At 43.6% G+C, this 72,089-nt stretch overlaps 1 protein-coding gene across 1 annotated transcript; it reads right to left on the bottom strand.

The window, feature by feature from the left end:
- Window positions 1-12,381: 12,381 nt before the first annotated feature.
- LOC147422574 (uncharacterized) lies at window positions 12,382-61,067 on the bottom strand. The gene is made up of 10 exons (XM_086503814.1): window positions 60,740-61,067; window positions 60,463-60,581; window positions 60,269-60,326; window positions 59,672-59,821; window positions 14,305-14,491; window positions 13,743-13,788; window positions 13,525-13,639; window positions 13,306-13,378; window positions 12,846-13,083; window positions 12,382-12,752 (listed from the first exon to the last, which is right to left on the bottom strand). The coding sequence occupies exons 1-10, from the start codon at window positions 61,065-61,067 to the stop codon at window positions 12,648-12,650; spliced, it is 1,419 nt and encodes a 472-aa protein (XP_086359940.1). The 3' UTR covers window positions 12,382-12,647.
- Between the last annotated feature and the right edge of the window lie 11,022 nt (window positions 61,068-72,089).

Below are 72,089 nucleotides of genomic sequence, written 5' to 3'. Positions count from 1 at the left end.
GGGCTAAGAGAAATCTTAAGCCCATGGAAAACAAGGACCGTAGTGAGCCTAAGGGGAAGGACAATCTCCAAAAGTCCCTCAAAGGCAACTCCAACAACAACAAAGACAAGGAGAAGGGAGTTTATAAAGGCAAAAAAAAACTCTCTCCTAAAGAGCTAGAGTGTTATCAAAAAGTCAACCGTTGCTACAAGTGCGGGGAGCAAGGGCATGCCTATCGTGCTTGCCCCCACAAGAATAGACGTAACGAGCCTCCTACAGCTTCCATAGTTGAAGTTTAAGAAGAGGGTGCTCATTACAAAGGATCTCCTCTATCTCATGCTTCGGGAAAGGTAAGAGAACATAATGCTTTCATTCTCTTTGACCCTAGTTCTACTCACAATTTCATATCCACGGAGTTGGCCACCAAGCTAGGCATCCAAGCCTATGAGATGGGAGATGTCCTACCTACCGATGGTGTTTTCAACGGACAAGAAGCCTCAATCACTCCCTTAATTGGGAATTGAGGCTCCATGTCCAAAGCTATGTGGACAAGGAGGATTTCTTCATCTCTCCTCTCAAGCATGAGGATTTAATCCTAGGGGCACCATGGTTTGATTGCATGGCTACCAATGTTAAATTCCCTGAAAGACAAATCTACTTTAGGTACAGGGGAAAATATATGTACATAGATGCTAAGGAGTCGGGTAGCACCATACCCATTGTATATAAGCAAGCTTTCAATAAGTCAATAAAGAGCTCCATTTCCGTGTACATGATTTTTGTTAAAGACTCTCAAAATGAATCTAATGTTTTAGCAAAAGAAGATATAGGGAATCAAAAGGAATTAGAGTTATCCAATTTCCTAAAAGGATTCCAACATGTTTTTATTGACGAGATCCCTTGTGAGCTACCTCCCAAACGAGGGGATGACAACCATGCAATTGAGCTTCTTCTAGGAAGCTCACCGCCTAATAAACCTACTAGTTGAGTTTCTCAAGCTCAACAAGAGGAGATTATGCGGCAAGTGCATGAGTTGGTTGAGAAAGGCATGGTTAGGCCTAGCTCGTCTCCATTTGGTTTGCCAATTTTATTAGTACAAAAGAAAGATGGCACATATAGTATGTGTGTCAACTATAGAGCACTAAATAGGATCACTATCAAGAATAGGTTTCCCATTCCACGTGTAGAAGACTTATTTGATAAGCTATAGGGGTCAACCTACTTCAATAGGATTCACCTAAAAAGTGGCTATCATAAAATAAGGATAGTTGATCAAGACATTGTAAAGACCGCATTTTGCACTACGTTTGGTCTTTACAAGTAAATTGTCATGCCTTTTGGCTTGACCAATGCACCAGCCGCATTCAACCGTTTGATGGAAAAGATATTCAGGCCTCACCGAGTGTTCTTTGTTGATATAATCATCTAATCTAATTCATTAGACGAACACAAGCAACACCTCCACGGAATATTTCAATTTTTACGAGAGAATAAATTTTATATAAATCGAAAGAAAAGTGAAGTTTTCTTACAAGAGATTCAGTATTTAGGTAACAATATCTCTCAAGATGGCATCCAAATGGATCCCACAATTGCATTTTGGAGTGGTTGGACACTCACCCTAGATTAGCTTCAAATGGATTCCCCTTAAGACAGTAGTGCGATATTTTGGTTTCAAAAAGTAGAGCAGAAATTTCCTTAGCTTGCCTATCCTTGTCGGGGCACATTATGGAGGCCAATTTGGTGTTTTTAGTGATGATGGGTTAGATTGCCTTCTATTGAGTTCTTGCATAGGCCAAATTAAAAGCACTTCCTATGATCGCTTCATCTTGCAAAGATTTAGGCTCATGTTCACTTAGCAAGTAACCAGTGGGACCCCCAATTTTCATAGAATGTGTAGAGTTGAACTGAGTGGTATACCAAAATACGTTCACTTCTCCCAACCACCCCATGATTCCCTCTGTCCAATATATGGTTGGGCTTGCCAAGTCTATATTGACGTCCAAGCAGTAGGCCATTCTCGGTAGCATTACAACATTTGCACTACTAGGGGATCATGGATAAGTTCTTGGCAGACTTTTGGACTTGACTTTGGGTTAGTCACCATGCTCAGTGGAGTATTGTCATCCATTGGTTGGTTGCACACAAAGGAATTGTAGTGGGGGTTTACCTTGCTCATGGTGGACACTCCTCAGCTTGCCCTAGTTGTGGGCATCCTTTTGAGATACCTAGAGGCACTGCCTATGGGATTGTCTGCATGCCCACTAGATTTGACTCAACATTCTCCATGTGATGGCATCCATTTTGCCACCGATGACTTGGTGAAAGCATGTTATGGTGGAAAGATATCTATGTTATCAAATAGCATAGCATCAAAGTAGGCATGTGATATAACTTTTAGATTTTCTGGCAAAAGTTGTTGAAGGATAACAACAAATAATATGATAAGACATGAATATAACCTCCCCTATAAAATGCAGCATCATGTTTTGAAAGTAGAAGTCCATGGATACCACTTATTCAGATACCATCACCTGTGTTTACCAAAATTTCACTTGGTGAGGGGTAGCAAGGTCATCCAGAACTTGGCCATTAGATAAGAGGGGTTAGTCGGGATGACCTTAACAGTGCTCAGTGCATGATTCTTGATAGCAACTTGTACACTGGAGAGAGGCATCGTAGGGAGCTTATTAGTAGCTTGGGCCTATGGTTTGTATGGTGGGCTCACTATGTTTTTAGAGCAGATGTGAACCTCTAGTAAAGACAATTGTGGCAGTCAGGGCCATTCTTCATGGTGGCCAGGATATCAATTTGGGGGGGGGGGGGGGGGGGGGGGGTTGTCAATCGAGTGTGTACTATGTGGTATGGGCCTTCATGGTGTAGGGAATGGTTGCCTATTGACCATTCCCGTTAATCATGGGCGATTGACGGAGGCCGGGAGCCCTGATTATGAGAATGGTCAGTAGGTGACCATTCCCGACCATCAAAAGTCCAAGGAAGCGGGGCCAATAGGCATTCGACACACGGCAAGTGACAGTGCATGCGCTGATGACACTAATTGTGCAAGTAACAGTGATTGTGCAGGACATGGTTCAATTGCATGGTTGCCCCAATATGAAGTTCTTTGAAAGGATAATCTACGTCACCTATAGGGAAAAGAGCATGTATATAGATTCTAATGAGTCCAGTCGTACTATACCACTTGTAAATTCACCTGCTTTTGATAAGTCAATGAAAATCTCGGTTTCCTTGTACATGATTTTTGTCAAAGAGTCTCTAAATGATGGTAATGTTTTAACAAAACAAAGTAGTAGGAATCAAGAAGAATTAGACTTGTCTAATTTTCTAAATAGATTCCAAGATGTATTTATCGATGACATCCCTATGGAGTTACCTCCAAAACGAGGGGATGATGACCATATGATAGAGCTTCTACCAAGGAGCTCACCGCATAATACACCTCCTTATATAGTTTCTCATCAATAAGTGGAGATGACGAGGCAAGTGCATGAGCTGGTAGACAAGGGATGGTGATGCCTAGCTCCTCTCCCTTTTGTTCTCCAGTCCTTTTAGTGCAAAAGAAATATGGAACATATTGCATGTCTATGGACTATCGAGCACTAAATCATATCACTAGCAAAAATAGATTTTTTGTACCGCGGGTAGAAGATCTGTTTGATAAGCTACAAGGTTAGACCTACTTCAATAGGATTGACCTTAAAAGTGTCTATCATCAAATAAGGATAGTGAATGAAGATATCATAAGGACCGCGTTCTGTACAACGTTTGGTCTTTATGAATATCTTGTCATGCCTTTTGGTTTGACAAATGCTCCAACCACGTTCAATCGTTTGATGGAGAAAAATTTTAGACCCCACCGCAAATACAAGGTTTGTTCTTTGATAATATCATCATCTACTCCAAGTCCTTGGAGAAGCACAAGCAACATCTCCAAGCAATTTTTCAAGCTTTGAGGGAGAACACGCTTTTTATCAATCAAAAGAAGAGTGAAATTTTTCCTTCAAGAGATTCAATACTTAGGTCGTATTATCTCTCAAGATGGTATCTATTTGGATTCATCAAAATTGGAGGTAATAAAAGCATGGCCTAATCCAAGGAATCTACATGAGCTTCAAAGATTTATTGGTATGTGTGCATACTATAGATGCTTCATAGCAAAATTTTCTCAAATAGCAGGACCAGTACATGACTTAACAAATAAGATCGTTAAGTACTTATGGACTGCTAAAAAAAAAAATGCCTTTGACAAGCTCAAAGAGAAGCTTACCTCCCAACCATTGCTTATGCTTCCAGATCTCTCAAAGCCTTTAAGGTCCAATGTTATGCTTGTGGTGATTGCCTTGGAGCAATCTTGCTTCAAGAAGGGCATGCCATAGCATATGAGAGCCAAAGGCTCAATGCCAATGAGCGGGTCTTGGACATATATAAAAAAGAGCTTTTAGTTGTTCTACATGTCCTAGACACATGGAAGCACTATCTATTGGGGACTCCATTTATTTTGTGAATGGGCCACCAAAGTCTCAAGTACTTCATGACACAAACAAATCTTTCCAACAAGCAAATGAGGTGGACAAATTTCTTTCGTAATTTAATTTTCATATTTCTCACATTTCCCGTAAGCATAATCAAGTGGCCAATGCACTATCGCGACGATTGAGGGCAAATGCGGTATCTATAGCAACTTACAATGACTATCTTCCATGATAGATGAGTACGCTACTAACCCTGATTTTAAAGACATAATGTCATCCCTTGCCTTAGGGAAGAAAGAGGAACCATTCACCTTTCAGGATGGTTATCTTCTCCATGGAAACAGGCTATGTGTTACTCACTCCTTTTGTAAGAAAGTATTGTATGAATCCCATGCTCCTCGCTATGCGGGACATCGAGGGATTCAACCTACTCTTCAAGGAGTAAAAACGTACTTCAACTGGCCTACCATGAAAGTGGGTATGTTTCAAAATGTGTGGTATGCCAAAAGACCAAGTTTGATAGAGGGAAGCGACCTGGAATACTCCACAGCCATTGCCATCCCTAATTCGCCATGGAAAAGTATATCCATGGATTTTATCTTTGGATTTATCCAAGTCTATCCATGGGTATACGGGAATATGGACAATGGTCGACAGGTTCAACAAACAAGAACGCTTTATTCGTGTCAAAAAGACTATTAAGGTACACCAAATGGCAATTCGCTTCTTATCACAGATTTTCAAACACCATGGATTGCCAACATCCATCATGTCATATAGAGATCCTAGAATGACCGGTAACTTCTGGAAGGGTCTCTTTGAAAATCTAGGTACAAGATTGAAATTTTTTTTGGCCTATCACCCACAAATGGATGGCCAAAGTGAGATAGCCAATTGTACAATTCTCGATCTACTAAAGACTTATGTTACAGAAGTAGATCAACGCTCACAATGGGAGAAGTACTTACCTCTTGTAAAGTATACGTACAATAATAATTTCCATACTACTATGGGAAAGACACCTTTTGAGATCATAGAGAGAAGACCAAAAAGTCCCTTGCTACTTAAAGTACATGGGAAGATCTTTGTTGTCGATGAGTATAGCCGTGACCTACAAGAATCTTTCCAAAAGATTAAGGAGGCTATATCCATCTCTCAACAAAGGAAAAAAGTTGTTGCTGATAAATACAGAAGGGCCAAAACGTTCAAAGAAAATGATTAGGTCTTACTCAAGTTTCTCAAGGCTCAATTGAGGCAAATGCCAGGCAAAAATCGTACACGCCATCAAAAGTATTATGCTAAACTAGCAAAAAGATACTATGGTCCCTTTCAAATCTTGAAGCCAATCAATGACATGGCTTATCAACTCAAGTTGCCCAACCATTGGCTCATACACAATGCTTTTCATGTGAGCTCACTCAAGCCTTACAAAGGAGAGCAACCAACAAACCCAATTATTGAAGACCCCCCAGAAATCGAAGATCAAGAAGAGGTGCTACAACCCGAAGCTATCCTTTGACATGAGGACAAGGTACTACAACATGGTAAGATTATCCGATGGTATCTTATTAAGTTTAAAAAATTATCCTTTTGAAGATGCTAGATGGATGAAAGGAATACAACTTAAGGATAGTATAAACATTGTCAATGCTTACAATGCTACATTAGAGTAAGCAAATGTAAATGTTTCTTTTAATGATCAATGTTTTTGTCTTATAAGACTGATTCTCTTTTTATTGTGCACAAATTTAAGTAGTATGCATGCATAGAATCATGTTTGTGTTGACGCCGTCTTTCAAAAACCGATTAGAAATTGTCACTCTACTTTGGAACTATGATATGGACTAAAGAGCAGACATGCTTGCGGCAGCTATGTCTCCCAAGCACCAAATGGACTAGTCATCCATTTTGGAATGATGTCGTAGGGTACAAACAAATCCTCTACCCGCTATGGAAAATGGACTAATAACCAAGACTTTTTCTCTACCTCATAGTTGAGGATGATATGGTTTCAAGGGAGAGGTAATGTCATAAAATCTAATATCTAGCTTTACCCAAATGATTTTCTCATGTTAAACTGATCATTTAATATGAGAAGATAAAAGGGAAACAAGAGCTAGAATATAGATATGTGTTTTTAGACCAAGCTCAGCACGGGGCCAAAAGGAGATGGTTTCATCTCATCAAGGGCTCACAAGGAGATGGTCTATTGAAGAACAATGTGTGCATAATGGACCTTAAAATACCTTAGGGTTAGCTTCATTAAAGACCTCCATAGGTTAGAGTAAAATTCATTAGACCTTAGGTTAAGCTAGGCCTATGCTTGAGATGCTTGATGACTAAGGTGCTTGAGATGCTTGATGACTATGCTGCTTGGTCAAGCTAGGCATGTGCTTCAAGTCAAAGCCAATCCCTACAAGCACGGGGTGAGCCATTGAAGCTAGGGGCATGAGAGAGAGAGAGAGAGAGAGAGAGAGGATGAGAGAGAGAGAGAGAGAGACCATGCTCTTGCTAATCCCATGCTTGTGACTAAGGTTCCCGAGGTGCTTAAGCATTTTGGGGCCCAAGGTGCTTGCGGGCTTGAAAGTCAAACCCATGCCTACAAAGGAGGGGGCGAGCCATGAGAGTAGGGGGTGGGGTTGAGTGACTACTCCCTCACCCAAAGGGAACCCCTTGTTCAAAGAGGCAAAAGGGACACATGTCAACCCCCTAGCTAGGTTGCCCTCATGGTGTGCCTAAAGCCTATTGGTTGACCCTTAGAGAGGTCCAATGAGAATTTAGATTAATGAAATTACTTGTTTAAGATTTTTCCAAGCCATCTCTCTCAAAGGGGAAAGGAGGAAACTTGTCCAAGGACTACCTCTATTGCTAGTTGTGACCAAGGCTTGTGATTGGCTAGGCTTGGGAGAGCCAATGAGCTTCAATCAAGGGCTAATAGAGGAGGTCAACCCAAGCAACTTGGGGGCTAGCTTGAGGGGTATACTCTCTTCCACACTCACACACACTCTCATTGTGTAAAGTGTTAAGTGCAAGAACTTCATCTCCTTCTCCAAGCTTGTTGCGGGAAGTTGAGAACCTACACCAACACTCTTGGCTATGGAATGCAAATCCAACCAAGAGCCATGCTTCAATGCTTAAGCTTGCCATCTCTTCTTCATCATTACTATGTTATTATGCTATGCTAAGCATCAAGAGTAATGATAAGTGAGGAACTATTTCTTTCTCGTAAGAATGCTTCTTCTTCCTCTTCCCTACTCTCATTCCATGTTAGCTCTCTTCATCTTCGAATGTATTTGAGATCTTGAGACTAAGGCCGGGGACAAGTTAATGCTTTCATTTAGCTAAGTTACGGGTATCAATGTGGTGCAAGAATTTCTCTATCTTCATTGCACCATCAAGGTTGCAAGGAACACAAATCTTGTATTGTACCAAGTCTCTCTTTATGGAAGAAACTATAATACAAAAGCCTTTTGGAGGGCGGACCGGCTCCACATACCTCAAATTTTATTAAGTTCTCTAATTCTCTCTCTTGCAAAGTATTGTTCATGCCAAGTTAATTAAGTATAATGGTTATGTTGCTACCTCTAATCAAGTCCACCCTCTATTTTCTCAAAGTAGTCTCATAAAAATGCTCACTATAGTTTTCTTGATTCCGCTATTCTCAATGTTCATAGGCTATTTCCATTACAGAACCTATCAATCTATTTGCAAATGGTCCAAAAATAATATCATCCTATTAGATACAAACACTCAAATATTTGGGAGGAAGGGAAAGAACCTTACCAATCTTTAGTGGAATGGGTGATCATCCTAGGACAAGGAAGTTGAGGGATGTTGAAACCTTGAAGCCCAAATCTGGTGGTGGTGGCTTGAAAAAGAGATTCCAACCAAAAGTTAGTTTTAATTGATATTTCATTCTAGTCTATTGAGATATTTATTTGTGTGTCTACCTTGGCCTTGGATTCTTTTGCACTTTGTGTATCCTTTTTCAATTTGTGATTTTCTAGATTGTCATTCACCCTACAATGTATTGTTGTTGTCTCTAGCATCCACTGCCAATGCCCCCCTCTCTTGCTCCATTGAAAGCATGATAAGGTGGTACCAAAAAGCTTGCCCTCGACACAACTAGCCTAGCTCCTTATAACTAGCTTCTATTCTAGAATAGAGTTTATCACAATGGCATACTATATCATGTGATATACCATTTGAAAGAGCTTGATGAGTACAATCTTACAAGCTAGCCTCCGATATCTCTTGTCTCTTGAGAAACCTACAATACACATGGTTACCTGCATAGCATATGCATGGGCTCATGTGTAGGGACACATTAATCACAACATGCGTATTAGACTTGAGAGACCTCTCAAATCAATGCACTAAGAGCTTTGTCTTGCTAGAGCTACACTAGAGAGGATAGGCGTAGACTCCTAGCCTTTTCTTGAGACACTCAAAATTGCTTGGGCCTAGTTCATGAAGTGGGTTTCACTATTTCAGTATGTGATGGACATGGGTGTGATTCTACAAGAGTATGTCAAAGGGTTTGATTTATCTCATGCCCAAGGAGGGTGGCTCTTTAGATAACATCTATCAGTGGAGGCCTACATGTTCCTAAAATTATCCTACTAAATTTTGGGTTCAATCACTGCTAAGAATTGTATTCATGATGCACAAAAGCTGTTTCTAAGGAATGTAGCATCCTTGACAACATCTTCATCTTCTGGGAGCCAACAACTTTGGCTAAGGGGGAGTACATATGCATTTTTGTAAGGAAGGTTTATTGGATGTGGAGTTTGTTGATGACACCGCATAAATGGCCAAGATGTCAATAGGCCCTTGAGACCTTTTGAATGGATCCAGGTGTGTTGATCAATTTTCACAAGACAATTGCATTTTGGAGTGGTTGGACACTCACCCTAGATTGGCTTCAAATGGTTGGACTCTCAAAGGGTCTCAATAGGCCCTTGAGACATTTTGAATGGATTAGGGTTTGTTGATCAATTTTCACAAGACGATTGCATTTTGGAGTGGTTGGACACTCACGCTAGATTGGCTTCAAATGGATTTTGGTTTGAAAAAGTAGAGTAGAAATTTCCTTAGCTTGCCTATCCTTATCGGGGCGTATTATGGAGGCCAATTTGGTGTTTTTAGTGATGATGGGTTAGATTGCCTTCTATTGAGTTCTTGCATAGGCCAAATTAAAAGCACTTCCTATGATCGCTTCATCTTGCAAAGATTTAGGCTCATGTTCACTTAGCAAGTAACCAGTGGGACCCCCAATTTTCATAGAATGTGTAGAGTTGAACTGAGTGGTATACCAAAATACGTTCACTTCTCCCAACCACCCCATGATTCCCTCTGTCCAATATATGGTTGGGCTTGCCAAGTCTATATTGACGTCCAAGCAGTAGGCCATTCTCGGTAGCATTACAACATTTGCACTACTAGGGGATCATGGATAAGTTCTTGGCAGACTTTTGGACTTGACTTTGGGTTAGTCACCATGCTCAGTGGAGTATTGTCATCCATTGGTTGGTTGCACACAAAGGAATTGTAGTGGGGGTTTACCTTGCTCATGGTGGACACTCCTCAGCTTGCCCTAGTTGTGGGCATCCTTTCGAGAGGCCTAGAGGCACTGCCTATGGATTGTCTGCATGCCCACTAGATTTGATTCAACATTCTCCATGTGATGGCATCCATTTTGCCAAAGATGACTGGGTGAAAGCATGTTATGGTGGAAAGATTTCTGTGTTATCAAATAGCATAGCATCAAAGTAGGTGCGTGATATAACTTTTAGATTTTTTGGCAAAAGTTGTTGAAGGATAACAACAAATAATATGATAAGACATGAATATAACCTCCCCTATAAAATGCGGCATCATGTTTTGAAAGTAGATGTCCATGGATACCACTTATTCAGATACCATCACCTGTGTTTACCAAACTTTCACTTGGCAAGGGGTAGAGGGGTTAGTCGGGATGACCTCAACAGTGCTCAGTGCCTGATTTCTTGATAGCATCTTGTACACAGGAGAGAGGCTTCGTAGGGAGCTGATTAGTAGCTTGGGCCTATGGTTTGTATGGTGGGCTCACTATGTTTTTAGAGCAGACGTGAACCTCTAGTAAAGACAGTTGTGGCAATCAGGGCAATTCTTCATGGTGGCCAGGATATCAATGGCACTATTGGACATCTACACATCCCAATTTCTAATTTAGCCATTGTATGTTAATATTTCACTATGGGAGATACGGCCTGTTGAGTAGTTTCAAAAAAATAAGAGGGGGATTCTTTTTCACTATATTGGTTCTTCCCTCTTCCGAGTATCACCAACAAGAAATTATTATCAATTGCTGGAACAGGGGCCTTCTACTTTTTTAGTGGCATGTTGCCGGCAATTATGAACTTTCTTAGATGTTTTAAGTGCACGAAAAGGACGGAAGAATCTCCAGATGTTTGTTTCACGCTAATTGCAAAGTAATAGGCATGCAAAAGATCCTAGCTTTTCATGTAATCAGTACGTGATTTCATGAAACTCACGCATTTCATGTAGTGGTTTTCCTCAGAAGAGTAAGAGTATCCCAAAGGGGGAAGGGAAAGAGAGGTGTATGTGTGTGTGCCAGAAAGGGGGAAGGGTTTTCAATCGAGTGTGTGCTACGTGGTATGGGCCTTCATGGTGTAGGGAATGGTCGCCTATTGACCATTCCCGTTACTCATGGGCAACCGACGGAGACCGAGAGCCCTGATTGCGAGAATGGTCAATAGGCGACCATTCCCAACCGTCAAAAGTCCAAGGGAGCGAGGCCAATAGGCATTCGACACATGGCAAGTGACAGTGCAAGCGCTGATAAGACTGATTGTGCAAGTGACAATGATTTTGCAGGCGATGGTGAGACAGAACACATTCCAACTATTGACTTGTCACGTACTGATTGCATGCACCCTCTGCGTATTGATGTGTAGCACGTTGGATGAAATTCTTGCTGTTGACTTGTCAAGCTGTCATTGGACAAAGCGAAAATGATCCTCAATGTGTCACGCATCCAAGGTGCAGTAGATGCATGGCTCGGCTCAGAGGCATTGCCCCACAACCCTAGACTTCGACGGTGGTGGCAAGGTGCCAATCCAATGCGACAAACAGGTGACTAACAAGAAAGATGCCCTCACACACATCCATATGGCATCAAAGTTTGAAGATTTTTAGCTTTATCAATTAGTTTTCAAACTTACCAATTGACAAAGCTAGGCAACCACTACCATTCATCCTACTTCGACAGAAGGAGCTCCAATTGGTCATAAAAGACATCCAAAACATGATAACCGATGTGTGGTAGGCTGTTGATGCTACATTAAACACGTGCAAGGAAGGTTCTTGGTCTCAATAGGACAAGAAGTAATTTTAGAGAACCTATGTATGTTTAGGAAGGCATGTAAGATGGCCTTGATAGACATACATGCACTATGCGGAGTACTTTTTAGATTGTGTCCTTAGTCAAGTTAGTTTTCAACAGACTTTTCGTCTGTAGCACATTATATTCAACCATTTACCTTATTTTATCCAAAAGTACAAGCACACTAGCATTTGGAACAGACATGGGTTGGAAAAGTTGCACTATCTAGTACAAATTTCTTATTTTGATCCTGCTTACTATACCGGCTCAAAAAAACTTTCGATGGTTTTATCACAAAAAATTTCAACAAGTGCAATAGAAACAAACATTGAACAAGTGCAATAGAAACAAACATTGAACGCTTCAAAGAGCATTCATAAAACTCCAAGAATATAAAGCAAAACAAGCAACACAGATGGAGACAAAGCATACTATAAAACCATCTTTGGGTAAAAAGTGCAAAGACAAAAAACAAATTGTGGTCGGTGCAGCACATAAGTATGGCATATCCTGAACATTACATGCTTCAAAGCAGATTTCAGCCATCATTTTATTCAACATAGCCCAACTCAATAACCGTCAAGAGGAATAGACTGAGATACCTGTTACAGCAGAGCTGAGTAAAGTAATGATTCTTCATTTAAAGACTTAACTACGCCAATTAGCATAACTTCGTGTGGTTCCAAAAATTTGCTGCCACCCAGATTGACAGAAATGCTGCCGACCGTGAATCAGGGTAATTGTACACATTGGGGAGGGGGGGGGTGGGTTCTGTCTCACCTGCTTTCTCAGTGTGAGGCGGCGGCGGATGGATGGGTGATAGCACAAAAATGTGATGGTTTCCATTCATGTAAGCAAGTGCAAGAAGCCATATTCCAAAAGGATAATAGTACCTATTTGCACCAAAGTGACTTCTTAATGGGGACCACCATTTCCACTGTAAAAAAAATTTGCAATCCTGTCGGAAAGAGGCACAATCATCTCACTTGGGATGAGTGGGGTACGACGGCAGGCATTGAATCGATAGAACTCCTTTCCACCAAGAGGCCTGTATCTTCATCATTTGTCTTCTTTATGAAGACGTTCCTCATTGCTTGCCACGACATGAATGTGACAGCACATGCCGGTAGATACCATATGACTCGAGGAAGGCTTCCCTTCCAAAATCCCATAAACCCATCTTCCCTCCATATGCTTGACATAGCATCACCCCAACCTTTATATCTGAGTAGAGAACACCGAAACCAATAGAATCAGACTTCTTGATACTTGGTAGCTTCTAGTACGAAGTCAATAAATGCCTACACACAAGGACATGCGTGCACACACACAAACACTCGCATATGTGCACGAGTATGCACGAGGCGCACGCGCGCGCACACATGCGTGCACACGAGTACATAATATGTGACGAATTCCCAAAATTTCAGAGAACCCAGCAATCACCGCTTTGTTGAGCCTTGTACTTGAAGTCTTGTTTTGATGATATCCAGTGGTGTTGTAAGAAAGGCAGAGGAGCCTAAGGTGACAACAACAGAACCTTAGTCAGCAAACATCCTTTCAGCCTAAACTCCAAAGTGCATCAGAGAAAAATTTATTATTGAAAATGTTACAAGGATAGTACTCAAGTTTCTTGACAAATATACAAAGGTGTAATTCAATTACCTCCGGCGATACCTCCCAAAACCAGGTCTTCAAAACCAGTCATAGCAAACTCTTTGGCATTTGTAGGGTCTTTCCCTGACTTCACTATCTCTGCTAAGCCTTCATAAAAGACTATCTGTCCACGTCAATACAAACCAAAAAAAGGGATCACAAGTTAAGTCCATGAGTTCCCTAGCCAAAAAAATTCAATATTTAGTGTATCCACAGAATGATGTTACCATCAACCCAGCAAATGGAATATCCCTGCCAATTGTGGATCCAAACCTGTCACAACCACATCAAATTGCATTGAGTAAGAGAAGTCGGTGATAAACATCTTTGCTTAGTAATCATCACATGGCATACCTCAAAGCATACTGAATGGAAATGCAGACATACCAAAGACGAATATTACGGCATCAAACAGACAGATAGATATGCCTAGATGATTCCAGGATAAGCACAGATTCACCTTTAAAGGCAAGTGCAAGGTATAGACTCACGGTAGTCTTCCACAAGACAATCTAACCGTCAGCTCCATCATGCATAGTATTGACTGAACACTACATCTCCACTAACATCGTCAGTGCCCAATAGTGGTGTAGAACTAGGTACCAATGTATGCTCCCACATACCTACACCTACTAGAAGTTTCTAGCAGCTTCTAGTGAAACTTCTTAGTGTAAAGAACCGTGTACAGGTTTCAAGAGGCTAAACTACATTATGACTCAGAGCCTCACTACGCTTACCTAAAAGATAGCAGCCCTGAAAGGTACTTCCCATGGAAATTGTTTCACTTACCCAGTAAACAAACCCTTATAACCCTCCTCTCGAACAATGCACCTCGCTGCATGTAAGAAGCTTTGGTAGTACTGAGCATTTGGAGTCCCTGCAATCTTTGCCTGCCAATTCTGCGGTGACCCCTGAATTTGCATTCTTTGTTTGATGATTTCACAAGGCACATAAATGACAGAACCAAGAGTATCTCCTGAAGGCAGGGAAAATAAAATACACACAAAACAAATCACATATTTGTCAGCCTTAATGAAGACAGATAACAAACAGAAATAGGCTTTAGTAGTCCGTTTTCTTTGTAAGGAATGCAAATAGCAATAGTTGCGTTTTCTTTTTTTTTAATAAGCAAAATGGACACTTAGGGTTACAGGTAACAATGAACAAACAGCAATTTGCAACTATAATAACTACATAATGGTCAGCAGGCTTTTTAACATGTCAACCTCTACTGCTGTTGGTCAATACTGTGACAGAACTCTCCACTTCAATACTACAGCTTAAAGCTTGAGCACCAAAGTAAATTCAGAAACAGCCTAGAATAAGCAAGTTCTAGACTCATGTTAGTATGCATGAGAATCGATATTGACTACATTCTGTGAGACATTCATTGAACGTCACCAATGCCCAAAAGTGGGTGTAGAACTAGGTATCTGTCGAATTGGCAGCAGAAGATGCACTCAAAATTGTGGCAACACGTGCACAAACCTCTCCGCAATAGTTGGCAGCCAACACCCTCAGAGAAATATCACACATCCACACACAGGCTGAGCACATTGATGGGAAACCCCTCCGCAATAATGAACCACTCTCCCTTTGGCCTCCAAATACTACAATTGAGGATTCCCACACTCAGCACCCTGAAGAGCCTCTACCACGTCCCACAAACTGATGGACAGACAAAAAGGTTTTATCAAATTTTGGAAGAGATGCTTCGACATTGTATTCAGTCCAGATTAGGTTTCTTGAAAAGATGGTTTGCCTCTAGTAATAATTCGTTCCATTCAGCCATAGGAATGACTCCATCTCAAGCAGCTTGTGACAGATGGATGACGTGGCATTACCCTAAGAGCCCTGAAGGAATAGGGAAATCATCGACTGGAAGACTCTTAAAAATGTCTCCTCCATGTATTAAGCAAAGAGATATGGAAGCGAGAAAGATGCTTCATGAGAGAGGTGACAAACAAGTCAGAGAGTGGGAGCATATGCGCCATCAAATGGTGGCACCTATAAACGCAATCACCACACAAGCAATGCAAAGCTTCCAACATCAAGCCCATTCCGAGGAGCCTGCTAGATCTGGGACTATGATCCAAAACAGATGGTATGACAGTGAGTGTAGAGCCCTATACTTGCACATCTGCATACAAAGGGCTTTGGGGACTATCACAGAGAAAGAGGCCAAGAGAAAGATGGGAAGACTCACCTGCCGTAAAAGGAGGACTTGTGCATAGACACGAGCGTTGCATAGATTTATCAATACATCTTCTTGTATGGGCTGCCCCCAGAAAACTAGAGCCAAAAATGGCTTCGCAAAAGTAGCCTCCTCTTGACACATGAAAACGCAGCTACGGCCAAAGCACCACAGTTGTTTGTAACTGCATGGAAAGTGCTTAATGCGCTATTTGCTCTTTTTGCTGCTGCCTACGCTTAAGCACAGTAGAGTGCAACTTAACATCGCCGTGTACGGATGTAATAGCTGTTGTTGATGAGTCTGCGTTAAGTTTGACTACCCAGTCTCGCTAAGTTTACAGCGTTGCCTTTGAGTCAAACGTTCGGAGTGTTGCCTTGCTTCCAATTGTGTGGGGCTCAAGACTGCTATAAACTAGTTTGCACTTGCTTGCATCCAAAGGGCCACCAATATCAGCTACTGTTGCACTTGCTTGTGTCCATGGGCCACCAATCACGAATATACCTGGCCCCACAGAAGCTTGTATTGCTGCTTCCGCCCTTGGTAAAAATGGCATGTATGGACATTAATGGTAGCGGCCACTTTGTCTGCTAATTGGCACTAAACTTACTACCTCAATAAGATAGCAAAAGCTGCAAAGCACACAGTATTATACCAAGGAACTGAGCATAAGATATCAAAACTTCAATTCAATTTCCAAAAACAATTCAAGGTGCAAATCAATCTATCTAAGACTCAGATAAAAGCTTGCTGTTTCCATGCGCTAATTGGAAGGTGTAATCCTAGAGTTTAAGCTCTTACTTATCAATTCAAGCCAGGTTGAAATAGACTAGAATGGGCGCCTAATTAAAAGAGAATTATGTACATGCATAAACTAATTAATACCAACTATCCCAAGAAGAGTAGTGGCTCGGGTAACTAAGCAAGGATTACCATGCGAAAGACTTATTAAGGAGAGAGATAATTAAAAGAGAGGCTATTTAATTCCAATAGCTAGGATCAATGAGATTAGGAGATGCTAATCTTTTTAATACTTGGATACCACGTGTTAATTATGGTAAAGACTCATTATCGGCATATGAAAAGGCTAAATGTCATGTGCACATCTAACCTTATGTGCATGTGGACAAGCTGTAACTCCTACTTCTAGGGTTTAGGACACCCTACGAAGTGTCATGGCACCTTTGTGAGCATGTACACAGGACATGCATGCCGTTAACCATGCTGAAGTGAAAATCGTCACAAACTACTGACATGTCAAGCCACTGAAGACATGAGCCGACTTCCAAACCCTTGCCGAGGGCCCTAAACCCTAGAAGAAGAAGCAACAGAAGTTTTACCAACTTACAGATCCTTGCCGAGTGGAGGCAAATCTTTCAAAGAAGTCTTTACCAACTTTTAGGACCCCGTCCAATGGAGCCTTAGTGACACAAGTCAAATAAATAAAGCAGGACCAACACAATTTCTTGCGCAAAACCCGATGTCATGGCAACTGTACACACGCCTGCAATTTGCATTGGCAATGCCATATGGCAACCTGTACAGACTTCCGCGAATTGCATTGTTGCATGCTGACATGGCAATTGTACGGATTTCCATGATTAGCACTGGCAGCTTTTCAATGCCAATATTGGACCAAATGCTTTTTGAGTTTCAAGCTTTTCATGTAAATTGTTTTCCATAGGCCCAAGGCCTTCCAAATGAAGGTGCAAGCATTCGATGCCGCCGTTGTACTTTGCTGAAGAAGCAATACAAAGAAATACTGAAAGGGGCGCCAAGGTTTGGGGCCAGTGCTCTCTTGGGATGGAATTCCACCACTCCTCGTCTTGTTGACATGCATCTCTTTCTGTTAAGTCATTATTTGAAGTGTCGCCCTTCGTACCTTGGAGTGTTTCGAGAAACGACCTCCCAAAAAGGCGATGTCAAACCGTTGTATGAATTCAAGGGCTCAATGGATGTCCTTTTAGCCTAAAAACGTGCCAAACTTGACTGTTTGACCCCCATCCTTGAATTCCTTGGTCTTCTTTCTATTTTTCTCGTTGTTTGAACTGTCAGAAAAGGATGAGATCTCCTCCTCCAAACTGCTAGATTGCCTTCTATGCTCTCTAGACTTTTTCTTAGATCTGCTTGTCTTGCTTTTCATGTGCTTCTTTTACCTTTTATCCTCAAGGGAGCTAGAGGACGACGAACCGTCGGAACTCTTTGAAGACAAAGAAAAATTTGAGTCATCCTCAAAATGAACACACTTCTTGGATATGCCAGCCACCTCGAAAGTTGATTTCCAGCCCAAATAACCGAGGAAATCTATTGATTTGCTCCTCTTCCGAGAGTGCTTTGGGCTTTTCATCAGCTGATTTGTCTTCTTTTCAAGAGCTTCGTCAAACTCTTTCTGAAGTACAATTTTCTCTTTTCCGCAATAGCTTTTGCTTCCTGCTTCATTACCAACTTCATAAGAGAATGCACGGCATCTCACCACCTATTGGAGTGAACCTTGTCAAGCGGGTAATTCTTCAAGTGATTCACATATTTCCGGTCCTTGGTGTCACGAGGCTGTGACCACCACTAACCTTAGTTGTTGGTTTCTTTCCCTTGATGTTTATTTAACTTTTGGGACCCTCTTTTTGAAGTCACAAATGGCTGGACATTATACGGCCAATGTGAAACGCCCGACGGCACAAAGTTTTCATCCCCAACAATGAAGGCTAGATCCCCATGAGTTGGTCGGGTCAGTCGGCACTAGAATCCGAGCAATAAAAGGATGTCTAGGCTCATTTCAAAGTCATTTAGGCCCCCACGCGACACTTTATAAGTTGGTGGGTACTAGGAAATTAACTCAAAAAAGCAAATAGGACACATGGCGGCTCCAAGCGTATTTGCCACACTCATCACTAAGTGGGAACGGCCAAAATCGAGTAGAGAGAGAGGAGCTGATTTGACTCATTGTGAAGTCTACTGTGTGTGTGAGTAGTGGGTGTAGGTGATCACAGCTTTAATGGAAAGCTTGCCTTCTCCCCTGTTCTATGTAGCATGATGATTATTCTCTCGTGCACACCTCTCCCCCTTTGAATACCGAATCATGATGTCCAACTCAAGGGCTATTCATCTGTATGTATAGTTGTGTGGGTTCATGCGCGATTGCCAAGGCAGGAACCTCTTACAACATTCTAGATTAGCTAGTGGCTAACAGGCACAGGTTGATTCGGAGAGATTTCACGCAAGAAATCTCATCCAAATCAAAGGGCAAGTAGCCCTATAGGTGCGGGAGCTCGAGGGCTTGGTCTATGGATGCGACTGGCACGCGAAATAGAGCCCAAAACAGGAAATTACAGCCTGCTCTATATTTTTGCATGATTAGGGTTTTGATCCTTTTTGATCCGTAATAGTCCCTCGAACTTTGGGGAAGCTAGGGGATCACCGTACAAGTGTTCCAGTGCATTTTCGAGGCCGAAAACAGAGAGTTCAGTGTGACAAAATTTCTCGCCAAGTTTAGGAAAGTGCTCTAATGCGCCGGGAAAGTCACCTATGTCATGGGGATTTTGTCTGTGAAGCCTCCTACAACAGTTATGGTGCCAAAATTGGGTTAGAATAGGCCATTTTTAGTGAGATAGCACGTAGGGAATTACAAGTTTTTTCTCCAAAGTTTTAATCGAATAAAGAAATACCGAAAGGGGCACCAACCTTTGGGGCCAACGCGGTCTCATTGTCTGCTTGGAAGCACTCTAGCTACCAAGCCATGGTTTGTTTGAAGTGTTAAATTCCAGCTACAAGTTTATTCGAGTATTTGCTTTGTGTCGTAAAGTTCGAGTAAAGATGTAAGGTGCAGCAGAATGAATGTTAGAACTTTGCTCAAAATGAGTGCTCCGAACTGTGCTCAAGGTTCCTTTTGTTCTTATGGAAGGAAGAGCCTTCCGTTCTTAATGTGAGAGTGCAATGATCATGACAAAGTGAATGGACACTGTGCGTGCAAGTGTACGAGACTGAGAGATAAAGAGAGAAGAGAAATATGACACCAAAGACGTTGTAAAACCCTCCTCCGAAGGCGCCACTCTCGTCGGCGAGAGTGGTCTACTATTGATTGCACAAACTGGTACAAACTCAATGCATGCGAATGATGCAAGTCTAGGCTAGGTCGATGTCGACGACGGGGATGACGAGACCGATCTAAGGGCTGAAAACTGCTACTCTTTATCTACTATCCAAAAACGCTAATGGCTGAATATTGCTACTGCTGAAAACGCTAGGAAAAACGCTGATATCTGCTGATCTTTGTCGCTGAAAATCTGTTGCTATGAGGGCTAAAAACTGACGGTCTTTAGGGCTGAAAACTGAGGGTCTTTAGGGCTGAAAACTGATGGTCTTCATCTGCTGAAAATCGCCATGGCTGTGGGTGATCTTGATATGCTGAAGACGCCAGCAAGGGGAGAGGTCTGTGGTGATATTTCCTTGGAGGAAAAACGCTAGGGGTTGGGACTGTATGGCGATGAGGCTAGGATGAAAAACGCTAGGGCTGAGTTTGCCTTGCGAGGATGCTTGATGAAAAACCCTAGGGGTCTGAGTCCTTGCTTGGGGGAGAAACCGCCACCAAGGGTTCTTGCTGAGAAGTTGCCTGTTGAGCATTGGTGCTCCTGCTGCCTCTTCTGCCAATTAGTGCTAGTTTAGGTTTGCTTATATACAAACTTACTAATTTGCCCTACCTACTTTCCAACCAAAGTCACTTAAAAATAATAAGTGAAAAATGTCAAAAATAGGTAAAATAGGCTAAATGCATTGGAAAATTCCCCTGATGGATTCTGATGGAAATGCTTATGATCATGTTGTGCGCAACCAGAGGATATGCATCTACACTAAGTGTCTGGACATGCATGGTTTGCGAACAGACTCACAAAAGTGCCAGATCGCTTCTAAATCTAGACTGACGGGATTGACTGAACCCTTGTCATGTTGTAGCTTGTCCACAGACACATAGGGTTGGATGTGTCACGTGACATCCCCTCCTTTTCAAAGTGAGGTACTGGTACCGAACTGTATGGCGTCGAGGGAGATCGCCAATAGCATCCGAAATCCTGGAAGGGACTCTTCGCCGGCCCACTCGGATGTGTGGGTCGTGCGGTACTTGAACTTCATAAAGGTCTGCAATGCTTGCTTCTTTGGGCCGCGCCGAAAGCGACACAAAGTCTTTTGTGGCTCCTTCAATGCTTCAACTTCGTCGAGAGTCATGCTTCTTTCTTCTTCAAGAATCTCCCTGGATGAAAATTCCTGAAACCATTTCAAACACAAAACCATGAATATACCTATTCCATGTAAAGTGACTGGAAAAATTCTAGTCTTTCGAAAAAATTGTGCAGGCAATGTAGATGAACAAAGTGACGGAGTGCCAAACCGTTCATCAAACACACACAAACAATGGGGTCGAATCTTTCTCTGCTAATCTAAAGCAATCAACTGTGGCAATTCACAACGGAAATGCCCATGCTTGGTGCTCATACTTTCATGTGCTCTTTCTACAACTGTGTCGTGCCAAGGAAGAGACATGGAATGTGACTTCCTTACATGCATACTTTTCAGCTTTTCATGAACAATCCGCATACATCCGTGCTCATTCATGAGTGAAACGTGCTCAACGTACAATATGTCATGCCTAGGAAAAGGGATCACATAAAGACGCTGACTAAAATACAGGAAACGATCACGAACGAAACACTCATACAATGCGTGCGTACTAATCATGCGAACAACCTGTGAGGGTTCTTTGGACCTAGGCCCGAGAGCCAAGATCGCTTCTTCTTGAGGGGGTTCTTTAGACCTAGGCTCGAGAGCCAAGATCGGGTCTTCGTGATTGATCGTCTCTCCAATGAGGTTAGCTTCACTAGAGAAAGTATCAACGAACACATCATCCTTCTTGTGAACAATCACATCTTCTTCATGCAACTCATCATGCTTGTGAGAAAGCACACCTTGATCATGCAAATCATCATCCTCGTGAGAAATCACATCTTGATCATGCAAATCATCATGCTTGCATTGTCATCCAAATCATCATGCTCATCATTATCATTCAAATCATCATGCAAATCATGTGTGTCTTGCTTTGGAGAAGTAGAGACTATGCTTTGGAGAAGTAGAGACTAAGAGAGTCTCCGTCTCCTGAATCTCTTGCATCTGTGCCTGCACTTGAGAAAAGAGTCGCAAGAACTCTTTCATGTGTTGGTCGCTTCTTTCTTTTATGGCTTTGTACTCGCGATCAAATTTGGCTTGACTTTCTTTGTTTTCGTGATCCAATTTGGCTTGTTGTTCTTTGTCTTCCAAGTCGTACTTACGCTCTACGGCTGCCATGCTTTCTTCGTATTCACGATATATGTCTGTCATCTCTTCTTCGTAGGCCTTTCTATCTGCTTTTCGTGCTTCGCGGTCTAACTGTCGTTCCATAAACAACTGCGTCAACTCCTTTGTAGGAGTTAATGCAATCCTTGGCGTAGATGGGGAAGGGGGAGGGTCAGAAAAACCTCCTGGTGGGGAAAATTCTTCTTCGCCTCTCTCATGCTCATCACCTCCAAGCGAAATATCCATTCCGCTTCGAGTGATGACCATCCATTGAAGTCGTGGGTTCTTGTGGATTCTTGTGGTCTTGGGTTCTTAAGTTCCGAGGAACTTGGGTTCTTGGGGGTCTTGGGTTCTTAAGTTCACGAGGAACTTGGGTTCTTGGGGGTCTTGGTTTCTTGAGGTGCTTGAGATTCTTGAGGTGTTCTTTCGCTTGCAATCTGTGTTTGAGAAGGATCTTCTCTTCACCCGAGTTCTGCTCTTTTCCGCGGGCGCACCCCTTGGCGGCCTTGCGCTCACACCAAGGTTGCTTTTTCCCACCTCACGTCGATTCGCCGGCCGCTAAGTTCACGGTCCACTCTCAATGAGTGAAAAGAGGCACAAGGGGAGGCTGGACAAGCCCTTCTTTCCTGGGATTCCTGTCACTCTTCAAAAACACGATTAGGAATCGACACGCCCAAGCGAACTTGGGTTCGTGCGGACCGCAACAAGCAAAAAAAAATTCTTGTGATTCTTGTGGTTCTTTTCTTGAGTGATACAAAACACTGCCAAAGCTTTGATACCAATGTAAGGTGCAGCGGAATGAATGTTTGAACATTGCTCAAGATGAGTGCTCCGAACTGTGCTCAAGGTTCCTTTTGTTCTTATGGAAGGGAGAGCCTTCCATTCTTAATGAGAGAGTGCAATGATCATAACAAAGTGAATGGACATTGTGCGTGCAAGTGTATGAGACTGAGAGAGAAAGAGAGAAGAGAAATACGACACCAGAGACGTTGTAAAACCCTCCTCCGAAGGCCCCACTCTCGTCGGCGAGAGTTGTCTACTATTGATTGCACAAACTGGTACAAACTGAATGCATGTGAATGATGCAAGTCTAGGCAAGGTTGATGTCGACGACGGGGATGACGAGACCGATCTACGGGCTGAAATCTGCTACTCTTTATCTGGTATCCAAAAATGCTAATGGCTGAATTCTGCTACTGCTGAAAACGCTAGGAAAAACGCTGGTATTTGCTAATCTTTGTCGCTGAAAATCTGCTGCTATGAGGGCTAAAAACTGAGGGTCTTTAGGGGTGAAAACTGATGGTCTTCATCTGCTGAAAATCGCCATGGCTGTGGGTGATCCTGATATGCTGAAAACGCCAGCAAGGGGAGAGGTCTGTGGCGATATTTCCTTGGAGGAAAAACGATAGGGGTTGGGACTGTATGGCGATGAGGCTGGGATGAAAAACGCTAGGGCTGAGTTTGCCTTGCGAGGATGCTTGATGAAAAACGCTAGGGGTCTGAGTCCTTGCTTGGGGGAGAAACCGTCACCAAGGGTTCTTGTTGAGACGTTGCCTGTTGAGCATTGGTGCTCCTGCTGCCTCTTCTGCCAATTAGTGCTAGTCTAGGTTTGCTTATATATAAACTTACTCAATTTGCCCTACCTACTTTCCAACAAAAGTCACTTAAAAATAATAAGTGAAAAATGTCAAAAATAGGTAAAATAGGCTAAATGCACTAGAAAATTCCCCTGAAAGGATTCTGATGGATTCTGATGGGAATGCTTATGATCATGTTGTGTGCAACCAGAGGATATGCATCTACACTAAGTGTCTGGACATGCACGGTCTGCGAACAGACTCACAAAAGTGCCATATCGCTTCTAAATCTAGACTGACGGGATTGACTAAACGCTTGTCGTGTTGTAGCTTGTCCACGGACACATAGGGTTGGATGTGTCACGTGACAAAAGATCGGGTGAAAGCTAAAGCCAACCGCTCTTTAGCGATTCTACGGGCCGGTTTTATGGTTATGTCACCGGGACAGAATCACTTTTTCCTTAAGAAGTGAGCCTCCCTTGGTTTTCGGCGAAGACACAAAGCACAGGAACTCAGAATTACAGTGGCTGACATAGCGAATGACACCAAGGAAGAGGGTTTTTTTTCACATGACGGACATGCTATTCCTCCACTGTTCAAGGTTGGCAAGAGTTCATGGCCACCACTGTCTGTACCTTTTGTTAATGTGAATGCTCCACAAGTCCAATGGTTTATGATTGGGCAACTGGACGAGGATGTTGTTCAAGACACAGTTGGTTGTTGCTTTCCACTACCCACAGTACATCTTGGATATTCCGGGGGTGGATCTGTGTTTCAAAGCATGGTTGGTTATGCACCTGGAAACCAACAGTACATGCCAGGAACAGTCTTCGGGGGTGTGCAAGGCATGATGCCAAACCCCATGTATGGTAATATTGGCCTCCAGCAAGGGTTTCAGTGCAATCAGGGCCAATTTGGGGTGCCACAAGACGCTTTTGGTATGGCTGGTTTTTTCGACAGGCAAATAAGGCATCAGAGAACCAAAATGTCAACGGCCAAGGGGCACAAATGATCCCCACCACTGTACCCATGTTGTAAACAATTCCCTATGATAATTTGGGAGTGTTGGAAAAGCCAAAACCATACCAAGAAGGTGCGGCAACTGTGAAGTTTGATACTTTCAGAGGATTTAGGGCAAGATGAAGGCTCTTACTTTCCTCCAACAATTTGATACGGCTTATGCAGGTGAGAATTTTATGGAGGCCTCCAAAGTCACGAAAGCTGCCACCTTCTTGAAAGGAAATACGCGTTCATGGTGGATGACGTTGTTGATGCAAGGACACACACCCGCCACATGCGTTTACTTCAAGCAGATGTTTGCATCTGCATGGCTGTCTAATGAATTTGAAGCCGATATCATGACAAATTGGCACCAGTTCAATACGGCTTCTTGCAAAAGCTTAGACGAGAACAATCAAAAAATCTGTAAAGCGTTTCTTTCAGTAACTTCCTACAGGTTTGTGCCAATGATAGTGCAGATTGAGAAGTATTGTTGTGGGCTGCCTAAAGGGCTTAAAAACTACTGTATAAAGAACAAAGTGGCCACCCTTACTCAACTTATGGAAGTTGCCAACACTGGTCATGCCTTGTTGAAGAGAGAGGATAGTGGATTCCAGGGCAATGTGAAAGGGGCCAACCCAAGAAAAATTCAGCAAAGAAGCCCTTTGTGAAAGCAACTCCTAAGCGTCCGAGAGGTCAATAAAGGCAGAGAAAGCTAAGGACTCAGCCAAGACGTCTAGAGGAGAGGCAAAGAAACAGAAAAGGAAGCTTTTTGTGCAAAAGTCATTCGAAGAGAAGAAGAAGGCTTTAATGACTGAGAATAAATGCTTTATTTGTGAGCAACCTGGTCATTTTGTTGCAGATTGTCCACCGAAAAAGAGATCAACTGACTCATAGGACAAAGAGGACAAGAAAGGGAAGAAGCCCATACCCACGGCAAGGTTAGTGCCAAACATGGTGGGTGATAGGCCGAACTCGAATGCCAGTGAGTTATGCAAAGCATGGGCTAAAGTTAGGGATCAAACAGCACTTATTTTCTTTGATACAAGTGCTAAGACAAACTTTATCTCACTAGAGTTGGCTATCAAATTGGGCATCAAAGCTGAAGAGATGGGGTACAAAGCAGAGGCAAGTTTGGCATGTCATGGCCATTCAAAGTGTGTTACTCCAATAATTGGAAAGTTGCGTCTGCATATTCAGTCGTATGTGGACACAAAGGAATTTTATATCATGCCATTGAAAGGGTGCGATGCGTTGTTGGGAATCCCATGGATGTTCCGTGTACATAAAGTGTTCGATGTCTAAGGAAAAGATGACTTCGAATCCAGTAATTGTCTTGCCAGATCTCAGGAAGTCATTTGTGGTCCAGTGTGATGCGTGTGGCAATAGTATTGAGGCAGTGTTAATGCAAGATGGTCGGGTAGTAGCTTATGAAAGTAGAATCTTGCAAGGGCTAGAAAAGACTATGCAAATCTATGAGAAAGAGCTACTAGTTGTGATTCATGCGCTTTCAAGTTGGAAACACTACCTACTAGGTGCTGATTTTGTTGTCCACACATATCATCAGACCTTGCGATACTTTTTGACACAGTCAAAGTTATCTGAAAAGCATATGCGATGGGCAAACATTCTCTCTATGCTAAACTTTCAAAATTGTGCATGTGGAAGGCAAGAAAAATGTTGTGGCTCATACGTTATCAAGAAAGCCACAAATTTCAATTGTGTCAATTCCTTATCATCATGAGCTTGATGACATGAAGGAACAGTATGTATTGATGATGATTTTGCAAGAATCTTGGAACAGTTGCAAGATGGACAACATCATGAGCACTATCTCCTCAAGAACGGTTTTATGATGATGCATGGCAGACTATGTGTCACTAGGCTATTGCGACATAAAATTATGGTAGAAAGTCATGGCCCACCATATGCAAGGCATCGTGGTATAGATGCCACAGTGAAAGCTGTCAAGACATTCTTTTATTGGCCTACTTTGAGAAGAGATGTGGATGCCTTTGTGCCCGCATGCGTGATTTGCCAAAAGGTCAAATTTGACAAGCAAAAGGCACCATGGTTGTTACAGCCACTTCCTATACCAGATAAGCCGTGGGAAAGTATTGCTATAGATTTCATCTTTGATCTTCCAAGAACGCAGACAAGGAATGATGGTATATGGACCATTATTTGCAAGTTTAGCAAACAGGCCCATTTTATTCATGTCGAGAAGAACATAAAATCTGATCAAATGGCACCGTTGTTCATGTACAATGTGTCTAAGTACCGTGGTATGCCACAATCTATTATCAGTGATCGTGATCCTCATATCACAAGCCTGTTTTGGAGAGGTATCACAAGCGTGTTTTAGAGAGGATTGTTTGAAAACATGGGCACTACTCTCAAATTTTCCTCCTAATTTCGTCCACAAGCTAATGGACAATCGAAGAGACTGATTCTGTTGTCTTAGATCTACTTAAATGTTGTGTGTTAGATAATAAGGGCAAGTGAGAACAGTATCATCTACCCACACATGAGTATGTATACAACAATATGGTGCATTCGTCAACGCAACGCATGTCACAAATTGATGATGTGGCGGACACCTTGATGTGGATAGCCGTACGGATGACCGCAAATTGCATTGACATGCTGACGTGGCAGCAATACAGATTTCCAGTTGTGCCGCGTGGCAGGCTATACAGATTTCCAGTGAGCACTGTACCTTTAACATCTATTGAGCGATGTACACTTCTATTGCACTAAGTTCGTATGTACATATGATGTGCTAGCTCCATCATTACCCTCTTTTGAACACGTTGAGTTGGGGCATACGTAGGTTGTAACCCAAAGGCCTCAAGGTAAAGCTGCAATACATTTGGTGACTCCAAAAGTTCATTCTCTTCCATCCACTTTGCATCCATAGGTGGATAGTTCCTGAACTTTACCAAATAACGTCTTGCAACTTTTCTTCCCTTATGTGCCATCTTCTCCTCAGGTACCAAGATCTCATCAAGTTCTTCAACTTCTAGTTGATCTTCATCTGGCATTCTTCTGGCACATCAACCACAAAGGGTCTTAGAAGACTCACGTGAAACGCATTATGAATCTTCCAAGCGTCAAGCAATTTCAACCTATAAGCAACACTGCCGATCTTATCAAGTACTTGAAAAGGCCTATAGTAAGGCATGCTGAGCTTAGAAAACAGCCTTTCCTTACCCTTCATCTTCTTCAACCTTGCCTCTTCAAACCGCAAAAGAACCCAATCACCGGGTGAAAACAAGAGTTCATGACGGTGACGATAAGCAGCCTTTTTTTTCTTTGCCTGAGTCTTCTCCAAGGCAAGCTTGGTTTCCTTATACATTTCATCCATGTTCTCTACATATTAATCTGCTTCAAAAATCTTGTCCTGTGTGTGCAAAATGGGAGGAACCTTTTTGCCACCCTCAACAATTTCAAAATGTGCCTTGTTACAAACTTGGACACCCCAAGTCGGAAATTGGGCACGACACGAGAGAATCACTTCAAATACTTCACAATTTTATCACACTTTTAAAACAATCGACACGGACTCGCATAGTTCCGTGCCCAGAGATATTGGCCTCGAAATTTGGCGCCCCTCTCAGTATTTATTTTTATATTAATGCTCAAGAAAGTTACAACTTCCGCAGGCCCTCTCTGCTCATATGCTCGTCATCACGCTAAGTGAAAGAGGGGCCTTGGATTCTTATTTAAAAGCCCTTGGCCTCAAAATCAAAAGCAAGTACATGCAAAGCTACAAACTCAAAAGCACTAGGCTAAAAGCAACCAGCGGAAATTGCTCTATGATAGATGGAAATGACAAAGGTGTGAAGGTTTCATTAAGTGATTTGTAACTATGTTTAAGACCTTTCTTGCGGATACATGTGATCATAAAAGGATGCTAAGCACACTAAATCATCTATGGCATGTATATGTGGCATGCAATCGAGGACGTTTGCGATTTCAAGAGGGGGGTATGTCACGAGGCTGTGACAACCACTAACCTTAGTTGTTGGTTTCTTTCCTTTGATTTTTATTTAATTTTTTGGACACTCTTTTTCAAGTCACAAATGGTCGGACATTGTGTGACCAATGTGAAATGCCAGACGACCGAGAGTTTCACCCGCAACAATGAAGGCCAGCTCGCCACGAGTTGGTCGGGCCAATCGGCACTGAAATCTGAGCAATAAAAGGATGTCTAGGCTTAGTTCAAAGTCATTTAGGCCCCCACGCCACACTATATAAGTCGGTGGGTACTAGGAAATTAACTCAATAGAGCAAATGGGACAACATGGCGGCTCGAGATGTATTTGCCACACTCATCAACAAGAGGGGGCGCCCAAAATCAAGTAGAGAGAGAGGAGGAGAAGTCTAGGGTAAAACCCCCAACTTAGAGCCACCTAAGCGGGGCAACAGGCTGCGCACAGCACAATGCACCATTTTTGCTGCAAAGACGCTCAATGGATAGAGCGGATCAATCGCTACCTCCCACAAATTTTTTGGCGTGATCGAAGCTCTCACGAGGCCACGCGATGGAGGAAATTGAATTGCGTGTAACAAAAACGGGCACTGGTAACAAGCCGCATAAGGGGGGTAATGTATGCCAATAGCGCCAACAGGGCTTGAACACAAGATCTGACGACGGGGATACAATCCCAAGCTGCGCTAGCCGGCTCACCAAAGGGCCATTGGTGTCTTCAGAGTGGACACAAAATAACTTAAAGTGAGGGGTCCAGAGGTCCCTTCACAGGACCCAGGTTTTTTAATGGCCCCTTTACCCTATTGTGTGTGTGAGTAGTGGGTACAGATGATCACAGCTTTAATGACAAGCTTGCCTTCTCCCCTATTCTATGTAGCACGCATAGTGACAACCTGAAACGAAAACGGCAGAAACGGAAACCAAAAAACAGGAGTTTCGGAGTTTCGACCTCGATCAGAACGGTTAAAAAACGAGGTTTTTTTATTTATTAAAAAAAACCAATATAATACTTAAAGCAAGAAGCCTAGAAAGGTAAGTCAATGATCAAAATTCCATATTCTACAAAACTTCAGAATTTATAAGACAAAAACTCAGAACCTTCAACCTACGGTCTACAAGAAACTTGTTGTCAAGCATCTCCCCAGCGTGTTGGTAGGCACTACAGAGGTCTCAACCAAGCTCCTCAATCTGGAGCAGGTGCTCAAGCCCCTGCCTTTTCCCTTCAAATTGACCCTTAAGAAATAAAGTTCGAGATGGAGTTTCTTCCGGTACAAGACGGTAAGGAAACGGCGTTTCTGTTTCGAACCCTCAAAACATCGTTTCTTGTTACTATAGTAACACAATGATTCCCCTCTCGTGCACCTCTCCCCTCTTTTGTATAAAGAATCGTGATGCCCAGCCCAAGGGCTATTCATCTGTATGTACAATTGTGTGGGTTCATGCGTGATTGCCGAGGCAAGAACCTCTTGCACAGGTACTGGATTAGCTAGCAACTAATCCCCCTCAGGCATTGATTCACAGAGATTTTACGCAAGAAATCTCGTCCAAATCAAAGGACAATTAGCCCATAGTTGCGGGAGCTCGAGGGCTTGGTCTACGAATGCAATTGGCACGCCAATAGAGCCCAAAACAGGAAATTACAGCCTGCTGTGTATTTCTGCAGGTTTAGGGGTTTGACCCTTTTTTATCCTTGATTGTCCCAAGACCTTTGAGGAAGCTAGGGAATCACCGTACAAGTGTTTGGGTGCATTTTCGAGGCCGAAAACAGAGAATTCAGTGTGCTGTAATTTTTCACCAGGTTTACGAAAGTGTTGTCACAAGACAGGCACCACGTGCCAATAGAACAAAACAGACTAAACAGACTTTTAGCACTTCAATAACAACTCAACTGAAAGAGAGAGATGACATGCGACACGAAGTGGCGGAATTCCACCCCAGAGAGTATTGGCCCCAAACCTTGGCGCCCCTTTCGGTATTTCTTTATATTGCATCAACACAGTACAAGCCGGAACTCCACGCTCTGCACCTTCTCCAGGAAGCATGCCAGAGAATAAGCCCATGGCCTCATATTTAAAGGCCCTAGGCCCCAAAAGCAGTTTACATGAAAAGCCTTCAAACTCAAAAGCTTCTGGTCCAAAAGCAATGCCAAAAAGCTGCCAGCATAATTTACGAAAATCCGTACAGTCCTGCCACGTCAGCACTGCCAACGTGAAAAGCGAAAATCAGTACAATTTTACCACGTCAGCAGTCAACGGAATTTTCGAAAATCTGCCACATCATCAGTTCAACGCAATTCACGGGATTTCGTACAGTCTGCCACATCAGCAAGGCAGCGCGAAATCCAGGTTCATCTTCTACTGCTTCTGCCTCTTCACTTAGGGTTTGAGCCCCTCGGCCAGCATCTGCAAGTTGGCTCCATTCTTCAGGGCTTTGACACGTCAGCAGATAGTGACATCTCTCCTTCTTGAAGGAGAGTAATCGTCCGCGATTACAACATATCTGCAAAACAACTCAAGTTAGCTCAAAAATTTCCGAGGGTCATTCCGAAGAACAATCAGTTTGCTATCTTTGTTAAGGAGTTAGCTTCTCCTTTCGGCTCTTTTGATCAAGGAGTTGGCTTCTCCTTTTGTCCAGATCGGAACTCTTGATATTCCGACGTAGTAAAATTAGCCATCACACCCAAACCGCACTGATCTTCCACGGGTTTCTTGATGCACTAAAATTACATACCCAGGCAATCTCATCCAATTAGGAATATTCAATGGTTGGCACATCACAATGCAACACAAATGCTCACATATGCATGTTACAAGACATAGAAACATAAAGCCGCCGATGAACACTCCTCTCGCATAACCTAACAAGGTCCGGGCCGGGAGATATTCACCGACTCCCTCATCACTCCTCGCGCATAACCTAAAAAGGTCCAGGCCAGGAGATACAGAGGACTTTTACAACCAAACGCCCCCCAAACCGCAACCTACGTCGTTTGGAGGTGCTGAGAGTAACCACTGCTTAGACTTCTTAATCCTCCTCCTGCATAACCATCCAGGTCCGGGCCGGGAGTCACAACAACAATTATTTTACAAGCATACAACCAAACGCTCCCCAGGCATCGGCCTGCATCATTCGGAGCTTTTCTAGCACACAACGGAACGCTCCCCAGGCATCGGCTTGTGTCGTTCTGAGGTTCAAACAATATCAAAACAGTATTTCTCACTTCTCCACCCAGGGAGTAAAATCACCAATAAATAAAACCAGTATTAAAAGCAGTCTCAAACATTTCAAATCGGCACCAAAACAGGTTCAAAACAGATACCAACCATTTCAAACAAGATCACCAAACAAGTTCTCAAACAAAATTCAAACTTAAAAAGCAATCTCGACATTAGCCGAGCTCGAAAAGTATATATATACCTTCATAAGTTCATAATAGTATGAACTCACGAATTATAAGAGGGACTAAAGCTTTCATAAAACTATAAAAGCAAGGGATACAAGAAAAGAAAAGAAAAAACAAAAACAAACAAAAAAAACAAACTAACTAAATCACTTTGTTTGCTACGAAACAAAACTAGATAAAACGAAACATTATTAACTTTAAAAAGTTCTTAGAAAAGGCATGCATAAAATAAGTTGACCCAACTTACTTGGCTTAAAATAAGTACTCAACTTTAAGCAAAAAAGGACAAGACATCTTAAAAACTTAATCCTAGAAATCAAACTTCACACAACAACTTCTAAAGGAACACATTCGTAAGTCCTCAGGTAAGCTCGAAAAGTCGATTGACTTTCCATCCTGGATCCTGCACCAAAAATTAGGGTTAGGTCCATTCCATAAGGTCATAGCCGAGCACATCATGGTCCATCAGCTCTTGGACAGAGAGTGTTTCTTTGGCAGCAATGGTAGCCCCAAGATAGCAATCACGCTGGACCTCCAAGGTCATCTGCTCGTGAAGAGACATCTAGTGAGAGATGTCGATAAATTTCAAGTTATAATCTGCTAGGGTTTCCATGGCAAGCATTTCAAGATTCCCCACTCTGCCAGAAGTTGCACTCCGAAGGAAGATGTCAGAAACCATATTACTTCGGTCAAAAAAATTTCTTGAAAGCTTGCCAAGTCTTTGGAAGTGTGCGGCTTGGTAGCTAAAGACATCAACATCTGCATGGCATTGCTTTTAAGAAAAACAGTGACTCGAAACAACTCTTGGATCCTTCTCTTGCAAGTGATCGTTTTGGCTTATGCCCTGTAAGACATGAGCGGTGAAGACGGGAGCGCACCCAATGCACGATGAAGTAAGGGTGGAAGTGGCGAATAAGTCCGGGGTCAAGTCCCGAAGATACTTCAAATAAAATTCCATTGGTCTCTGGTTTGCTCTGTCTGCTCTTTGGTAGGATCGGTGTGCTTTCAGAAAAGCACACGATTGATGCTCTGATACCACTGTCACAAGACGGGCACCACGTGCCAATAGAACAGAACAGACTGAACAAACTTTTAGCACTTCAATAACAACTAAACTGAAAGAGAGAGGCGACACGGGACACAGAGTGGCGGAATTCCACCCCAGAGAGTATTGGCCCCAAACCTTGGCGTCCGTTTCAGTATTTCTTTATATTGCATCAACACAGTACAAGCCGAAACTCCACACTCTGCACCTTCTCCAGGAAGCATGCCAGAGAATAAGCCCATGTCCTCATATTTAAAGGCCCTAGGCCCCAAAAGCAATTTACATGAAAAGCCTTCAAACTCAAAAGCTTCTCGTCCAAAAGCAATGCCAAAAAGCTGCTAGCGTAATTTACGAAAATCCGTACAGTCTTGCCACGTCAACACTGCTAGCGTGAAAAGCGGATATACGTACAGTTCTACCACGTCAACAGTTAGCGGAATTTTCAAAAATCTGCCACATCATCAATTCAACGCAATTCACGGGATTTCGTACAGTCCGCCACGTCAGCAAGGCAGCGCGAAATCTGTGTTCATCTTCTATTGCTTCTGCCTCTTCACTTAGGGTTTAGGCCCCTCGGCCAGCATCTGCAAGTTGGTTCCATTCTTCAGGGCTTTGACACGTCAACAGTTTGTGACAAGTGCTCTAATGCGCCGGGAAAGTCACCTATGCCATGAGGATTTTGTTTATGAAGCCTCCTACAACAGTTATGCTGCCGAAATTGGGTTAGAATAGGCCATTTTCAGCCCAATGGGACAGCACGTAGGGAAGTACAGGTTTTTCTCTAAAGGTTTGATTGAATAAAAAAATAACAAAAGACGCGCCAACCTTTGAGGCCAACGCGGTGTCTGAAACCAACCCGTAGGGTGGTAGACTTTAGCTTTCACCCGATTTTTACATTGTTTTAATTTACTTGAACTTTACGACACAAAGGAACTTCACGAATAAGCCTGTGATTGGAATTCAACACTTCAAAACAAAACACAGCTTGGCAGCTAGAGTGCTCCCAAGCAGACAACGACGCCCTGTTGGCCCCAAAGGCAGGCGCCCCTTTCGGTATTTCTTTATTCTTAGGAAAACCTGTAAACTTCTACAAGCTTTCCCACTTTTATCGGGCTGAAATTCCCCTACTCTGACCCGATTTCGGCAACATAACCACAGTAGAAGTCTCCACGGGCAAAATCCCAAGTACACAGTGACTTTCCACGCACTTTAGAGCACTTTACAAAACCTGGTGAGAAATTACAGCACACTGAATTCTCTGTTTTTGGCCCCCAATTTGCACCAAAACACTTGTTCGGTGATTCCCTAGCTTCCTCGAAGCTCCTGAGACTTGTAGGCATCAAAACTCACCAAAACCCTAAACCTGCAAAAAATTACAACAAGCTGTAATTCTCTGTTTTGCGCTCCGATTCACGTGCCGATCACTCCTGTGGGTAGCCCTCAAGCTCCCACACCGGTAGGGTCGCTTGCCCTTTGAATTAAACGAGATTCCTCGCGGGAAATCTCTCTAAATTGTCATGTACAAGCACCCAAGGCTTTCCCGAGATTCCCTTAGCATTACCTTATGCGTGTCTCAGAAGCTTTTGCACGCAATGGGACAGTTGCCCTGTAAATTGGACGAATTTTCACGTGAGAAAACTCTCCGTGTCACAAAAGGGGGGAGGTGGCATGGCCTGGACAAGGGGCAGCAAAGCACCCCCACACATACCCCCCCCCCGGCAAGAAGGCCCGTGAAAGGCTGCAATGGCACGTGGCAGAAAACCCACGCAGAATGCTGATGTGGCATGACTGTACGGCAGCCCCGCGTTTTGCGGCGCAAATTGCGGCAGTGTACAGAAATCCTACGCAATGCTGGGCTGAAAAAATAAAGCCTACGCTAATAGCATGAAAGCGAGAGCTTTTGAACAAGATGCTTTATTTTTAAAAATATGGCAACTTTTTGGGGCTCTGCTTTCAGCATCCCTTGTGAACCTTTATAAGTGTGGTTTGGGCTCTCACTCCTCAGAGCATCTGGACGCAGAGTCTGAGAGTGAGACCCTCCCACTCCCTTGTACTTTGAGTTGCAGATTAATACAAAAATAAATACCGAAAGGGGCGCCAGTCTTTGGGGCCAATATCTCTAGGCACGGAACTCCGCCAGGCCGTGTCGAATCAATTGTAAATTGTGAACTGTTTTGAAGTGAATTCCTGTCGTGTCATGGTAGAATCCTGACTTGGAGTGTCCAAGTTTGTTACAGTGGTATCAGAGCACGGCCGATTTCTCTTCTACCGGGAAGTCCGATCCTTCTTTCGCGGCAGTTATGGATTCAAGCGAAGGACAGTCGACTTCCTCTGCATCCGAAGATGCGGGAAGAGATCACGAAGAAGATTCACACGAGGAGTACGGCCCGCCTCTGCCTACCCTAGCGGAGCTTGAAGAGATGGAACATCGGAGATTGGTCGATGATGCGACAAAGTTGATGATGAATTTTGCGAAGGACCCTAAACTTGCAAAATTTTTCACCCAAACCTCCTTCGATGAGGTGCACTCACAGTGGCGGCAAACCACGGAGCCACCCCTCAAACCGGTGCTCAAACAACCTCCTACGCCGAGGATGTTTACAAAGCAAGAATTAGAAGAGCTGGTTGATGCACGGATTAGCCAGCTTTTTGACGCACAGGATAAAGCTAAAAAGCACGACAAAAAGCAGAAGAAAGGCACTGACTTCCCGAGTTATTTGGGTCGTCAATCTACATTTGCCTCGGCAAGAAAGCAGAAGAAGCGTGTGCGATTTGGACTTCTTCTTCTTCTTCTTCTTCTTCTTCTAAAAGTTCTTCTAGCTCTTCCGACTCAAGCGAAGAAGACAGAAAAGGGAAAAAGCGAAGCAAACAGCAACGCTTCAAAAAGGGCAAGAAAAAGGCAAAGAAGTCTAAATCTCGCCCAGTTTCGGACAGTTCTACAGAGGACTCGTCTTCAGATAGTTCGGACTCCGATGACGGCAGATTTTATGCAAGGAAGAAGAATTTTTATAAAGCCAACCAATATGACTTTCTGAAAGATAAAAGCAAGAAAGTCCGACAGTTTAAAGAAGGTAGACACTCAATTAAACTTTAACACGTTTTCTGGATTTCGAGATGCTTCAAAGGCTTTGACCTTCATACAGCAATTTGACATAGCTTTCTCTGGAGGACATTGCTCGTAGCACTCCAAGATTCGGAGTGCTACCTCTTTACTTCAAGGGAAATGCTCGAACTTGGTGGTCCACTCTTCTATTAAACAAGAAAGCGCCACTTAAATGGCTGAAATTTAAAAGGCTTTTTATTTCTTCATGGCTGACTCGGGAGTACGAGTGCGATATACGAATTGCTTGGAACCATCTTCGGATGACCAAGAAGGATACATTGGATGCATATTGGAAGAGATTCTGGAGCTCTTTTCTACCAGCTTCTTCATTTAAGAAGATCTCATTCAAAGAACAGATTGAGCGGTTTACCTTAAGACTTCCTACACAGATCCAAGATCACTGCTTAAAGCAAAAGTCAGATTCCATTCAGGAACTGATGAGTCATGTGAAACGGGGTTTTGCCATTCATTCACACAGTTTGACCTACCCCACAGATGAAATCATGACGCAAAAGACCGAACAGACTTCGAATAATGAAAGTAGAAAGAAGAAGAGCAACCCATAAAAGAAAGAAAAGGATGCACAACCCAAGCTTACTCTTCAAGAGAGAGCTAACTACATCAAAGAGGGGAAGTGCTTTGGATGCGGGGAAACTGGGCACATCTCCGCGAAGTGCCCTAAAAAGGCAACGAAAGAACAGAACGACAAAGATGAAGAAAGGCCTGAGGGTTTAAAAGCAGCTGAGGAACGTGGACGAAAAGGCAAGATGAAAGCAGGACTGGTTCCAGATTGCATGGGTACTGGCCCAAGCGCCCAAGCGCGATGGATGAGAGTACAGAATTTTGCCGAGCTTGGGGCAAAGTGGAAGACCAAGAAGCCCTGATATTCTTTGATAGAGGAGCCAAGGCCAACTTCATTTCACCTGAATTGGCGGCACGGCTCGAGATCACACCCGATCGAATGGGACCACTAGCAGGGGCAGTTCTAGCGGCACCTGGCAGGGACGTAGCCATTATACCTGTCATTGGCAAACTTCAGTTGCATTGTCAGGGTATTTGGGGCACGAGGACTTCTACATAATGCCCTTGCAAGGTTGTGATGTCCTCTTGATAATTCCCTGGTACCATAAGAACAACGCCGTGGTCGACTATCGGGCGAGAAAAGCGACTTTGACTACAGAGAAGGGGGCCAAACTATTGTACTTGATGTGAAACTTAAGGGCTAGTCTGTCCCTATTGTATCGACTTCGGCCGTTTCAAAATTAATGAAATCTAGTCTGTTTGTTTACTCGATCTTTTTGAAAGAGTTGAATGATGAGAATAGGACAATATGTCTGGACTTGATAAAGAACGCCACGATTTTCTCCACACTCATGCCGATTGCTTTTCAGAGGGCCTGCCAAGCGAGTTACCACCCGCTCGTCCTGAGGATCGTACCATTGATCTGATACCTGGAAGCACACCACCGAACCGACCACCTTACCGTGTGAGCTGAGCCCAGAACGAAGAAATTATGAACCAAGTGAGAGACTTCTTGGAAAAGGGTTTTGTTCAGCCGAGTACTTCACCGTACTGCTCTCCAGTGTTGTTGGTTTTGAAGAAAGACGGATCTTGGAGAATGTGCATCGATTATAGAGCTCTCAACAAAATCACCATCAAGAATAAATTTCCGATTCCTAGGATCGATGGTATTCTTGACCAACTACAGGGATCCTCGTGTTTCAGAAGGATCGATTTGAAGAGCGGATATCATCAGATCCGAATCGCGCAGGGAAATGTCTACAAGACAGCTTTTCGGACGACTTTTGGGTTATTCGAGTTTTTGGTGATGGCTTTTGGCCTAACCAATGCTCCAACGACATTTAACCGGATGATGGACAAGATTTTTGAGAGTACACACTATTTGTTGGCACTTTCTTTGACGACATCATTGTTCTCTCTAAGGATGAGGCAGAACATAGAGAACATCTGCTACAGGTCTTTCAGGCATTACGAGATCACAAGTTGGTGATTAATGAGAAGAAAAGTTAATTTTTCCTACCCGAGATACACTGTTTGAGACAGATTGTCTCAGCAAACAGGAGTGCAGATGGACCCAGCCAAGACGTGATTGGCCCAATTTGAAGAATGTCCATAAGTTAGAAGCTTCTTGGGCTTGTGTTCGTACTACAAGCGGTTCATTGGAAAGGTTGCTTCCCCTTTGCATATCTTGACACAGAAAGGAGTCCCTTTCTCGTGCGGACCCACAAAGGTGACTGCCTTTCAGACATTGAAAGAGAAATTGACACAGGACCAGTTTTGACTTTGCCTGATTTGCAAAAGTCATTCGAAGTATATTGTGATGCTTGTGGTCGTAATCTAGGTGCGGTCTTAATGCAAGAAGGCCAAGTCATTGCCTATGAAAGACGATTGTTTTCAAGGCCAAAATTGATAGCACAGATTTATGAGAAAGAGCTTTTGTCGGTTATCCATGCTCTTACTCAGTGGCGACATTACCTACTCGGAGCGGATTTTACTGTCTTCACAGACCATCATAGTTTACGCTACTTCCTGTCACAGAAGCAGCAATCGAAAAAGCAGATGCGGTGGGCGAACATCTTGTCACAGTTTCACTTCCAAATTGTCCATGTGCAGGGACAGAAGAACTTGGTGGCAGATGCTTTGTCTCGAAAGCCGTTGGTTCTGGCTATTTCCGCGATACACCATACATGATAGGAGCTTCGAGGATATGGTCGATCAGTATGCTACAGATACAAATTTTGCAAATATTTTCACTCGGATACAGAATGGGGAGGTAGTAACGGGATATTCCATTCGGGATGGCTACTTGATGAGGAAAACAATGTTGTGCGTTACACAGCCGTTGAGGGAAAAGGTTTTCCGAATGCCACTTTCCACCTTTTACGAGTCACCACGGCATAGCTACCACCTTGAAAGGTGTGGAGAGATACTTCTTTTGGCCGAGACTCAAGAAGGATGTGGACGATTTTGTACGCAGTTGCTTGGTATGCCAGAAGGTCAAGTTTGACAAGCATAAAGCACAGGGTTTGTTACAGCCTTTACCCACCACCCACCCTTGAGAAAGTATTGCATGGATTTCCTTTTTAATCTCCCAAGAACACAGAGTGGTCATGATGGTATCAGGACTGTTATTGACAGATTTAGCAAGCAAGCTCATTTCATTCCAGTGAAGAAAACAGTCAAGCTGGATCACTTAGCGAGACTGTTTGTGGCCCAGATCTTCAGATTACATGGCATGCCTGAGACGATTGTCTCCGACAAGGACCCCAGATTCACGAGTTTGTTTTGGAAGGCTATTTGGGAGAACATTGGCACGCGGTTGCAGTTCTCGTCATCGTTCCACCCCGCAGACTTACGGGCAATCTGAGATTGCTAATTCAGTGGTACTAGATTTATTGAAGTCTTACATCTCGGATCAGAAAACTCAATGGGAAAAGTATTTACCTTTGGTGGAATTTGCCTACAATAACACGATACACTCTGCAACGAGGAAGGCGCCATTTGAGATTATTGAAGGTGCTACGAAGGTTCCATCCTAAGCACAAAAGATAAAGATTTTTGGAGCGACGAGTACACGCGTGACTTGGAGACGGCTTTTACCAAGCTCCGCGAGGCTTTGCAGAAATCTTAAGAAAGAAAAAGGCAGTAGGTCACCATCGCAGTGATTTGAAATTGAAGGAGAACGATTGGGTGCTCTTACGTTTTGAGAAGGCACGCCTGAGAAAGAAAAAGGGAAAGGAGAGACTTTTTCCAAAGCTTAGTATGCGCTACTACGGACCTTTCCAAATTTCCGAAAAGATAAATTATGTCTCCTTTAGACTGAAGCTGCCCGATACTTGGAGAATTCACAATGCTTTTCATGTGAGTCTCTGCGATGTGCCCGAAGATGGGGAGCCTGATGAGCAACCCGAAGTGGAAGAAAACGAGGAGATCCTTGTTCCAGAACAGATATTGGTACATAAAGACAAAAAGATGAAGGGTAAAGCAATAAGGCGGTTCTTGATTAAATTCAAGAACTATCCTGCATTGGATGCGAAGTGGATGGAGGAGGAGGACCAAGAAAATACTCCTCAGATTGTGAATCTTTACCTTGAAGCATTTGGATTAGCATAGTCTATTCTAAATGGAACCCCAAACTCAGCTTGGGCGGACTCTGGTGCAATGGGTATGCACGAGAGGGAAATCACTCCGCTCCTTTGTCAACAGATTGCCTCGATTTTTGATACTAAAGTCACTGATGTCTCTTTCGAGTTTCAGGGATACTGTGAGCAAACAGTATTCTGTTGTATGACTTTATGAACTGGAATTCCCGATAATATAATATTAATTTGTTCTTGACTTATTTGAGTGCAGGAACTGATAGACGAAATGACTGCAGCATTTCGGTCTGAAAGATCTCGATAGACATGGTTGCAATAAGGATTAGTCAATCGGGCATTTATGAGGTCCCGAGTGGATCTAGATGCGATTGCTAAATACGTTGCCGATAAATCGTGGTCTGAGATCCGAATGCATTATGAATGTGATTTGCATGTGATGTCCTCTGATGTCAAGTGATGTGACTTTCGATTGGTACATGTGTTAGATGTGTGTTCTTAGTGGTCGCTACTAACAATCAATGTCTGCTAAGACAGTTTATAGCCTCTGTCTGTTTTGCAGGCATAATCGAGGGCGATTACACTACTTTCAAGAGGGGGGTATGTCACAAATGAGTGACGTGGCATGGCCTGGACAAGAGGCAGCAGAGCACCCACACACCCCCCCAGCTGGCAAGCCCGTGAAAGGCTACAATGACACGTGGCAGAAAACCCGGATTTTACGTTGAATAATGACGTGGCATGATTGTATTACAGCCCCCATGTTTTGCGGCGCAAATTGCGGCAGTGTACGGAAATCCTATGCAGCGCTGGGCTGAAAAAAAAAAGCTACACAAAAATAAAGCCTACGCTAATAGCATGAGAGAGAGAGCTATTGAACAAGATGCTTTATTTTTAAAAATATGGCAGCTTTTTGGGGCTCTGCTTTTAGCATCCCTTGTAAACCTTTATAAGTGTGGTTTGGGGGCTCACTTCTCAACATCTGGACGCAGAGTCTGAGAGTGAGACCCTCCCACTCCCTTGTACTTTGAGTAGCAGATTAATACAAAAAGAAATACCGAAAGGGTCGCTAGTCTTTGGGGCCAATATCTCTAGACAAGGAACTCCGCCAGGCCGTGTCGAATCAATTGTGAACTGTGAACTCTTTTGAAGTGAATTCCTGTCGTGTCACAATAGAATCCCGACTTGGAGTGTCCAAGTTTGTTACACTCCGTTTTCGCATTCCTTCGCGATTGAATTGTGCGTACCTAGGGGATTAGCAATTAGCTAATCCGATTCCTGTACAGAAGGCTCTTGCCTTGGCAAACGCGCATAAAACCCCAGAACTATACATGATCATCTGACAAGCCCAACTAGAGGGGCATTACCATATGTGCAAAAGGGGGAGAGAGATGCGCGAGAGCAAATCATCGCGCTTGCATGAGGCAAGGGAGAAGGCAAGCTTTCCATTAAAGTTGTGATCACCTGCACCCACTACTCACACACACACACATTGTGGAGCACTTCTTTTCAAAAATCAGCCCCCGGCCTCAAATTGGGCGCCCTCTCTTGGATGAGACCTTCTAGAATGAATTTTGACCTGCAGGTTGCTCCAGTTTGCTCCTTTTGATTTAATTCCTAGTCCCCACCAACTTATAAAGTTCTACCGAGGGGCTTAAATGACTTAATTGTTTGAAATGGATGGTATCTATTTAAACCAGTCTTGGTGCCGATTTGAATTGTCTGACTCTGGTTTTAATACTAGTTTCGATGATTGGTGATTTTTACTTCCGAGTGGGGTAGTGAGAAATGATGTTTGAGAATACTTGTTCATACTCATGGCCCACACCCTTGTGGTTATTTGCACGAGGAGTATTGAATGATTGAAAAGTGTTGTTTTTACTCATGGCCCAGACCTCGATGGTTATTTATGGGTGGACTCGCAACGTCACCATGAAATGAGTTTCGACAAGTCAGGACAGGCGAAACGTTTTGAGCCTTGAAATGTTTCGCTCACCAAGTGAAACACTAAGCCGTTTTACTAAGAACAAGTTACCATAGTTTTAGTTTCAAAGTCGCTAAACACACATTTCGGTCTCACGTTTCACTGTGCTCTCATTTTGGATTGAAACGTTTCGTGGTGGAACGCCGCGTTTCAAGGTGAAACGTTTCGGCCTTGAAACGTTTCGTGGTTACATTGGGGGGAAGTATTAAGAAGTCTGAGCAGTGGTTACTCTCAGCACCTCCTAACAACGCAGGCTACGGTTTGGGGGGCGTTCGGTTGTAAAAGGCCTTTATATCTCATGGCCCGTACCTTTTTAGGTTATTTGCGGGAGGGGTGATGAGGGAGTTGTTGAATATCTCCCGGCCCGGACCTTGTTACATTATGCGGGAGGAGTGTTCATCGACTAATTAATGTTTCTATGTCTTGTAACATGCATATGTGAGCATTTGTGTTGCATCGTAATGTGCCAACCACTAAATATTCTTTATCATATGAGATACTTCTGGGAAGCCAACAACCTAGGATATCAAGAGTTCCGATATGGAACGAGACTCCTTATTAAGTGAGATTCTTCTGGGAAGCCAACATACCAAGAAATCAAAAGCTCCGATTTGGAATGGGAAAATTGATTCTCTCTCGGATTGTCCATCGGAATGACCCTCGGAAATTTTTTTGAGCTAACTTGAGTTGTTTTGCAGATATGCTGTAATTGTGGACGATTACTTTCTTTCAGGAAGGGGGGGTGTCACAAATTGCTGACATGTCAAGCCACTGAAGAACGGAGCCAACCTGCAAATCTCGGTAGAGGGGCCTAAGCCCTAAGTGAAGAAGCAGAAGAAGTTTTACCAACTTGCAAAGTCTTGCCGAGTGGCCTATTTTTATGGGACCCTGTCCGATGGGGCCCAAGTAACCTAAAGGAATAAAATAAAGCAAGACCACACACACTCACACTCTATTTGCGTAGCAAATGATGACGTGGTAGCCTATACAGATTTCCGCGTTTTACGCTGACTGCTGACGTAGCAGAGCTGTACGGATTTTCGCAAAACGTGCTGGCAGTTTTTGGTGCTAGGGCTTTTGAGACCAGATGCTTTTGTGTTTACTGCTTTTTATGTAACTGCTTTTGAGGGCAAGGGCCTCTAAATATGTGCAAAGGGCTCATTCTTTGACACTCTTCAAGGTGAAGGTACTCGCGCTGGGCTCATTCTTTGACACTCTTCAAGGTGAAGGTACCGAGCGCGAGTACCAGCATTGTATTGAGTTCAAGTAATATAAAGAAATATCGAAAGGGGCACCAAGGTTTGGGGCCAATGCTCTCTGGGGTGGAACTTCGCCACTCCTCGTGTCGTCTATCTCTTTCCGTTCAATTGTTATTTGAAGTGCTAAAAGTCTGTTCAATCTGTTCTTTTCGTTGGCACGTGGTGCCCGTCCCGTGACAGCTAAGGACACAGAGGTCCAGATGATCCCTATGCTAGGCTAGGTAGGAGCCAAACCAAAACACAAGGGTTACTAGATGTTGGGGTACTGCATCGATGACAACGATGACGACGACGAGGGGTACTTGTACTACGGTGCTATTGAGGTGCTAGATGTTGTGTTGATGACGATGACAACAACGACGACAAGGCTATGGGCTGATCTGCTATCGCCAGGGACGGCGATGGGCTGAAAACTGAAAACGCCGGTGATGACAGCTGGAAACTGAAAACGTTGGTCTTCAGGGCTGAAATCCATTAACGCTTGGCTGATCTGGATGCTGAAAGGTGGAAACCTTGATGGCTGAAATCGCTGGAGAGAAGAGGCTGAAAGCGCTGGGGTGTAGACACTGCGTCTGATGCTGCAGGTCCTTCTGCTGCTGCCTCTTTTGCTCTCTAGCGCTGCCCATAGGCTGCCTCTATAGGTGCAAATTTCTGGGTCAAGCAGTGTCCAAAAACAGCTGACGGTCCTTATTAAAATGGCCTAAAAAAGTCACTTGTTAATGATGCTTTAAGAGGAGGTTCACACGCGGTAAAATGCCTAGATGCTGACATGCTTTACTCTGCAAGAGAGCATATGCAACTATGACCAGACTGGGCATGCACAACCTGCTAGGGGCTCGCAAAGTGCAAGGCTAGGTCCTAAGTTAAGACGAGTCACAACTGACGCTAGACTGTAGCAAAAGCTTGTCTACGTGGCGCAATTGCAATGCGCACGTGACAAGCAGACAGAGTGTCATGGCGTTTATGGATTCTACACAGTACGTGCAGTTTCTTCTCAACGAGCTTCGCGGCAACCTCAACAGAATCTTCCGATGCTGCAAAGTTTTCAACGGTTCCTCAACTACATGTTACCCCCTATGATGCCCCAGATGATACCCCCTCCTTAAGCACTAGAAAATGTAAGAGACTCTAACCAGCAACCTTCTCAACCATTTGTTCCGATTGGGGGAGTCTTTTAAGAACATGGTTCAGTCGTCTGACCCTGATCCAATGCAACCGCCTCCGCCATCGCCATTGCCACCACCTCCCCCACCAGCACCGCCACCCAATGGTTGGAGCCCGTATGGATATCCGTACTATCCCTATCCAAGGTTTGCATCTAACCAACCAACGGTTTTCAAGGGTGGCTCACGGATGGTGGCACCAGAGTCAAATTTTTCACCTTTTCTCAATTGAAAGATTGAACAAGTACAGTTCCTACAACAATTCTATAAGATATATGCTTTGGGAAATTGTACAGAAGAATCAAAGATCTCTCGAGCTCTTAAAGATAATGCTATGAAATGGTGGAGTTCAATCGCGACACAACCGCATGCTCTAAGGACGTGGCAAGCTTTCAAGACAATTTTTGCACGAAGTTATATGACCGAGTAGTGTGATGTCCGGTGATGTGACTCTCGATTGGTACATGTGCCAGATGTGTTGTGCCTCGTGCGTCGGTACTAACAGTCAGTGTCTACTAAGAAAGTTTATGGCCTTTGTCTGTTTTTGCAGGCATAATCGAGGACGATTACAATCCTTTCAAGAGGGGGGTATGTCACAAACTGGTGATGTGGCAGCAGATGTCACAAGACGGGCACCACGTGCTAATAGAAAAGAACAAACTGAACAAACTTTTAGCACTTCAATAACAACTGAACTGAGAGAGAGAGAGAGAGAGAGAGAGAGAGAGAGAGAGAGAGACGATATGAGACACGAAATGGCGGAATTCCACCCTAGAGAGTATTGGCCCCCAACCTTGGCGCCCCTTTCGGTATTTCTTTATATTGCATCAACACAGTACAAGCCGGTACTCTAGACTCTGCACCTTCGTCCATAAGCATGCCAGAGAATGAGCCCATGGCCTCATATTTAAAGGCCCTAGGCCCTAAAAGCAGTTTACATGAAAAGCCTTCAAACTCAAAAGCTTATGGTCCAAAAGCAATGCCAAAAAGCTGCCAACGTAAATCACTGAATCCCGAACAACTGCCACGTCAGCACTGTCAGTGCGTTTTGCGGAAATCTGCCACGTCAGCATTGTCAGCAGAATTTCAAGTTTTCCGTACAACTGCCACGTTATCAGTTTCTGCGCAAGTGAGGGTCCAACTTTATTTTTAATTCCTTTATGTCTCTTGGGCCCCATCGGACGGGGTCCCATAAGTTGGTAGGACTTCTTCTTTTGTTGCTTGTTCTTCTTAGGGTTTAGGCCCCTCGACCGTGATCTGAAGGTAGACTCGCCTCTTTACTAACTTGAAATGTCAGCAGTTTGTGACATCCCCTCTTCTTGAAATAGAGTAATTGTCCGCGATTACAGCATATCTACAAAACAACTCAAGTTACTTTAAAAATTTCCGAGGGACAACCAGTTCGCTATTTTTTTTGTTAAGGAGTTGGCTTCTCCTTTCGGCTCTTTTGATCAAGGAGTTGGCTTCTCCTTTCGTCCTGTTCGGAACTCTTAATATGCTGGCGTAGTAAAATTAGCCATCACACCCATACCGCACTGATCTTCCACGGGTGTCTTGATGCACTAAAATTACATACCAGACAATCTCATCCAATTAGGAATATTCAGTAGTTGGCACATCACAATGCAACACAAATGCTTACATATGCATGTTACAAGATACAACAAACAGCGCCGCTGAGCACTCTCCTGAGACAAACGGTCTACGGTATGAAGCTACTCAACGACTACCTCGTCACTCCCCCCGCAAATAACCTAAAAAGGTACGGGCCATGAGCTCAGAGAACTGTACAACCAAACGCTCCCCAGACCGCAATCTGCGTCGCTTGGAGGTTCAAGCATACAACCAACGCTCCCCAGGCATCGGCCTGCGTCATAGGTTTTCTAACATACAACAGAACGCTTCCCAGACATCGGCCTGCATCGTTCCGAGGTTTTCAAACATACAACAAAACGCTCCCCAGGCATCGGCCTGCATCGTTCTGAGGTTCAAACAATACCAAAACACTATTTCTCACTTCTCCACCCGGGAGTAAAACCAGAGTCAAATATTTCAAATCGGCACCAAAACAGGTTCAAAACGGATACCATCGATTTCAAACAAATTTCAAACAAGATCACCAAACAAGTTCTCAAACAAATTTCAAACTTAAAAAAGCAATCTCGACATCAATCGAGCTAAAAAAGTCAACTGACTTTCCATCATGAAACCTGCACCAAAAAATTAAGGTTAGGTTCCTTCTATAGGGTCGTAGCCGACCACAGTATGGTCCATCAACTCTTGGACAGACAGTGTTCCTCTGGCGGCGATGGTAGTCCCAAGACATAGCAATCACACTGGACCTCCAAGGTTTTCAGCTCGAGAAGAGACATCTATTGAGAGATGTCGAGAAATTTCAAGCTATAATCTGCTAGGGTTTCCATGCATTTCAAGATACCCCACTCTGCCAAAAGTTGCACTCCGAAGAAAGATGTCAGAATAACTTCGGCAAATTTTCTTAAAAGCTTCCCAAGTCCTTGGAGTGTGCGGCTTGGTAGCTATAGACATCAACATTTGCATGGCACCGCTTCTGAGAAAAACAGTGACTCGAAACAAATCTGGATCCTTCTCTTGCAAGTGATCTTTATGGCTTATGCCCTATAAGACATGAGCGGTGAAGACGGGAGCGCGCCCGATGCACGATGTATGAAGGGTAGGAGTGGCTGATAAGTCCGGGGTCTGAACCCGAAGATACTTCAAGTAAAATACCAGTAGCCCTGTCTACCCTTTTGTAGGACCGGTTTGCTTCAGAAAAGCACACGCCTGATGCTCTATCACAAGACGGGCACCACGTGCCAATAGAAAAGAACAGACTGAATAGACTTTTAGCACTTCAATAACAACTGAATTGGGGGAGAGAGAGAGAGAGAGAGAGAGAGAGAGAGAGAGACGATACTCGACACGAAGTGGCGGAATTCCACCCCAGAGAGTATTGGCCCCAAACCTTGGCGCCCCGTTCGGTATTTCTTTATATTGCATCAACACAGTACAAGCCGGTACTCTAGACTCTGCACCTTCGTCCAGAAGCATGCCAAAGAATGAGCCCATGGCCTCATATTTAAAGGCCCTAGGCCCCAAAAGCAGTTTACATGAAAAGCCTTCAAACTCAAAAGCTTCTGCTCCAAAAGCAATGCCAAAAAGCTGTCAACGTAAATCATGGAATTCCGTACAACTGCCATGTCAACGCTGTCAGCGGAATTTCAGGTTTTCCGTACATCTGCCACATTATCAGTTTCTACACAAGTGAGGGTCCAGCTTTATTTTTAATTCCTTTATCTCTCTTGGGCCCCATCGGACGGGGTCCCATAAGTTGGTAGGACTTCTTCTTCGGTTGCTTGTTCTTAGGGTTTAGGCCCCTCGGCCGTGATCTGAAGGTAGGCTCAGCTCTTTACTAACTTGACACGTCAGTAGCTTGTGACAACAGACCCCGGACACACTACTGACATGGCAGGAGATATCCGGATATTGCGCCGACAGGCTAACGTGGCAGCCCGAAAATCGCGGTGGAAATTGCGACGAGAAATGTACTGGCTGACTGGCAGGCTGTACGGAACTGCGCAAATCACACTAGCTGATTTACGGCAGCTTTTGGGATTGGATACTTTAATTTTTGAAAGCTTTTGAGGATCAATTGCTTTTGGAACTTTTGCTTTTGAGTTTGACTGATTTTGGGGCTCTGCTCTTGGCATCCCTTGTAAGAATTAAAGAGCCCTAAGGGCCTCACTCTTCAGGGCATCTGGACGCAAAGCCTGAGAGCGGAGGACCCTGCGAGAGTTGTACTTTGCTCAATGATTAATATAAAAAGAAATATTGAAAGGGGCGCCAGTCTTTGGGGCCAATACCTCTTGGCACAGAACTACGCCGAGCCATATCGACTCTCTTTTGAATTGTGATTTGAACTATTTTTGAAGTGAATCTCTCGTGTCGCGGTAGAATCTAGACTTGGGGTGTCCAAGTTTGTTACAATTGTGTAACACACATCGTTTTCTGCATCAGATAGACATCCCGTATGGAATAACCTGAAACTCTCTCCCCATTCTGTATCCGAGTAAAAATGTTCGAAAGTCAAGATCTATGGCGTACTGGTCAACCATATCCTCGAAGCTTCTGTGATGAATCACGGAAATAGCCAGAACTAAGGGCTTCAGAGACAATGCATCTGCCAAATTTTTATGTCCCTGAACATGGACAATCTGAAAGTGAAACTGTGACAAGATGTTAACCCACGAATCTGCTTTTCCAAGAGCTACTTCTGTGACAAGTAGTGTAAACTCTGGTGATCTGTAAAGATTGTAAAATCGGCTCCGAGTAAATGGTGTCGTCACTGTGTAAGAGCATGGATCGCTGCCAATAGCTCTTTCTCATATATTTGTGCTACCAATTCTAGCCATGAAAACATCTTGCTTTCATAAGCAATCACATGGCCTTCTTGCATCAAGACCACTCCCAAACTACAACAACAAGCATCACAATAAACTTCGAATGGCTTTTGCAAATCTGACAAAGTCAACACTGGTCCCAAGGGACTTCTTTTTGAGTCATTAAATGCAAAGGTGAAGCTATCTCTGCAAACTTCCGAATGAACTGCCGATAATAAGAGCACAAGCCCAAAAAGCTTCGAACTTCGTGAACATTCTTTAGGTCAGGCCAATCGAAGATAGTCTCGATTTTGGCCGCGTCCATCTATACTTCTTTTGCTGAAACAATGTGTCCCAAGAAATGTATCTCCAATGAGAAAAACTCACTCTTTTTGGCATTGATAATCAATCTATGCTTGCAAATGCTCTAGTTCAATCTTGGAGAAAATTATAATGTCGTCAAAGAAATTGCCGACAAAAGACCGTACTCTCAAAAAATCCTATCATCATTCGATTAAATGTTGTTGGAGCATTTGTGAGTCCAAAAGGCATCACCAAAAATTTGTATAAACCAAAACTGTTCCGAAAGGCCATCTTGTAGACATCTTCCAAAGAGATTCTGATCTGATGATATCCGCTTTTCAAATCAATCCTGTTGAAACAAGAGAACCCTTGAAGTATGTCGAGAATATCATCGATCCTTGGGATAGGAAATATGTTCTTGATGGTGATTTTATTGAGAGCTATAGCTATAATCAATGCACATTCTCCAAGATCCGTCTTTCTTTATTACTAGCAAAACCGGAGAACAGTAAGGTGATGTGCTAGGTTGGATGAGACCCTTTTCTAGAAATTCTTTCACTTGGTTCATTATTTCTTTATTCTGGGCTCAACTAACTCCATAAGGTGGCCGGTTCGGTGGTGTACTTTCACCGATCATATCTATTGTGTGGTCCTCAGGACGAGGTGGAGGTAACTCGCCTGGTAGGCCTTCAGAGAAGCAATCAACATGTGTGCAGAAATTCTTATCGTTCTTTATCCAATTCAGACATATTGGTTCTTTGTTCATCATTCAATTCTTTCAAGTTGTAAGGTGCAGCGGAAGTGAATGTGAACTTTGCTCAAGATGAGTGCTCCGAACTGTGCTCAAGGGTTCCTTTTACTTATGGAAGGGAGAGCCCTTCCGTTCCTTTAGTGAGAGCGTGCAATGATCACAAAGAAAGTGAATGACACTGTGAATGAAGGTACTGAGACTGAGAGATAGAGAGAGAAGAGAATACGACACCAGAATGATGTCAAACCCTCCTCCAAGGGCCCCCCTCTCTATGGTGAGAGAGGTCTATGCTATTTATTGCACAAATCTGGTACAATGGTCTAGATGTAATGGACTTGCCGACGATGCCGACGACAATGACGACGACAACGAGACAGGCTGAAATCTGAAAACGCTAGGGGCTGAAATCAGCAAATCTGCTATCTGCTAAATTCTGACATTGTGTCGGCAAGGATGGCGATGACGACAACGCGACGACGATGCACTGAAAACGCAGATGCTGACATCTGCGAATAGCGGGCTGAAACTGAAAACATTGGCTAACCTAACTGTGCGGCGAGGATCTGCTGCCGGAAGGTGAGATCTGCGAGGTTTGGGGCTGTTGTTGTGGAGTCTTAAGGGCTGAAAACAAAAAACGCTAATGCTAGGGCTGGTTCTGTCGCCGGGGAATCTACAAAACGCTGATGTGAATCTGCAAGTGCAAAAACGCGAGGCTGTTCTGTAATCTGCAAAAACGCTAGTGCTAATCCAATGATGTTGAAAACGCCAAGGCTGATCTACTGTAGATAAACGCTGGCTGATCTTGATGGCTAGAAAACACTAGGTAGTCCTACCGGTCTTGCTGAGAAGGTGCACTGCAAGTGTAGGTACTTCTTCTCCCTCTTCTGCCAGAAAGTGCTAACGCTAGGTTTCTTTTAGAGAGACTAGCAAATTTGCCCTACCCAGTTTCCCAACAAAGTCACTTATTAATAATAAGTGAAAAATGGCTAAAATAGGGAAACAGGGTTTTGTGCACTGTAAAATGCTCATGATGGCTACTGACTGTAATGTTGATGATCATGCTGTGTGCAACCAGAGGATATGCAACTACTCTTAAGTGCCTGGACATGCACGGCATGCGCACAAGCTCACAAAGGTGCCAGAACACTTCCTAAGCTGACATGAACCCTAGACCTGAAGTAGCTTGTCCACATGCACATAGGGTTAAATGTGCACGTGACACAAGTAGATCAAGTAAACAAAAAGGCTGGATTGAAATGGTTGAAGCCAATACAATAGGAACGGACTCGCCCTTCAATTTACATCGAGCACAATTTTCCTGCCCTTCTCATTCGTCAAAGTTGCTTTCTTGGCCTGATAGTCGACCATGGCGTTGCTCGTGGTACCAAGGGATTCCTAGGAGGACGTCACACCCTTCCAAAGGCATGATGTAAAAGTCCTACCCTAAATACCCCTTACAATGCAAACAAAGTTTGCCAATGACAAGTGTAATGGCAACATCTCATCCAGGTGCCGCTAGAACTGCCTCCACCTATGGCCCCATCCTGTCGGACATAATTCCAAGTCGAGCAGCCAATTCAGGTGAAATGAAGTTGACCTTGGCTCCTCCATCAAGGAAGATGAGGGCTTCCTGATCTCTTACTTTGCCCCATGCGCGACAAAGTTCTGTGCTTCCGTCCATCTGATTTGGGTCAATCCCCATACAATCTGATAGCAATCATGCTTTCATTTTTCCTTTTCTGCTACGTTCTTCTATTGCTCTGGAGCTCTCTGGCCTATCTTCTGATTGTCCTTGCCGTGCCTTTTTGGGGCACCCTACAGAGATATGTCCTTGTTCTCCATAGTCAAAACACTTCCCCTCTTTAAGATAATTTGTTCTCTGTTCCTCGGTTAATCGAGGTGGTGCATCCTTCTTTTTCTGGAATTTCCTCTTTCTTCGGATGTCATTTGTTGAGTTCTAACCGGTCCTTGAGGCTTGGAGTCGAAACTTGATCAGTGAGGTAAGTCAAGTTACCCGAATGCATAGAGAATCCCCGCTTAGAATGTCCCATTAATTGTTGTATGGACTCGGACTTCTGCTCAAGACAGTAATCTCGAATCTCTTTCGGGAAAGTCCACAACAGAACGGCTCGATTTGCTGCTTACAAGTGACCTTCTTGAAAGAAGAGGCCGATAGAAAAGCATCCCAAAACCTCTCACAATAAGCATCCAAAGTGTCAGCCTTGGTCATCCAAAGATGATTCCAAGCGGTCATCAAATCAGGTTCGTACTCCTGAGTCAGCCAAGAAGAAATAAAGAGCCGTTTGAACTTTAACCACTTGGTAGGGGCTTCTTTTCGTAAAAGAAGAGTGGACCACCACATTCTCACATTTCCTTTCAAAAATGATGCAACCCTCCAAATCTTGGGCGTGCTCTGAGTAGCGCCCGGCTAAAGCCTTGGAAGCATCTCAGAATCCTGAAAAGGATTCAAACTTTTACTGATTATCCACCTTCCTTAAATTCCTTGGTCTTTTTGCCCTTGTCCTCAAGAAAATCATATTGATTCGCTCTGTAAAAGTGTTTCTTCTTTTGCATAAAACATGGGATCATCGGAGTCCGAACTATCATATGGATATTGAGGCACTTACCAGATCAGTCTCCTTTGTGCACAGCTTGTGGGATACTACTAGAGACAGATATGCTAGACTGGCCCTTGAGTCTTCCAGACAGTTAGCTCTTCAAGGGGACACTTCATGCTAGTATGCACACATGACATCATGGTTTCAGACACGTGGTTTCACCATGGACAGGCTGCCCCCTTTCCAGTACTCTCTTCAGGCACCCTCGATGTCTCTTACATGAGTGGAGATTACTAGACTCATTCGTCAGGACCTGATCCAGCTGGATACCAGGAGGACATGGATAGAGCCGCCACAAGAGTTGGACACAAAGATGGCTTTCTATAGAGAGCATCTTCTCCACCTCACAGGAGATGGGTTTGTGATTCGACCCAGCTACATGGACACACATATGTCTCATGGTTTGCGGTGTGCCATTGGTCAGATACGCACATCCTCACATCAGCTGGAGATTGAGACTGGTAGATTTAGAGGGATACCAGCAGACAGCAGGATATGCCGCTTATGCCAGTTAGAGCCAGAGACAGAGCTACATTACATATGTCATTGCACAGTGTACTATGAGATACGGGGCCGTTTCCACTACTTATTCAAAGAGGGTTTCGGTCCTTTCTCTAGGGTCATGAGTTATGAGGATCAGAGATGTCTTGGGCTATATCTACTTGAGTTACACAGATATAGAGACACTTTACTGGGGAGAGATAGAGAGAGTCCCAGAGACAGATTACACATTTCTTTTCACTAGATATGGGACAGCCAGAGGAGCAGTCATCATTGCAGAGCTCCGCCCACACTCATTTGACCACTACCGGCACTCTCATCGACCGAGCACTAGAGCTACGGAGATCTAGACGGCCACAATTGAGGAGAGGGGCTACACAACATCGACGGAGACTACAGCAGAGGATTCGAGCCATACTCTCTCGATATCCAAAGTGCAGATGAGGATTGATTCTAGTAGTAGTATCTAGTTCTTTTGTACCCAGACATGGTATTAGATTCACTATTTTGTAACAGACTGGTCTCATAGGTCATTTTCGCCTTTTGAAGACGTTTATATAACATTTCATTTCATTTCATCTCTCTCTCTCTCTCTCTCTCTCTCTCTCTCTCTCTCTCTCTCTCTCTCTCTCTCTCTCTCTCTCTCTCTCTCTCTCTCTCTCTCTCTCTGTGTGTGTGTGTGTGTGTGCCGCCCTGTCCCTGCACGCCCCGTCTCAGAAGCATAACTGCCTGCGCGCTACCTCACCTGAGCCATCTGCGCGTTGTCCCTGCTCCCGCCGCCCCTGCTCACCCCATCGCAGGCAGTTTTTCGCACGCTGCCTCACCTAAGTCACCTGCATGCTGTCCCTGCTCACCCCATCGCAAGCAGTTTTTCGTGCGCAACCCCCCCCCCCCCCCCCCCCCCCCCACGTAGGTGCAAGGAATTTACAACTTTCTACTCAGCCCTTCAGGAAATTCAAAACAAAGAGTGCAAAATTACAAAATCTCAGAATTTTACAAGGATTTTTACAGGGAATTTACAAGGAAAAACTGCAAAACTCACAGAAATTGCAAAATTGACACGTGCAGAAAGCAAATGTATGCCATGTAGGCTTAGTGTGGGAGAACATGTATGCATAATGTGGTGCGTGTAGGTTGGTCTCTCCTCTCTCTTAGAAAGTGAAACAAATAAGGCAAGAAAGATGGAGGCGCACTACATGGTCACAAGCAAGAGGATGACAGCCATTGAAAGGGAGTTTAAAGAATGCAAAGCTCACATGGATGAGTGGAAGAAAGAGAAGAACTTAATTCTTGAATGGAAAAAGAGGGAGGAACGGGCGAGGGAACTAGAGCGCAAGGAGTTCCGGGATGAAATTCAAGCTCTAAAAGGTAGCATCTCAGCCCTTCGGAAGGAACTCGACGAAACCAAAGAGGGAGGACGCCTTGAAGATGGAGAAATTCAGCCATCAATGATAGATGAGCTGAATAGTATACGAGCACAAGTCAAAGAAATAAAGGAGGAAGGAGAAAAGAAGACCTCATGGGTGGAGGTTCTCTCCAAAACGCAAAAGAAGATGGAAGAGGCTGAAAAGTGGATTGAAGTTGTCAAGAAAGGAAAGGGCAAGGACATTCCGTCTACACCCGACATCATCAACAAGACACTAGAAGAGGAACAACGAAGAAGGGTACGCGCTCTACACGTGAGAGTGACCGGCCTAAAAGATTCAAATAAGGTGGACCAAGAGGTGAAGAGCCTCGTCAATGATGGGGGTGGAGAAGCCCTCGCACACACAAGCTTGGAGAGTGGGCAAGAAGAATGAAGCTAATGGGGAGAGTTCAAAAGAACGGGCTCTCATTTGCGCTTTCCCTCCATGGAAGAAAAGAAAGACTTTTTAAAGAAGAGGCCAACCCTCAAGAAAACAAGTATCTTTTTACGAGATGACCTTACGCTCTCACAGCTTGCACATATGAGAGAGATCATGCCGGAGATTATAGCAGCAAGGGAGAAGGGAAAGTTAGCCTTCTACAGAAATGGACGAGTAGTGATTACAGAGCACCGCTCTACATGACGGTGCGAGACCTATGGGACCACTCTCACGATGGCGGTTTGGAACTGTAATGGTTCGTATAGACTTGATGTGGGGGCCTTTGAGGACTGCTTCAAAGATAGAGACATTGTTTTCTACTCAGAGACTCATCAGGCTCCAGGACAGTTGATGCCGCATATATCAGGATACAGATGGGAGACAGCTTGCCGGACATGCACCAGATCTGAGCGTGAAACTAGAGGATCAGGAGGTGTAGCAGTTCTTTTCAAAGAGGAGCTACAACCACTACTGCACATAGTTCGGAGAGATGATTAGGCCAGATACTTGTGGGTGAGGCTGAGGGCAGAGACTAGACATTCCTTGTACATCGCCATATGCTATTTTCCTCCCAGCACTTCAGTTTATGCTTCACCCAGAGGACAGTCTCCTTACTCTGTACTTGATGATGATATCTGGGAGTTCTCTAGGGATGGAGACATCATACTTTTGGGGGATTTCAATGCCCGTACAGGCAGCTCACAGACGGTCTTCTATGACACCTCAGAGGAGATGCTCAGAGAGCTAGAGCCAGAGGAGATGGGGCTTGAGAGATGCTCACACAACAGAGAGCATACAGAGTATGGGAGATACCTAAGGGAGATGACGACTACTCACACTTTAGCCATACTGAATGGCTTACCGACTTTCCCATCGTCTACAGGTTTTACTTGTTTTCCACACAGACATGGGTCCAGTACTGTAGACTATGTTCTGACACATTCGAGCTTTATCTCACATTCAGGATTTCACAGTGGGGCCCAGGCCTGTTGGGATAGCAGTAGATCATGCACTTTTGACATTATCAATCTCCTTTGAGTACAATACATCTCAGGCCTCACGGGTGGTAGACATCCACGCTATACTTTTACACCAGAGACTGACTCAGTCTATGCAAAGGAGATACGTAGGCTTTTATGCACATCAAAGCCAGTTTACACAGTGGAGGAGATCACATCTATGCTGACAGTGACATTACATGGGGCAGCGACAGAGGCCCCCTCACACACTCAGCCTGGTCAAAGACGTCGTTCTGGGCACATGCCTCAGAACAGCTGGTATGATGAGCGTCGACAAAGGAGAGCTCGGATACAAGGGGAGCTTGCATTGGGAGTGATCACCTATAGACAGTCTCCTATTGCTACACGACGACTAGTGCGACGAAAGAAGCGAGCTTTCTTGGTCCAAATGGAGCAAGATTTATATCAGCTCTTCCTTAGTAGAGATTCAGAAGAGGCTTGGCGTCTATTCCATGAGCAGTCTCCCCCACCAGTGATTACTTCTACAAAGATATGGGGGCACTATGCAATATCTTTATACATTGTACCTGGACAGCCACCACTACCAGATCCACCACAGCCATGTCCGGCTACGAGCACCTTCTTTACCACTGAGATGGTAAAGGAGGCCATTGACAATATGAAGACCAGACGAGCACAAGATCATGAGGGTTTGGTAGCAGAGCACATTATACATGCTGGGGATTTGTTGGCAGAGATGCTTGCACGGTTATTCAACCGTGTCATGTGTGAGGGCTTTCCTGAGTCTTGGAGATTATCTACTATTGTACCTATCTTCAAGACAGGAGACCCCACAGTGCCGGGGAATTACCGTACTATCATGGACCATGGTAGGACACACATTGGCACGGTTGTATGCATCCATCCTTGAGCATAGGCTGAGCAGTTGGGCAAAGATTATGGGCATACGGGCACCTGGGCATACAGGCACCTGGGCAGGCTGGTTTCACGAGGGGTTTCTCCACACTAGATCATGTCTTTACACTCAAAGCTATCATTGAGGAGGGTCGAGCACATGGTAGACGGATATATTGCAGCTTTGTGGACTTCCGCAAAGCTTTTGACACAGTACTGAGGGCCAGATTGATGCGCCGACTTATGGAATTGGGGGTACCTGCAGAGCTGATATGGGGGATTATGGCATTGTACAGTTCAGTGATGGGTCATGTACGCACATCAGAGGGGGTATCTGACATAGTTCACTCCACTATCGGAGTGAAACAGGGATGCCCATTGTCCTCTACTTTATTTGGTATGTATGTTGATGAGGTCTTTGATTATATTGACAGAGGAGGAGATAGAGGTGCTCAGCTTGTGGGGACATGGATCCCTCTTTTATTGTATGCTGACGATATCGTGTTTATATTAGACTCACCAGAGGGTATGCAGAGACATTTGGACACATTGCATAGTTTTGCAGGGGATAGTGGATTGTCTGTCAACCTTGGTAAAACCAAGGTCATGGTATTTAATCACGCCACAATGGGTTAGGAGATCAGCACCTACATTCACATATGGGCAGGACAGTATGGAGTACACTGATGCATACACATATCTTGGGGTGGTCTTTAGTGGACCAAGGTTCACACTGAAAGTGGTAGCAGACACTAGATTGACTCGTGCCTATGCAGCCCTAGGCGGTTTAGAGAGGATTTGTTCGCAGGTTCAGTTCCAGGAACCTCGAACAAAGCTCTGGCTTTTCGACACTTTGGTCGCTTCAGTTATGCACTACAGGGTTCAGGTTTGGGGACCGTCTATTGACATCGCTGGATGGAGAATATGGAGAGACCCTTGATATCCATGATTTCTAGGCTGATTAGAGCCAAGGCCTCTGTTCCACATGACATCATACGAGCGGAGCTGGGCGCCCCACCTATGGAGGTTGAGGCACTCACCAGATCAGTATCATTTGTACGCAGCTTATGGGACACCACCAGGGACGGGTATGCTAGGCTTGCTCTTGAGTCATCCAGACAGCTGGCATCACAGGGAGATACATCATGTTGGTATGCACAGATGAGCTCATGGTTTCACAGGTATGGTTTCAGCATGGACAGGCTGCCCCCTTTCCAGTATTCTCTTGATGCACCATCTTTGGCTCTTACACGGATGGAGACTACTAGACTCATTCGGCAGGATCTTATCCAGCTTGATAGCAAGAGGACATGGATAGAGCCATCACGGGAGTTGGGTACGAAGAGGGCTTTCTATAGAGAGCATCTTCTCCAACTCACGACAAACGGATTTGTCACACGGCCCAGCTACATGGACACACATCTATCTCATGGGTTACAATGTGCCATAGGCCAGATTCGCACATCTTCACACCAGCTTGGGATTGAGACAGGTAGATTCAGAGGCATACCAGCAGACAATAGGATATGTCAGTTATGCCATGCAAAGCAGAGACAGAGTTTCACTACATATGTCACTGCACAGTCTACTATGAGATACGGGGAAGCTTTCGTTGTTTATTCAGAGATGGTTTTGACGCGTTTGATAGAGTCGTAAGATATCAGGATCAGAGATGTCTCGGATTATTTCTACTTGAGGTACAGAGACATAGAGACTCTCTATTGAGAGGGCAAAGACAGAAAGCCCCAGAGACGCATCTCAGATTTCTTCAGTTGAGTACCACAGAGGCAGAGGGGACACCACCATCACAGAGCTCGGTTTCCACCCATACACCAGCGGTACTCTCATTGACTGAGCTATAGAGTTGGGGAGATCGAGACGACCGCGACTGAGGAGGGGAGCCACGCAGCACCGGTGGAGATTGCGGCAGAGGATCCACGCGATTCTAGCACGACACCCAGAGTGTCAATCAGGATAGGCTTCATGCTACTGCTATATTATATCATGGTGACACTTATCCCCACTTTGTACCTTTGTGGCATGATACCATTGCTCAGCCTACCAGCCACCCATAGGAGTCGATAGCACTCCTATCTCAGTTCTTTCTTTGTAGTTTTCTTTGTTTGTACCCAGACTTGGTACTAGACTCATCATTGTAATCAGTTGGTCTCATAGGTCATTTTGGCCTTTTGTAGACGTTAATATATCATTTCATTTCATCATCTCTCTCTCTCTCTCTCTCTCTCTCTCTCTCTCTCTCTCTCTCTCTCTCTCTCTCTCTCTCTCTCTCTCTCTCTCTCTCTCTCTCTCTCTTCTCGGGTGTGTGTGTGGGTGTGTGTGTGGGCCCTAATAAAAAGAGGAAAATGGGATAACCTTTCTATCACCCAAGTGTGGTAGATTGGTTATGCCATTTCCCTCTTGAATAACAAGTCTTGAGTTCAACTCCTCGTCGACTAGATCTTTAAGGTCTCATGGGATAGTTTCCTACGACGTTAAAACTCTCTTCTTCTTCTTCTTCTTCTTCTTCTTCTCTCTCTCTCTCTCTCTCTCTCTCTCTCTCTCTCTCTCTCCACACACACACACACACACATGCACTGTCAAGTTTATGTGAGCCAATTAGCTTTAACAAGATCGCTGTTTTTGCGCAAAGGTAGAAGAGTGACAAAAGAGGGCAGGCAAACTAAGACAAGCCAGAAACAAAGCCGTCATACCTACAGCCCCTGCACAAAAGTGGGAAAGTGGCCCGGAAAGACCAGGATGTCTTTCATTTATCCAAGCTCTGGCCATTTCAATCAGTCCGAAATAGGTAGCTCCAGTTGCAAAAGAACCTGCCATCCCAGCTGGAAGCCCCCGATACAAACCTGACAAACAATACAGCCTTGAGAAAAAACAATAACCAGAACAATATTTGGAGCAGACAGACATACTGACACTACAGATGAAACTATAGTTTGCGCTTAATGAATAGTGTACCAAATTTCAGCTATTAAAGATCCCTGGCAGTACCTAGAATGCACGGGAATTGGCTACACTGTAACAATATGCAGATTAAAATAACTGAGACTTCATGCAAAGAGTAAAATGATACTGGCAGTGGGTAGAAGAATACAGCACATGGCATTAAAAAACATAACATGATTGCACTTTGGGAATGTTCTTTTCACACAAAATATGTACATGACTGTAGCTAGTGAAAAACATGCTGTGAAGCTTGATATTACAAAGACATCCCACTGATTCTCATGCAGCAGCACAAAACATGGCATTCATTTTCCATCACATGCATGAATCATATAGTCAAAACTTACCTCTATATCCATCGTGCTTGAGCACAACCTTTAGAACTTCAGACAACCTAGTACTCTCCTGAACAAGATTGAAACAAAGACCATCAATTAAACACAATCAAACAGAAAAGGCGCTGCAAGGATTGACAAACTCGTACTCTACTGAAAGAGGGACCTCACACTACATGTGTAAGATACAACAAAATGAGGCTTACTTGAACTGTTGACAAAAAGGAGCCACCGCTCTGCATTCTCGTTTTGACAGTGTCTACAGGGTGCATTAGGCTTTCACCCATAGCTGCTGCAACTCCACCGCATACAAACTCTTTCCATGCTGTTAAAAAAGCACCAAAACATCATAACGGGATTGAATTTGAAACTAAAGTATGTAGCTAAAAATAAGGTGCATGTGTGGGTGTGGGTGTGGGTGTGGGTGTGGGTGTGGGTGTGGACGCACAGGGATCAGAAGAAAAAGGAGAGACCGGCACGCACCTTGGCTATGAACAAAGGGAGTCGAGCCGTGATGTGAATCTGCCATAGCAGAATAGGGCGATGGTGTTGAGTCCCGTTCGATGTCTGATTTCAGCTCCAAGTGTGAGAGTGCGATTATGGACAGTTTAAAACCCTGCAAGGTTCTTATTATGCCCGGGAGTTTCTTCTTATTGGCCAAAATGCATTCATGGTATATGGTATATTGGAGACACATCCAATTTGAGGCCCGATGAGCTCCTTTCAAGAGGGATATTTTCATATAAATTTTATCCTTACTAAACTCAAATTGAGGCTCGATGAGCTCTTCTCGCCCAAAATGAGGCGGCATTCTACATTTCGCAAAAGTATAAACAAAATAATCGGAGGTGTAAGGTGTGTGTGTGTGTGTGTGTGTGTGTGTGTGTGTGTGTGTGTGTGTGTGTGTGTGTGTTCTGGGCGAGGGTTTGGACACACTTATCAAATGACATGGTTTGGACCAAGGAGTTGACTAGATCCATAGAAGCTCCTGGTATAAGTTCAGATTCCAAAGGTTCATAAATGCATCTAAGTACTTGAAGCGAGGCTTCAGAAAGAGGCTCAGTAGAAAGCTCTAACCCTTGAAATAGTGCTAAGCTCTGCATGATCAAAAGAAATAATAGACAGGAATGACTAATGGTAAGAACTAGTATCATCTTCATCCTTCAATCGACCGAGAGAACCTATAAGGGCCGTGTGAAGATAGCCCCATCCCACAGGTATTAGTCCCAGGAACAACAATCTATGACAAACACCGAGGGATAAAATATAGTAACTAGGTTTTTGAATAGTATTTCTACTACCCTTGGTGTTAGGTGTGTGTGTGTTCTATTAATAATATAACATAAACACCAAAGAATTCTTTCAAATTACTAAAGACACTAGAAACTATGTCAGTGAATGGTGGTATAATTCCCATTCATAATATAGAACGGTCTTTAAACATAAGTATAAGAGAGTTAAGAGCATGAAGATATATAATCCACCATCTTCACTCCAAGGAACTTTGAAAACCATAATTGAGAAGGTAACCCTCACTTGCACCCATGCAAACAACACAACTTTCAGTTAGCATTGGCACCGTATGCAGGTGATGCATGGGTATCCCACATGTTATAGATGTCACCCAACTAAAAAGTTTTCAAAGATAAATAATAAGAAATGTGAAGCTACTCATATATTCAGCAATGGTTTCCTTTATAAGGGACAAAAACATTTGGAGCCCCTTTAGCTTTGCAAACCCTCCTGAGATAAGGCCGAAGACGAGTTTTATGAGGCATTTTAGCCTCGAAGTGAGCTACATATACATGTTTCTTACATAGTTGGCATTAATTGCCGCTATTTTTTCAGGGTCAGTGTGGCAGTGCTCATATGTGCAGTCAATCTATACTTCGGAGACACATGTAACATAAAAAGGTGTTAGTAATTAAGTCCTACATCTCCTTAGACGAGGTCGAAACCATATGTAAGGTAGTAGTATGAGTGCTACTCCCCTAAAAACTAAAACATATAGATGGGCTATTCCATAGCTTCACATTTGTTCAAAAAGCTAGTGTAACATTTAATGGCCTAGTAACTTGTGTGTAGCGGAAAATAGCATGAACATAGTGAGCATTTCATTAGAATAGATTCCTAATGAGTATAACAAGAGTGCTTGGGTGGAGAAAACAGCAAAAAGCATAACACCTAGTTAGATAGGCATGAACAATACTTCAAAAGAGAAAGAAATTAAGCTATTGACAACAGTTGAGGACCAGATTTACATGGAGCCGGTCCCCCCTCCAAAAGGCTTTGTATTATAGGTTTCCCCCATCAAGGGAGACATTTTACAATACAATTCTTTGTGTTCCTTCATTAACTAGCTAATGCAATGAAGATGGAAGCTTCAAGCACTAAGCAAACACTTATAAAACACAACATCAATTCCCTCACGGTCTCAGATCTAAGGTCTCACACAGCTTCGAAGATGGTGAGAGCTAGCAGGGTATGATAGTAGATTGAGAGGAAGAAGGAGTAGTCTTACGAGAAAGAAGTACATCTCCTCACATAATCACTCATAATAGCTTAGCATAGCTTAGTAATTAGCATGGTAGAGGAGATGAGCATGCATTGAATCTTGGCTCTTGGTTGGGTTTGCATCACAAAGCCAAGAGTTGTTGGTGTAGGCCTCCCTTCTCCAAGCTTGGAGTAGATGATAAGCGTTCCATTAAAGCTTGAGAAGGAGAGAGAGAGTCTTCTTGCTTCACGCATGAGCTAGTGTGAGTGTGTGTGGAATAATGCCTTTGAAAAATCAATCCCCCTCTCTCTCTTGGTCGATCCCTCTTGTTAAATCCTCTTGTTGGCACCTCATTGGACCTCTCCAGGCTTAGCCAATAGGATTTAAGAAGTATAAGTGATAGCCTTCTGACATGTGTCCCCTTTTCCCCTTTTGTGAGAGCTTTAGGTAATTAATTAATGCAACTAAACTCTCATTGGACCCCTTTGTCTTCTGGCCAATAGGAATCAGGCAAGCCGTTGGGCTATTGAATGCTCATTGGACCCCTTGGGGAGCCTATCCAATAGTCTTCTAGAGAGATTAATTCTTATTGGTTCTTTTATTAAGTGTTTTTTAAATGAATTACATTAGATTTACTCTAGCCTAATTCTCATTGGTCCACCTCCATGGCCATCCAATAGGATTTGAGTGCACCTTGTGGGAAATTGGCCTAGGGAGCTGACATGTGTCCCTCATTCCCTTTGTGTAAAGGGAGTCTGTGAGTGTCTGTGTGTGTGTGTTTCTCTCTCATCCCCTACTTATTACAGGGCTCGCCCCCTCCTATGTAGGAGCCTTGAAGACATTTTTGGCACACTCACAAAGCATCCAATTTTACTAAGCTTGACCATTGGACACAACCTTTGAATTTTGGAACCTTAGCATTCTGGAAGTCTTAATGGGCTAAACCTTAGGGTCTTTAAAGCCCATTGTTGCACATTGCTCTTTTGCAGATGGCCCCCCGTTTGGATCCCTCTTTTCCCACCTTTGGATCCCTATTGTGGCCGGTCTGCCAGCTTAACCAATATTCTAGCTTTTTCTCCCCTGGCACTTCCCCATATTAAATGATCAGTTTAACATGAGAAAATCATTTAGAAGAATTAGATATTAGTTATTATGACATTACCTCTCTCTTGAAATCATAGTCGTCCTCGACTATGGGGTAGAGAAGATAAAGCCTATTCATTAGTCCTTTTTCTAGCGGGTAGAGGATCCCTATCTTACCCTACGAGATCGTTACAGAATGGATGACTCATCAATTTGGCACTTGAGATCCTAAGGTGCCGCAAGCATGTCTGCACATTAGTCCTATCAATCTTCCATAGTAGAGTGACAAGCTCTACTTGGTGTTTGGGAGACGTCGTCTCTGCAAACTTGATTCTAAGCATGCATACTATTTGACATTTGTGCACATTAAAGAAAAAGAAAGTCTTATATAAGACAAAAACTTTGTTCATTTTAAACATTTGTACATTTGCTTACTCTAGGGAAGCCTTGTAAGCATTGACAAGGTTTAGGCTATCCTTTAATTGTATGCCTTGCATCCATCTAGCATCTTCAAAAGAACAATTCTTAAACTTAATAAGATATCGTCGGATAGTCTTACCGCCTCTTAATACCTTGTCTTCATGTCGGAGAATGGACTCGAGCTACAACACCTCTTCTTGGTCCTCGATCTCCGGTGGTTCTTCAATAGTTGGTTCTTGAAGTGGCTCTCCTTTGTAAGGCTTTAGTAGGCTCACATGGAAACCATTGTGTATGAGCCAATGTATGGGCAACTTGAGTTGATAGGCAATCTCATTGATTGGTCTAAGAATCTGAAAGGGACCATAGTACCTTTTTGCTAACTTAGCTTAGTACTTTTGGTGTCTCGTAGGATTCTTGCCCATGGTGTGCCTTAATCGAGCCTTGGGAAATTTAAGTAAGACCCAATCATTTTCTTTAAAGGCTTGGGCTCTTCTGTGCTTATCAGCAACAACAGCCTTTTGCCTTTGCTGTGAGATAGAGATAACATTTTTAATCTTTTGGAAAGATTCTTGTAGGTCTTGGCTATACTCATCTGCAGCGAAGATCTTCCCGTGTACCTTAAGTAGCAGGGGACTTTTTTATCTTCTTCGAAAGGTGCTTTTCCCGTGGAAGTATGTACATGTTATTGTAAGCATACTCCACTAAGGGTAAGTACTTCTCCCATTGGGATCTTTGATCTGCTTCCGTTACATAGGCTTTAGTAGATCAAGAATGGTTAGGTTAGCTATTTCACTTTTGCCATCCGTTTGTGGATGATAAGACGAAGAGAAGTTTAGCCTTGCCCCTAAATTCTCAAAGAGAACCTTCCAGAAATTACTAGTCATTCTAGGATCTCTATCCGACACTATGGACATTGGCAAGCCATGGTACTTGAAGATTTCTGAAATGAAGAGGGTTTCCATTTGATGGGCTTTGATAGTCTTTTTGATAGGTATAAAATAAGCTTGTTTGCTAAACTTGTCTACTATCGTCCATATTCCCGTATTCCCATGGATAGACTTAGGCAATCCAAAGATAAAATCCATGGATATGCTCTCCCATGGTGAATTAGGGATTGGCAAAGGTTGAAGCAATCCAGGTTGCTTCCCTCTATCAAACTTCGTCTTTTGGCATACCACACATTTAGAAACATATACTTGTATGTTTGCTTTCATGGTAGGCCAATAGAATTATGTTTCAATCCCTTTTAGGGTAGACTGAATCCCTCTATGCCCCGCATAAGGACGGCATGAGATTCATACATTACTTTCTCACGTACTGAGTTAGTAACGCATAGTCTATTGCCATAGAGAAGATAACCATATTGTAAAGTAAATGGTTCCTCTTTCTTCCCTAATGCAAGGGCTGAAATCACATCTCTAAAATCGGGATCAATAGCATACTCATCTATCATAGAAGATAGATCATTGTAAGTTGCTATGGAAACCGCATTCACTCTCGGTCATCTTGAGAGTGCATCGGCTACTTGATTATGCTTGCCATCAATGTGAGCAATATGAAAATGAAATTGCGAAAGGAAATTTTTCCACCTCATTTGTTTGTCAGAGAGCTTGGTCCACATCATGAAGTACTTAAGACTTTGGTGATCCGTCCGCAGAACGAAAGGAGTCCCCAATAAATAGTGCTTCCATGAGTCTAAGGCATGTATAACTGCGAGGAGTTCCTTTTCATATATGCCTAGAGCTTGCTCAATAGTGTCGAGCCTTCAACTTTCATAGGCTATGGCGTGCCCTTCTTGGAGCAAAAACAAGGCAATCACCACAAGCGTCACATTGGACCTCAAATGGCTTTGAGAGATCCGGTAGTGTAAGCACAGGTTGAGAGATAAGCTTTTCGAAAGCATTGTTCTCCTTGGCAAACCATGTATACCTACGTCCCGTGATTTGTGAGAACTTTTCTATGAAGCGTCTATAATATGCACACATTCCTATAAAGCTTCTTAGTTCATGAAGATTCCTTGGTTTAGGCCATCCTTTTATTACCTCTAACTTTGATGGATCCATTTGGATGCCATCTTGAGAGATAATGTGACCTAAATATTGAATCTCTTGTAAGAAAAACTCACTTTTCTTTTGATTAACATAAAGTTTATTCTCTCTTAAGACTTGAAATATTACCTGGAGGTGTTGCTTGTGTTCGTCTAGTGAATTAGAATAGATGATAATATCATCAAAGAACACTCCAGTAAAGGTTCGGTGAGGCCTGAATAGCTTCTCCATCAAGCGGTTGAATGTGGCTGGTGCATTGGTTAAGCCAAAAGGCATGACAATGTATTCTTAAAGACCAAACGTAGTGCGAATAGCTTCTCCATCAAGCGGTTGAATGTGGTTGGTGCATTGGTCAAGCCAAAAGGCATGACAATGTATTCGTAATGTCAGGACACCGGCAAGGCCGGACTAGACAAGGGCAGAGCCAGGCTAGGCGGTGTGGAACGGGGAGTCCAACTAGAGCAAAGGGCTAGGGGCTTTGCTATATAATGGGTAGCTAGTAGGTGGTGGACTCTCAGGCTCTAGCTTCCCTTGTCTTACACTGGTATCAGAGCTTGGCAAGGGAGAGCCTCCGGGTGCATGAGCACCAAACGGTCGGCGCGCGGGCTTGTTGGAGGCACAAGGACCTGCTCGGCGTTTTTCGACACAGGGCCGAAGCCCCTCAGGCTTTGCATCGTCCACCCCAAGCACTCCAAGCCCCTGCGCGCTGCTCGCTCAAGGCCATAGCCGACTGTGCGTTTATTTTCCCACTTGAGGGCGCCCAACCCCCTTAGGGGTAGTGGCCATACACAAAAAAAAAAAAAGCCTAAGGGGCGGTACCCACAGTGGGTACCCCACCCCCCCACTCCACACTACGTGCGAGTACGCAAGGCCGGAAAGGACGGCATCTACGAATCCGGCACACATTCCGACAAAAAATTTATTCGTATTACGAAGAAACTCAAAGATTTCAAGACAACAAATTTGGCAGAGTTGCAGTACAAGTTTTTGGTGAAATAATTACCGCTTTCAAGCCTAATTGATTCGGCTATCAAGAACTTGTGGAATTCCATATATGGCGGACAATTCGAATCACTTTCCACCGGACTACTCTTGATTTTGACGGAGTTAGCAAGGCTCATTATACTTTGCGAGTGCTCTCAATATCAAGTATTTTTTCTGAGTACTTCTTTCACCGCACTATGTAGCCATGGATTCGGATATCAATATGACATTCAATTTTGAGCAAAGTACTCTAGATCCTGCCAATGATGGCCCGTGGCGGGATCCTCTCAAGGAGAGTACCCGCGACGCTACGACAGGAGAAGATACTTACAAATTGCTCGATATTCAAGAATTTCGTGCACTTCATACACACATGACAGTCATGGATGAAAATTTTAAAGCTTTAAATGAAAATGTTCACATTAGTAATTCAATTCATGCATCAGCAGTTTAAGAGTCCTACTGACACGCACATGCATGAGCATGCTGCCACACAAGGGCAGGGCATTTCTAATCTAGGGCAAGGCCCAAATGCTGATACGTTGCATACTCTCACTGCAAAAGAAGTGGATGAATTGTTAAAGAATACCAAACCACCGATTTTTAAGGGCGAAGACTGAGACCGCAATAAGGATGCAGTGAATATCTTTCTCAACAAATGGGATGGAATTCACGCCTTACGGTGATGGAATTTACGCCTTGCGGTGTACTCCGGATGCAGTCAGAACGAAGTCAAGGCCTACAAATGGTGGATGTCTCTCAAGGAGAAGAACATCATACCACAGAGTTGGGCAGCTTTTGAAGCAATGTTCAACAAGGAATTTTTGCCTACAAACGAAGCCTATCGGAATTGGACGGCTTGGAACACATGTTCCACACTCCAATACCCATCACTCCTTGAATATATCTCTCACTCTCGGGACGTTATCCTCAAGTTGGAAGGCTTAGATACCTTTCAACAAGTACGGGGGTTCATACGAGGTCTGACACCCGAGCTTAAGAAGTATGTCAAGACCCAAGACCCTAAAACACTTGAGGAAGCCATAGTGAAAGCACATATTCATGATGATCCTGATGAGAAGAAAACACATAATGGTCACATGTCTGCTAGTATACATGGTAATACACGCACTCAGTATGGGCACAATAAAAGAAAATTTCTAGTTGCTAATTCAGATGCATCTAAAAAACCCAAGGGGTCCAAGGGTCCTCTTTCTCCTGAGGATTTTGATAAAGCCAAGAAAGAAAAATTATATTTTCAATGTTTAGGAAGAGGTCATGGCAAAAAGGATTGTCCCAAGGGGAAATCTGCTACTCAGGGCAAGGAGAAAGCAGTGCACACAGTGCAACTGCTGCCTCTTGAGTCTTCCTCAAGATTCTCTACAATGGAAGTAACACACACTGAGGTGGTGCATGAATGCTGTCTCACAGCTTCCATGTGGCAACCCAACCTTTGGACCACATGAGTTAGTACGTATGCACTGATATTTGCAAGGACACAAGGTGCGCATCTTGGTAGATGACTGTGTTACTCACAATTTCATCAATTACAGATTGGTGAAAAAACTCAAACTGCCTCAAACTCTGAGTACCCACCGCTACAAGGTAGCAATGATGAATGGACATGATACTGAAATATGGGATACTCAATGCCGAGCTGTTCCATTGGAAGTACAAGGGTACTCTACATGTTTGGATTTTCAGGTTATGAACATGGAAAGGGCTGATGTGGTTCTTGGTAGGGAGTGGTTGCATAGCCTAGGACCATCACTGAAGCGTAGCTATAAGCACAACAGCTTGATGTTTGAATCCCATGGCGCACATGTGTTGTTAGGAGAAAAAGATATACCTTCATCACCACTGATTTGTACCGCTGAGCTTATGCAGCTCGTTTTTGATAATGAAATAGATTAGGTTTTCTTGTGTTACTCACTCTCTCATTTTCTTTCTAGCATTGAGTCTCTTGAACATTCCTCAACGCTGCATGCTTCTCTCTACTATATTCCACCAATTGCTAATTCTAAACAAGCAAACGTTGCTAGTCAATTACAAAAATTATTAAGGGAATTTCAAGATGTATTTCCTAATGATTTGCCATCAGGATTACCACCGACACGATCAGTACAACATAGCATTGACGTGGCTCTGCAAGCTGTAAACCTATTAGTAAACCACCGTACCGTATGAGTTATTCAGAAGCTGCTGAGGTTGAACGTCAACTTGCTAACTACCTTAGCAGAGGGTTTATACAACCCAGTTCTTCACCATGGGCTTCGCCTATCCTCTTAGTGAAGAAAAAGGACGGCAGTATGCACATGTGCATAGACTACCATGGCTTAAATGCGGTTACAGTTAAGAACAAATACATGTTGCCAAGAGTAGATGAATGTTTGATAAGCTCACTCATGCTCGCATTTTTATGAAAATAAACTTGCGGTCAAGATATCATCAAGTCTGTATTCAACTTCCCGATATACCTAAAACTGCATTCCGAACACGGTTTGGACACTACGAGTTTTTGGTGATGCCCTTTGGGTCAACCAATGCGCCCGCAACATTCATGACACTTATGGATAGTGTTTTGAAGCCATATTTGGGCAAATTTGTCATTGTTTTCCTCGATGACATCCTAGTCTATAGTGCCTCTGAAGAAGAACACTTACAACATCTCATGCAGGTGTTTGAGTTGTTACGTACAAACAAGTTATATGCCAAGGAATCTAAATGTGATTTTCTAAAAGATGAAATTCATTATTTAGGGCATGTTATTTCAGCTAACGGGCTATACATGGATCAATCCAAAGTGGATACCATCCGGAAATGGCCTCCTCCTAAAAATCTGGGAGAATTACATATATTTTTTATGATTTGCAGGTTTTTACCGAAGGTTTGTTAAAAACTATGCTCAAATTGCTGTTCCTATGATGGATCAACTAAGAGGCAAAGGTAAATCTTTTCAGTGGGGATCCGATCAACAACACAGTTTCGATACGCTCAAGGATGCATTAGCTACAGCTCCTATACTGGCTATTGTAGATCCTTTGAAACCATTCATTTTGGAAACGGATGCCAGTGACCGTGCTATTGGAGCAGTCCTTTTACAAGACAGACGGCCGATTGCATTTGAAAGCAAGAAGCTTGATGCAGTTCAGTAGATCTATTCTGCTTATGAACGCAAACTCTATGCAATAGTGTCTACCTTAAAAACATGGCGGCATTATCTGTATGGTGCTTAGTTTGAGATTGTGTTTGACCATGAAAGCATGGTTTACACAACAAACGGATTTAAAGGGTCGAAAAGCCAGGTGGACCAAGATTCTTCAGGAATATGACGCCAAGCTAAGGTATCGCAAAGGCCGATACAACGTAGTGACAAACACTCTAAGTCGAATGCAAGAGATCAATTTGCTCTTGTTCATGGAACTCCGTAGTGAATTTTTAGATTCTCTCAAAGGCAAATATGAGCATGATGAAGCATATTTCAAAGTGTGGAGCCATGTTAAAAAGAGGGATCCTTCTCATTCCAATGACGGTAGTGTAAAATTAACCTCCACACCTAGTTCTCCTTTATCAAGTGATGAACTACAGCGATGGAAGCATTTTACCATTGACAATTGGTACCTACTCCACAAGGGGAGAGTTTGTGTACCAACGAACACAGACATTTGGCGCCAAATTCTTTATGAATGTCATGATAGTCCAAGTGCAGGGCACCCGGAGATTAGAAAAACTTATGCTCTTATACGATGACAGTTTTGCTGGCTAGGTCTACATGGATTTGTTCAAGCTTATGTCTTGCATTGCCAAAAATGTCAAGTTAACAAGGTAGAGCGCTTGAAAAAGCGGGAGGACTCTTACATCCTTTGAAGATTCTCAATGGAAAATGGGAAAGCATCTCTATGGAGTTTATTGTAGGTTTACCAACCACTGTACGATGTCATGACTCAGTATGGGTGGTCGTAGACAGGTTGACTAAACTATGTAAGTTTATCCGACCAAATCAATGGTTAAGACACCAGAACTAGCCAAGTTATTTGTGGACAATCTATACAAATTGTATGGTTTGCCAAGTAACATTGTTAGTGACCGTGATCCCAAGTTTAACAACCACTTTTGGAGAGCTGTATTTAAACGATTAGATACACAACTAAACCTCAGTACAACTGATCATCCAGAAACGGATGGTCAAACAGAACGGGTTAACCATGTGCTAGAGGATATGCTAAGAGCATACGTCAGCAAAAAACAGTCAGACTGGGAAGAATACTTACCTACAACAGTGCTAAGCATGTCACAACAGGTTTTAGTCCTTTCATGCTCATGTACGGGTTTCAACCTAGGTCACCAGTTACAGTGGGGTTGGCAACCGAAAAACTTCAACAGGTTAAGGATTTTCTCCAAGACCACATGGATATGCTGAAACTTGCTCGCCAAAATGTCCGACAAGCACAGGATCTGTATAAGAAGTACGATGATGAGAAACGTCGCCAAGTTACCTTCAAAGAAGGGGAGGAAGTATTTTTACGTAGGCCAGAACATTCAGAAAGTCTGAAAACTGGTCCGACACCTAAATTATCTCCTCGATATTGTGGGCCTTTCAAAATACCCAAGCGAGTAGGTGATCGTGCCTACAAATTATTACTACCTTCACATTCTCACATTCATCCGGTGTTTCATGTAAGCTGTTTACGTGAGCGGTTACATGGAGACAACAATGTCATTGACCAACAAGTTTTGGTTGATTTCATTGAACCTCCTACACTACCGCATGAACCTGAACATGTTCTTGATTATCATGAGTTGC

Source organism: Adiantum capillus-veneris, chromosome 27 (genome assembly GCF_014529385.1).
Source record: "Adiantum capillus-veneris isolate H3 chromosome 27, ASM1452938v2, whole genome shotgun sequence".
Taxonomy (NCBI): domain Eukaryota; kingdom Viridiplantae; phylum Streptophyta; class Polypodiopsida; order Polypodiales; family Pteridaceae; genus Adiantum; species Adiantum capillus-veneris.
Note: the sequence above shows the minus strand (reverse complement) of the source record. Positions and strands in the feature narration are given on the sequence as shown.

What these genes read in the sequence shown, in the direction of transcription:
- LOC147422574 (XM_086503814.1), bottom strand. Translation starts at nt 61,067, where the DNA reads ATGCCGCCTCATTTTGGGCGAGAAGAGCTCATCGAGCCTCAATTTGAG. An exon ending in CAAGCACGATGGATATAGAG is followed by an intron (nt 59,822 to 60,268) that starts GTAAGTTTTGAC and finishes ATTGTTTGTCAG; the next exon opens with GTTTGTATCGGGGGCTTCCA. An exon ending in TTTGGGAGGTATCGCCGGAG is followed by an intron (nt 13,379 to 13,524) that starts GTAATTGAATTA and finishes TTGTCACCTTAG; the next exon opens with GCTCCTCTGCCTTTCTTACA.